This window comes from Onychomys torridus, chromosome 8, assembly GCF_903995425.1.
Source record: "Onychomys torridus chromosome 8, mOncTor1.1, whole genome shotgun sequence".
NCBI classification, from domain to species: Eukaryota; Metazoa; Chordata; class Mammalia; order Rodentia; family Cricetidae; genus Onychomys; species Onychomys torridus.
Genome location: NC_050450.1, coordinates 77241925 through 77310864, shown reverse-complemented (window position 1 = coordinate 77310864; position 68940 = coordinate 77241925). Strand labels below are relative to the sequence as shown.

General features: G+C 44.5%; 3 protein-coding genes across 3 annotated transcripts in view; 1 reads left to right on the top strand and 2 right to left on the bottom strand.

The window, feature by feature from the left end:
- The window catches only part of C8H17orf67 (chromosome 8 C17orf67 homolog), a 26153-nt gene extending 21456 nt beyond the window's left edge, over positions 1–4697 (bottom strand). Inside the window, exons 1-2 of the mRNA XM_036194560.1 lie at positions 4585–4697; positions 3415–3616 (exon numbers count right to left, since the gene is read on the bottom strand). Coding sequence (XP_036050453.1) covers positions 3415–3616; positions 4585–4652 — 270 coding nt within the window. The 5' untranslated portion in view covers positions 4653–4697. The remainder of the gene's footprint in view (positions 1–3414; positions 3617–4584) is intronic.
- A 5286-nt stretch (positions 4698–9983) lies between these two features.
- On the top strand, positions 9984–34567 carry Dgke (diacylglycerol kinase epsilon). The gene is made up of 11 exons (XM_036196671.1): positions 9984–10772; positions 15997–16156; positions 18265–18384; positions 21030–21173; positions 21470–21627; positions 22278–22329; positions 23730–23843; positions 27288–27359; positions 30266–30393; positions 30983–31094; positions 31558–34567. Exons 1-11 carry the CDS (start codon positions 10315–10317, stop codon positions 31735–31737), a joined length of 1698 nt encoding a protein of 565 aa, XP_036052564.1. The 5' UTR covers positions 9984–10314; the 3' UTR covers positions 31738–34567.
- Positions 34568–62827: 28260 nt separating this feature from the next.
- Positions 62828–68940, bottom strand: part of Trim25 (tripartite motif containing 25) — a 16077-nt gene continuing 9964 nt past the window's right edge. Inside the window, 5 exon segments of the mRNA XM_036195289.1 lie at positions 62828–63804; positions 64236–64334; positions 64848–64949; positions 65281–65304; positions 67300–67481. Of these exon segments, the coding sequence (XP_036051182.1) occupies positions 63275–63804; positions 64236–64334; positions 64848–64949; positions 65281–65304; positions 67300–67481 (937 nt within the window). The 3' untranslated portion in view covers positions 62828–63274.

The following is a 68940-nucleotide window of genomic DNA, read 5'->3' as shown; positions in this document are numbered from 1 at the left end:
TAACTCCAGTTCTAGAGCAGATGCTAGTTTTTATAGGCACATGGTCCACAGATATACACACAAGCAAATACACCCATACACCTAAAATAAAAATAAATAAAAAACAAGTTTCAAAAAAAGAACTAAGGAATTTGAGAGTATTATTTTAGGAATATGTATATTTGTCACATTAAGTATTTTGAGGTTGTTTTGGGTTTTTGATTTTTCTTTTGGGGAGGTGGGGAGGGGTGGTTAGGCTGGTATAATGGATACTAAGTCTGATAACCTAAATTCAATCCCCAGGATGCATAGGGTTAAAAAAAATGAAACACTGACCTTCACACAAGTGTCAGGGCATTCTTATGCCATATACATATGTATCTATAGAAACACACAAGTAAATAAATAAATGTAATAAAATATATAAGGATCTTGTTTTTTGGTTTTTTCATTTTTTCATTTCTTCTGTTCTTTGTGGTTGGGTAGGACACTGTTGTTTTATCAAGTAAACTTCTTCCATCAATTAGGAAAAAAATATCTATACCTAGCTAGAAATTTCTAAAATATTCACTCTGAAAGCATTTCTCTAATCTAGTAATTTCTGTCCAATAAAAACATAATGTGGGTCAGGCTGTAGCAGCGCATGCCTTAACTACAGCATTTGGGAGGCAAAGGCGGGGGAATCTGAGTTCAAGGCCAGCCTGCTCTAAAGAGGAAGTTCCAAGACAGCCAGGGCTACAGAGAAACCCTGTATCAAGGAGGAAAAAAAATGCAGAAAACATAATATGAGCCAGATATAGGCACACAGCTGTAATCCTAGCACTCAGGGGACTGGGGAAGAAGAATCATGATTTCCAGGTGGGCCTGAGATACACTGTAAGACCCTCCTTCCAACAAACAAACAAAACAAATAGATACATTAGAAGGAAACTTTTTTGGCTGAGGATGTAGCTCAGGTGTCAGATCCTTGCCTAGAACAGGCATGAAGCCTTGGGTCTGAGCCCCAGCACCTCATTCATAACTGAGTATGGTGACATAAGTCTGAAATCACAGCATCTGGGAGGGGAAAGCAGGAGGGTCGGATGCTCAAGGCCATCCTTGGCTACAGAGTCACACGCCTTTACCTCCAGGACTCTTGTGGCAGAGGCAAGTGGATTTCTTTAAGTTTGAGTTCCATGGGTTATTACAGAGAGACCCTGTCTCAAAAAAAAAAAAAAAAAGCACAAAACAAAACAAGAAACGTAAAATATAAACCTGGGCTATTTCACACTGTCTGGTGTTGCTGAATCAGGCCTTCAGACTCTGACACATAGTTTACACTTTCGTGTTTCAAGTGCTCCACAGCTGCATCTGGCTAATGGCTACTGAATTAGACATCAGGGCCTACAGCCATCCATCCTTCTTGCTGCTATCCTATTTACAGCTCCTGTACTACATCTACGGCTGGTCTCCCATCATCCCAGCTGCCCACATCAATCCTTCCTCCATGCAGCAGCACTGACTGTCTCCATCAAATAAAAACTCGCCCAGGTAAGGGGGCACACAACTTTGGAAGGCAGGGGCATATGAATCTCTGTGAGCTCCAGGCCAACCTGGTCTACAGAGTGAACCTTGTCTAAAAACATTTTAAATAAATAAATAAATAAATAAATAAATAAATAAAAGTTTGAAAAAATGGAATTTTTAACCGTGTGCTACGTGGCCCTGAGCTATATGCATATAGCTTTCCAACCTGGTTCCCACCAGCCCTCCAATCCTCCTCAATCACTCATTTCTCTAAACAAGTTCTTTCCTACCTCAGGACCTTTGCATGTGCTTTATTCATGACACCTCCTTCTCATCTTTCAGGTGTCAACTTGAAACATCTCCCATCTGGGTAAGTTTCTCCCTGCCCTTCTTAACCTTCTCAGTAAAACTCTCCTTCCTCCCACACCCATTTCTGTCCCATAATTTATTAATAATCACATTTAGTTATTTGCCTTTTAAAGGCTGTCTCCTCCACTGGGCTGTAAACTCTAAGTTAGTGTGTATTCTCTAATGGACTGGAGAGTCAGAGCCGGTATCACACCCTGGGGTGCTCAGGTGGAAAGGACCCCGCAGGTGTGGAGCTAGAAGGAGCAGAAGCTTAGAAGACCCTGTTCAGTTTTGCCTCTCAGAAGAGGATGCAATTCCCAATATGTCCACGAGATGGCAGAATAGAGAGCAGGACCCCACAACTAAAACCACAGGGAAGAAACAAAGCCACTAAACTTTCCTATTCTGGAAGCAGCTGGGCTCCAGTGCCCAAGACAATTTCTCTACTACTTAGATCTTCTTTATTTTTTATTTTCTTCATTCCTAGGGCTCAAACCCAAGGCCTTGAGCGTGGTAGGGAAGTGATCTACCTCAGAAGGTCTTCACCAGATTCTGAGGGCCAGGACAGCTCAATTACCCATTTGACAACATCTATGAACACAGGCGCTTGGAGAGGCACGCCTGTAATCCCAACACTCCAAGGCTGAGACAGGAGGACTGTGAATTACAGACCAGCTGGAAGTGAGACCCTGCTTCTAAATAGATAGACAGACAGACAGACAGATGATAGCTGCAGCCCACCACCCACAATCTCATGGCATTCACATAACTAACGTTTTCATTTGGGGCTCCCCATTTTCTTTTGAGTGATTCTAAAAGAACACAGATCGTTAAGGATCTTCGATAAAGATAACACTATAGAGTTCTCTATATTCTCTCACTACAAGATGTTCTAATAGCAAGAGATTTAAAATTCCAGGAACTAAAAAAATTTCTGAGACATAGGAAATCTATTTGGATGTTCGTTTTTGTTTGTTTGTTTGTTTTAGTGCAGAAAGATACTGAATCTATCCCAACCAAGAGAACTAATATGTGTCCATATGTACAGGCCCAGAGTCAGTCAGCCTTATAAATTCTTTGTTTATTTTTGTTTTCTTTGTGTAGCCCTGGCTGTCCTGGAACTCCCTCTGAAGACCAGGCTGGCCTCAAAACCACAGAGATGGCCTGCCTTTGCTTCCGGAGTGCTGGGATTTAAGGCATGCGCCATCACTGCCCCTGCTAAGAATATGTCGTGTACCAAGACAAGAGTGTCCTTGCGTGCTGTGTTTATAATCCTAGCACTTGGGAAGAGGAAGCAGGAAGACCAAGAGGTCGAGGTCATCCCTTGGCTACATAGGAAGTTCAAAGCCATCATGGACAACATGAGACCCTGTCTTTGAAAACAGAAGGGGAAAAAAATGAGTCTGTGAAACAGTTTCAGAGGACCAAAGATGCAGAGGCTAGTCACGATTATCAGGATAGAGACTGACAGTCTACACTGTTTATTAGGAGAGACGGTGGCCCCTTTTCAATGTCAGATTGCTTGCCCCACTCACACATCCACCTTGGCTCCCCTTCCCTCTGGGTTTTGCACAAGCTCACCCTTCCCTTCCTGTTTGGAGCTGCAAAACAATGATGAGATGTGTTGGCCTTGGACAGAGGTCTTCCGGCCCCCTGAGGGCTTCCACAAATGGACTTCAATTTCTCTTCTGGGATGTTGGCCTCAATCTGTGTCTGCCCAGCAGGTGAGGCCAGCCAAGGCCAGCCAACGGTTCTGGTGGCCAGAGCCAGCCTACTGTCCAACCTAAACAGGAAGGAGAGGCACATGGGCAGAGGGGCAGGAATGCAGGGCGCTGACAGGAAAGGACAGCGGCATGTGGGTGCACAGTGAGGACAGTCCAGACTGTAGCATGCAGGGACAGAGCAGGGCCAGGGACTGCAGGACACAGCGCTCATTCTGAGGAAAACACTGCTCTCATCACAGGCTGACAAAACTTCCCAAACCAGAAGCTCCCAGCAACGCTTCTCCAGCCTCTGAGGAGTTCCGATGCAGTAGGATTGAGAGTTCAAGGCCAACCTGGGCTTCACAGCAATAAGCTGTGTCTAAATGACTAATGAATCAAACAAACCCCCAGGGGCAATCAGCAACTGTAAAAAGAGAGAAAAATGAACAAATAATATTGGAATCTTCTGAGAGGTAAGAGGACGTTTTTTGCTCAAAAGCAACAGGAACAGGATGCTGGAAAAAAGAAAAATTTGGCAAACAAGTCAACAAAGAGACAAAACTCTAAGCATGGTGTGATAGGACACGCCATCATCCCAGCGGCTTCAGCAGCTGAGGCAGGGGGATTGCTTGAGACCAACCTGAGCAACACAGTAAGGGACTCTATCTCAAAAAATGGGAGAGAGAAGGAAAAAAGAAAGAAAAGAACATTCGAAAATCTAAGAAGAGGGCTGGCAAAATGGCTTAGCAGGGGACAGCCTTCGACTTGATTTCAGTCTCTGTACCTATGCTAGGAGAGGAGAGCCAAGTCCTGAGACATCCCAGGACCTACAGGCAGTCACTGCAGCATGTGTGTGTGTACACACACACACACACACACACACACACAAATAAACTAAAGTGTTTTTTTTTTTAAATACAAGAGCAGAAATTGCAAATTTAATAAAAATTTTAAGGGAAAAACTGAAGAAATATTTTTAAAATAAATCAAGAGTGACAGGGCAGTTTAAGAAAATAAGAAAAATATGTTTAAAAGAGGCAGCATTTACCCAAATGAGTTGAAAACCGTGTCCACATGAAAAGCTGCCCAGATGTTCATAGAGGCTTTATTCATCATGGCCAAAACCTGGCGACCATCAAGATGTCCTTCCAGAGGCAAAGGGACAAATGATCTGGAGAGAAAACAAAACAAAACAAAGAAAAAAGAAGGAAATTTTAATAGTAAGTGAAAGAAAGCAGCTGAAGCCAGGATACCTCATATGCTGGGTACTACGATCCACCTGGACACCCAGAGCTGTGGAGGTCCCTGCTCCCCACCACCTCACCCTATTACCTGGGTCACGTGAACATACTCATCACCCCACAGCATCCTACCCACCCTCTTTTGTGAGGCAGCCAGATAGCCCTAAGAATTTTCTTGTTTCTAACTCCCCAGAGCTGGGAATGCAAGCACAGTCCACTACACTCAGTTTTTCTTTTCTTTTTTTTTTTCTTTTTACATTAAAAATATCTTTACCCATTATTTTATTTAATGTGCATGGCTGTTTTGCCTGCATACATGTCTGTGCACAATGTGCATGCAGTGCCCTAAGAGGACATCGGATTCTTCCGGAACCAGAGTTCCAGGCTGTTGTGAGTGGCCGTGTGGGTGCTGGGAATTGAATCCTGGTCCTCTTGAATCCTGGTCCTCTGAAAGGGCAGTCAGTTTGTAACAGCTGAGCCATCTCTCCAGCCGCAACACACTCAGTTTTTTATGTGCATTCTGGGATCAAATGCAGGGCCTTACTCTTGCACAGAGGCACTTTACCAGATGAGTTACCTCTCCAGCCCCTACAGCATGTAGGGTTGTTTTGTTTTTTTTAAGATTGATTGATTGATTGATTGATTGATTTATTATGTATACAGTGTTCTGTTTCCATGTATTTCTGCAGGCCAGAAGAGGGAGCCAGATCTCATTACAGATGGTTGTGAGCCACCATGTGGGTGCTGGGAATTGAACTCAGGACCTCTGGAAGAACAGCCAGTATTCTTATCCTCTGAGCCATCTCTCCAGCCCCAGCATGTAGTTTTAAACCCTGATATATGAAAGATTTCAGAATTTAAACAACAACTTTTTAAAATAAATTAATCAAAGAATAACCTGGAGATCTTATAAGGAAGGGAGATGCCTATCTCCACCACAATTTGATTAAGGGGAACTGGGCAGGAACTAGGCAACCCGAATTTTTAGATGATATTAGGTGGTCTTCAAATAACAAAATCTAACTGGGTTAAGAGCATTGTGGCTTTGGTACAAGACAAACTTGGGGTCAGTTGACTGGGGCTGTGGAAAACCACACGAATTTCCTTCACATATAAACTGAGAAAGGGGAATGTGGCTCAGTGTCTACATGGGTCACCACAGTAGCTATGGCGATAATAATTAGGGTGATAATCACTAGGGTGCAGCTCAGTGGTAGTACGTGGGCTTAGCATGCAGGAGGCTCTGGCTTCAATCTCATAGGAACAGAATAAGGTTTCTCAGAGGTGGGAGTTTCTGTGAAATTTTCACTATTCAGGCAAAATTATCAGTTAATGTTAACTTATCAGAAGGACTACTTTAGTTTGACTGATACAGGGTTCCAATTGACCTTAATATCACTATGAAGCCTAGGCTGCCCTCAAACTTGAAGGAAACCTCCTGCCTCAGGCCCCCCAGGGAGGGAACATGTGTGCACCACCACACTCAGGATACTTTTCAGGGTTGGGGATTTAGCTCAGCAGTAGAGCGCTTGCCTAGCAAGCGTAAGCCCTGGGTTCTGTCCTCAGCTCTGGTTAAATAAATAAATAAATAAATAAATAAATAAATAAATAAATAAATAAAAATTAAAAAAAAACTTTTTCATAAGCATTAATCCCTTCACAATCTTCACATGCATCTGAGAACCTGAGGAAATCCTGTGAGGCAGTGAGTGCTGGTTTTTAGCGACGCTCTTACCCTGCGAGGAAAAGTCATGAAACGTGACAGAATCCACCAACAAGAGTTTTGTTCAGATGAGGAGAGAAGGGTAGATGTGATCAGGCCTGCTGAAAGGACACGTGTGTGACGGGGGCGGGAGATCATGGGAGCCAGCCTTTAAAGCCAAGCTGCCTGGGCACACAGGCCCCTGTGGCTATTCCACACATGCGCATAGATCACGTGGTGGGAGGGCGGGACCCTAGGATGACTGTGGCTTATAATAAGTTTTGGTTTTACTCAATCACTGGGCAAGCTTCAGTGAGTAAAACGTTTCACTGTTAGGATAAGAATTTGTACTGTATCAAGCTGATAACAGAAAAAAATTAATTTTAAAAAAAATCACGTGGTTGTGCCTCACACTTTACACAACCACAGAGCCACAGGGTCATGGGTCTCTCAGGATGTGTGACCCGGAAATGACTAGGGGGAAATAACTAAGTGTCCTGCCGGGCATGCACAACTGTGGGGTGTAGTTGGAATCCCTATAAGTGAGTTGTTTGTAATAGCATATACAACTTCACTAATTATGGAAGTGGGATTACATAAAGTGTGAATGGGATGGAATATTATACAGCCACTAAATGTGACCTTCTTTCTTGAATTACTAGAGAGAGAGAGAGAGAGAGAGAGAGAAATGTATAAATACAATCTGCTGAGTCCGTGTAGTGTCTCTCACATGTAGGTGTGTTTAGGGCTGACCACTTGACACTGGATAATCAATTAGGAGGCTTCTCCCTGGGCCTGACTGGTCCTCCCTCTCAGTAGTCATTAACTGACTGCAGCTTTTCATCGAGAGGTGCAGCCTTGTGAGACATGCTGGCATGTCATCTGGGGCCATTGTTCAGGTCTTGTTTAGGCTGTAAACATGACTTTTAAAAATATGTAAAAGCTATTTTGTTGCCAAGCATTGTGATGCACACCTGTAACCTCAGCACTGGGGAGAATGAGGCAGGGCAATCACCATGTGTTAGAGGCTTACTTGTGCTATATAGTGTGACTCACACACACACACACACACACACACACACACACACGCACACACACAAACTTGAAATCTAAATTTGAAACACAACGAAAAAGACTGTTACCACACTGCCGGGCGGAGGTGGCGCACGCCTTTAATCCCAGCACTCGGGAGGCAGAGGCAGGTGGATCTCTGTGAGTTCCAGTGTCAAGTGGTCAGCCCTAAACACACCTACATGTGAGAGACACTACACGAACTCTGTGAGTTCGAGGCCAGCCTGGGCTACAGAGTGAGATCCAGGAAAGGCGCAAAGCTACACAAAGAAACCCTGTCTCGAAACTACACACCCCATCCCCCAAAAAGACTGTTACCACATACCCCAAGTGTGTCTAAAAAAAGGTAAGCCACTGTTTCCAAAGAGAACAACAGAAGAGGGCTGGAGCTCGGTGAGTGGAGAGCTCACCTTGCCCACTGTGCAGCCCTGGGTTCCATCCCTAACACCAAGTAAACCAGGCTTGATGCCTGTCAACTAGTTGCTGGCTCTGCCCAGATCCAAAGTTGATTTTATGAACACAGTCTCAGGTTTCACAGTGAGATCAAATATCCCACAGCAATGACTGACACAAATTTGAGGCGAGCCTGGCTTATATAGTGAAACTGTCTCCAAGTGATAAGAATCCCAGGCCTCTTTCCTGAGAAAAGGGGAATCAGGGCAAGGTTCCCACAGCAACAAGAAATTACAGAAACTCTTACATGGCTTAGACTAAAGCTGGCCTGGATGACCAAAGTAATTCTTTTTTTTTTTTTAATTTTATTTACTTATTTATCTATGTGTGTATGTGTGTGGTTCCTCACATGGCACAGAGAGAGTATCTGGAAGTCAAAGGACAATGTCTTAGTTAGGGTTTCTATTGCTCTGAAGAAACACCATGCCCACACTCTTGTAAAGGAAGAACATGGTGGTGGCTCACTTACAGTTTCAGAGGTGTAGTCCATTATTGTCCTATTGGGAAGCAAGGCAGCATGCAGGCAGACATGGTGCTGGAGATGGAGCTGAGAGTTCTTACATCTTAACTCACAGGCAACAGGAAGTGGTCTCTCTCACTGAGTGGGGCTTCAATATATATGAGACCTCAAAGCCCACCCCCACAGTGACACACTTCCTCCAACAAGGCCACACCCACTCCAACAAGGTGACTCCTCCTAACAATGCCACAACCTTTGGTGGCCATTTTTTTTTTCCAGATCCCCACAGACAACTTGGGAGTCAGTTCTCTTCCTCCACCTGTGGGTCCTAAGAATCAAACTGAGGTTGTTAGGCTAAGCAATAGGCACCTCTGCCTGCTGAGCTCTGTCACGGGCTCATGGATGGCCAAAGTAAAACAAAGTGATTTGGGAAATGGTTATAGATGGGGCTGACCTTGCTATGTAGTTCAGGCTGGCCCTGAACTCACAGAGATCCATCCTTAACGTCTTAAGCTCTTAACGTCTGAACCATCTCTCCAGCCTCTAATCGGGTTTTTAACCCTCTTTTCCTATTCTTTTTCTTTTTCTTTCTTTTTTGGTTCTTCGAGATAGGGTTTCTCTGTGTAGCCCTGCCCATGCTGGAACTCACTCTGTAGAGCAGGCTGGCCTCGAACTCAGAGATCTGTCTGCCTCTGCCCCTCCACTACATGGATTAAAGACATGAGCCGCCACCACCCAGCCCCCCTTAATAATTCTTGCTAGACAGGTTTCTACAGGCCTGATGCCCTCTGAGAGCTGGGATTTTACCACATAGTCATTAACACCTAGCAACCATCCAGTATGTGTGTAATAACACCGATAGGAAGCCTAGGGTAGCTCAATACAATGCTGTCTAGCATGTGACACCTCCGAGTTCGATCCCCAGCACCAATATATAAATAAGTAAATACAGAGAAAGCAAGAGCGCTGGTGACTTTTGGCAATCTCTGACGTTATACTTTCAAAAGAGACAGTTTCCTCCACTCCAACAATCATAACCATGTCAACCCCACCTCCACCGCTGAGGAAGTGATCAGGCTGAAGATCAAATACTGTAAGTCGTTTATAGTAGAACTTCCTTTAGCCGGTCAACCATCTACATTAACATCCTCAATGTTGCTCCGCCCCTTGTTCCCCTAAACCACGCCTCATTCCACACTAAGACTACGCTTCTAGGGTGCTCATCCATTCCTATGCTCCAGATCAATCAAGCTTTTTCAACTTTCCCGACCACCTCCAGCCTCCACCTCGCCCCCAGATCTGGCCCCGCCCTCATACCTGACCCCTCCCACCCAAGGGGGGAGCGCTGCCGCGGGCCCCGCCCTACATCTCATCCCGCCTATAAACGGGTTTCCGTCTGTGCAGGCCACGCCTCTTTTAGCCCCGCCCATCAGCGGAATGCGCCATCATAGGCCTGGTCCTATCCGACCCCGCCCATGCTCCGGCCCCGCCCACCCCTCGCCGCTTTGGGCCAGCGTGCGGACTGCGCAGGTGCGCGCCACAAGCGCGGCCTCCTCACCCCACGCAGGTCTCGCAGCGTGCGGGTGGGACGGCGCCCGCAGGCTTGGCTGCAGGTAGAACCCGGGGCCGCGCGAGCGGACTCGGGTCTCCAGAGACCTCGCGAGAGGGGCGCGGGACGGCCGTTGTGAGCGCGGGGTTTGCGGGCCTGGCCTGCGCTGGACCGAGCCCGCGGGTGCGGGCCCGGGGGCCGAGGCCGCGCGCAGCCAAGGCGAGCCGCAACCCTACGCTGTGAGTCCTAAGGCGAGCCCGCGGGACCCGGCCGCTCCCTAGGCCACGCCCCAGCCTGGGAAGATGGAGGGGGACCGGCGGACCAGTCCGCCCACCCGGGGCCTGCTTCCCGATGGCCACTTGGTCCTATGGACGCTGTGCTCCGTGCTGCTGCCGGTGTTGATCACCTTGTGGTGTAGCCTTCAGCGGTCGCGCCGGCAGCTGCATCGCAGGGACATCTTCCGCAAGAGCAAGCACGGCTGGCGCGACACCGACCTGTTCAGCCACCCCACCTACTGCTGCGTGTGCGCGCAGCACATCCTGCAGGGAGCCTTCTGTGACTGCTGCGGGCTCCGCGTGGACGAGGGCTGTCTCAAGAAGGCGGACAAGCGCTTCCAGTGCAAGGAGATCATGCTCAAGAACGACAGCCGGGCCGCAGATGCCATGCCTCACCACTGGATCCGCGGCAACGTGCCCCTGTGCTCTTCCTGTGTCGTCTGCCAGCAGCAGTGCGGCAGCCAGCCTAAGCTCTGCGATTACAGGTATGGCCTTTGTGAGGGGATGGAGGGATTTGGGAGGGAAGGAGGGGGGCCGGTTTGCAAACGCTGGGTCAAGAGACCTAAATTCAACGCAGCAAATGGCCTAAATCGCTCACAAGCATCCCTGGCGTCCATGGCAGTTCCATTTAGATGTTGCTTCCACCCCCCTCCGTTTATGAAACAGGGTCTCCAATAGCCCAGGCTGGCCTCAAAGTCACTGGAGAGCAGAGGATGATCTCGAACTTTTGATCCTTCTGCCTTCACCTCCCCAGTGCTGAGATTACAGGTCAGTTCGTGGGGTGCTGAGGTTCTAACTCAAAGGCCCTGAACATGTTACTCATGCACTCTGCCAACTGAACTCCTGCCTTCCCACCCCTGCCAGGGCTCTTAATTTTCATCAAAAACCTCTTCATTGCCGCCTGCCTTGTGGCTACTCTGTAGCGCCCCATTTTATATATAAGGGAAAAATGAAGGGCACACGAAGTAACTTTCTGCTCCTCACAGACCAACTGGTTCTTGGTTTGGAACAGTGAAAACAAGGGTCATCCCAAAGCAGCCCTTTACATTTCTTTTCCTAACGCAGCTCCTGGTGTCAGAGTGAAGAATTTGACACAAGGCAAAAAATAGTATTTTTACGTCTTCTGTTAGTATGTTTATCATAGGGGTGCACATTAGCAATGAAGTTGCACTATTTGGAGGTCAGAAAACTCTGTGGAGTGAGTTCCCTTCCACCACATGAGTCCTGTGACTCCAACTCAAGCCATGGGACTATCGGGCTTCACCAGCTCGAAAGGAACGTCTCTTTTGTTGGGTCTTCCAGGACTAGTGTCTCAGATGAGTCACCTGAGTTAAACTGAGAATATCTTTATGGCTTCGGCATATACAGTGAAGAGTGCATTTTGTGTGTGGAATGCTGTCTTAAACAGGCGTCTGTGTTGGAGGCTGGTGGAAAGCTGTGCTGCCCTGCAGATCATTTACTCTGACTTGTTGGACCATTGAGAACAATGAAAGATAAGCTAGGACTGGTTCCCAAGACTTCTGACACCCAGCCTCGTCAGAGCCTTGTCTGGATCTCACTCTCTGACAGGTTTTATTCCCAACAAGTAGAAAGTCCCACCCATACTTTGAGAACTAGAAGCACAAAGGTGATCCTAGCTGTGGAGCTACTGAATGTCTGTGTGTGTGGGGTATATACAGATGAGTGTAGATGCAGAGACCCCAGAGGGTGGCACACATACACACACACACACACACACACACACACACACACACACACACACACACACCAGAGCTGAAGTTGTAGGTGGTTGTAAGCGTTCCAACATGGTATTTTTCCAGACCAAACTTCGATCTTTTCCAGAGCAGTACACTTGCTTTACTGTTGATCCATCTCTCCAACCTCTCTTTGGAAAAAAAAAACAAAAAAACTTTTTTTTTCAAGACAGGTTTCTTTGTGTAGCCCTGGCTGTCCTAGAACTTGCTGTATAGACCACACCGGCCTTGAACTCAAGAGATCCACCTGCCTCTGCCTTCTGAGTGTTGGCATTAAAGGCATGTGTCATCACTGCCTGGCTAAAATTCTTGTTATCTATGGATTTATTGTCCACACTACAACACATTGAGAGCAGAAAAGAGCAATATTAATAATTATGCCAAAAAATAAGCTTAAATCAAGATATTCACAGCCAAGCATATGGACATCATATTCCTAAATCTGATTTAATTTTTTAAAGATTTCTTTTTTAATTATATGTGTTGTGGGTCTTTTGTTTGTGTGTACGTCTGTGCATCACACTGTGCTTAGTGTGCTTAGTACCCAGGGAGGCCAGAAGAAGACATCTGATCTCCTGGAACTAGAGTTGCAAGGGTTGTGAGCTGCCAGATGGGTGCTGGGAATCGAACCTGGGTCCTCAAGAGCAGCCAGTGCTCCTAACCACTGAGCCATCTCTCTAGTCTCACGTTTAACTTTTCAGAGATGTGTTGGATTAATGTACAAAATAGTTTCTCTTCGGTGTTTTCATGCATACGTGTAACTGCTCTTTGATCCTGCTCGCTGTCCTCTGGAATCTGCTCTGTGAGTTTTTGTAGAGTCCTGCGTCTACCCCAACCACTGTTCCGTCCTTCCCCAGCCTTCCTTTTGTTCTTCTCACTTCTTTTCTCATGGAAGTAAGGGGTTGGATTGCATTTAAAAATTCTTTATTTTAGCCAGACGTGGTGGTGCACGCTTTCAATCCCAGCACTGGGGAGACAGAGACCGGAGGCTCTCTATGAGTTCAAGGCCAGCCTAGGTTACATAGTGAGTTGCAGGACAGCCAGTGCTACATAGTGAGACCCTGTCTCAAAAGACAAAACAAACAAAAAATAATTCCTTATATTTGGGCTGGAGTGGTGGCTCAGTGATTGCACTGGTTGTTCTTCCAGAGGACCCAGGTTCAGTTGGAAGCTCCCACATTCGGAGGCTCAGGAGTTCAGGGTCATCCTTGGCTACAGGAATTCAAGGCCAGCCTGAGATATATGGGACTGTCTCGATAAATAAATAAATTAAAGACAAACTGACACTTTTTTTATAATTATGACATAAAGATTTCTGGGTCCATAAAAGTGTATGCAGTTATCAAAACCTAATGGAAGGGTCATCCGATGGCTCAGTGGGTAGACTCTTGCCACCAAGTCTTACAACCTGAGTTCAGTCTCCAGGACCCACATGGTAGAAGGAGAAAACACTCCCAGAAGTGTTCCTCCACATATGCCTGTCTAACACATAAGTGATGCATTAGAAGAGAAATAGATAAGTGGGTAGATGGATATATGGAAGTTCCTAAAAACTAATGAGAGATGGATATGGCCAAAGCTACACGGTAAGACCTTGTCTCAAAAGAAAAGAAAAAAATGGATATAGCACATAACTGAGTTCACAAAAAAGGCAAAAACAGTTTACCTAGTTATCGGAGACCTCTGAATTAAAACAATAGGGTTTCTTTTTTATTATCAAGGCAAGATTTTAGGCACTAGTGAATAGTACTTTATAAAAAAAAATGTTTTTAGGGGCTGGGAATGTAACTTAGTTGGTAGAATGCCTTCCTAGCATGTATGAAGCCCCAGGTTTGATAATGTAGTTGCTGGGAATCTAACCCAGGTCCTCTGCAAGAGTAACAAATGCGCTCGCTGCCTCGCTCACTGCCTCGCTCGCTCTTTTGTTTTGTTTTCCCCGGAGACAGAGTTTCTCTGTGTAACAGCCCTAGGTGTCCTGGAACTCACTTTGTAGACCAGGCTGGCCTCGAACTCGAAGAGATCCACCTGCCTCTGCCCCCTAAGTGCTGGGATTAAAGGCCACCACCCAGCAACAAATGCTCTTAATTGCTGAGCCATCCATCTCCCCAGCCCCTGCCCTTGTTTTTTTGTTTGTTTGTTTGTTTGTTTGTTTTTTAGCACTATAGGTTTTTGTTTTGGAGTGTGTGTGTGGTTGGTTGGTTGGTTGGTTGGTTGGTTGGTTTGTCTTAAACCAGAACAGCACTTCTGAATGGGAAACTTTACATGCCAGATCTGATAAGCTGTGCAGATGTGAAACCAGGAAGTTAAGTAGTTAAGTAGATCAGTGTCTTCATCTTACCTAGCTTAAAAAAATTGATAGTGAAATTTGACCCTTTTCCCCATCAATAAATGTGATGTTTAAGGAAAAATAAATATAATATAGTAGGTTAGAGTTAGCTGAGCTGAAGATGTAGGTAGATAGGTAATAGAACATTTGAATATCGTGAACAGGTTCTGAGATCCATCCCCAGCACTGGAGGAAAATAAAAAATTACCCAAGCCAGGCTTGGTGGCACTTGCCTATAATCCCAGCACTCTGGAACCTGAGGCATTAGGATTAAGAGTTCACAGCCTGGATACAATGGAGAGGGGCTAGGCTCTCCTTCAACGTGGTATGCCAGACTTTGTTGACTACCATGGGAGGCCTTACCCACTCTGAGGAGTGGATGGGGGTAGAGTGGGAGGGAGGTAAGGAGGCGGGAGAAAGGGAGGGAGGGGGAACTGGGGTTGTGATGTAAAATAGAAAAAATTTAATAAACATACTTAATAATTCTTTAAAAAGGATTAAGGGTTCAAGGCCAGAGATCAAATAGCATTTTTTCTCAAAACAATAATGACATGTACAGGAGTAGTTAGCTGAACGCCACCGGTAGATGGGTGTGTTCACATCAACTGTATAACCACCTATTACAGTTTCTGACGTTGAAGCCGGTGTAAATGGCATGAGCAAGTTGTGTTGTCATTGTCCCCAACACATTGTGCAGGTATCTATTTTTAGCCATCAATAGAACTCTTGAGTAAACAGTAATTACTTGACAAATCTCAACATCCAAAGGGGAAAAAAACACCTTTAAAATCGAAGGCCAAGAGTTCACATCTGACAGAAGAGTGTTTATTCCCTCCTTTTTAAATGAGTTCATTCTGTCCCCCTCTGGTGGCCTGGTTTGCTCAGTCAGATCTGTCTTATCTGTGAGTGGATTAAGTAGCTTAGCAGGTTAATAATAGAAAGCCTGAGTCTTGCCAACACTGCTCCTGCCTGTCGATGGCACTGGTACCCAACACCGAGGCAAATCTGGATACACAAGTTCTATCTGTTTCAGAGGTAGACATGGAACTGTTTGTCAGCTCCTAAAAGAAATAGGATGCTTTAGTCTCTACACACAAGGTGAAAATTGCCAAACCACACCTGAGGAACTGTCATAAATAGGTTCAAAGTAAAGCATACACATTTCTAATACGCACAGCTGTTCTAGATTGACCATAGGGTGTGTGTGTGTGGGGGGGGGTGTTGTGCCTACAGGTGTCTACCATGTTACAAAATTGCCCTGAGAAATTATTTGTGGTTTGTTTTGTTTTGTTTTGTTTTGTTTTTTGTTTTTTGTTTTTTGTTTCTCGAGACAGGGTTTCTCTGTGCAGCTTTGGAGCCTGTCCTGGAACTCACTTGGTAGTCCAGGCTGGCCTCAAACTCACAGAGATCCGCCTGGCTCTGCCTCCCAAGTGCTGGGATTAAAGGCGTGCGCCACCACCACCCGGCTATTTGGGAATTTTTCAAAGTATAATCATAGGTAATATATTTTTGTGCAATATTTTTACATTTATTTGTGTGTGGATACACTGTTTTAACTTTTGACAGAAGTGTGGTTGGTGGATTAGGAAGGCTGATTTAAAATAAATTGACGGCTACTTCTTTCCTCAGGTGCGTTTGGTGCCAGAAAACAGTCCATGATGAGTGCATGAAGAGCAGCTTAAAGAATGAAAAGTGTGATTTTGGAGAATTCAAAAATCTCATCATCCCACCGGGTTATTTAACTTCCATTAACCAGATGCGGAAAGACAAAAAGACTGATTATGAAGCGGTAATTCGTCTATTTTCTTACAAATTTATTCACTTAAAGTTGCTATATAAGATAGTTGATTCTTCGTATTTGAGGAGGGGAAAAGGGAATTAAGTAAATAAGAGGTTAAGGGGTTTGAAATGTCACTATGGTAAGCCATAAAACGTTGCCCACAGTCCATCACGATTGCAAACAACTTTAATAGCAGCACTCAGGAGGTCAAGGCAGTGGGACCAAAAGTTTATGGTCGGCTTAGTCTTTATAGCAAGTTCTGGAATGCAGAGCAAAAAAAGAACCAGGGGCTGGAGAGGTGGCTCAGCAGTTAAGAGTACTGGCTGCTCTTCCAGAGGTTATAGAGTGAGTTCCAAGACAGCCAAGGCTACACAAAGAAACCCCGTCTCAAAAAACCAAAAAAGAAAAAGAAAGAAAAAAAGATTTCTAGTAAGACATGGTGGCACTTACCTTTAGTCCCATCACTCAGGAGGCAGAGGCAGGTGGATCTTTGAGTTTGAGGCCAGCCTGGTCTACAGAGCTAGTTCCAGTATATCCAAGGCCACACAGAAACTCTGTCTCAGAATAAAAAGAGAGACAGACAGACTCTTCTGATTCAAGCATTTCAGATAAGGGATACTCAACCTATGTAATGTTTCAAGTATTTGAACATAGCAATTGTGTTGAAATGTGATTGTTTTAGAAGCAAAATTAGAAAAATCAATGAAAATTGTTAAGAACACCATTTTCACCTTTACACTAATCTGATTTAGCAGTAGCATGGACTGTTTTATTAATGAGTTCTTTTTTTTTATATAAAGTTTTATTTTTCCTGTGAGTTTCTTTCTTTTTTTTTTTTTTTTTTTTTGAGCTGAGGATCGAACCCCAGGCCTTGCGCTTGCTCTACCACCGAGCTAAATCCCCAACCCCCCCATATTAATGAGTTCTTTTAAAGTTTTTTATTCATTTATTTCGTGTATATTTGTGTACCATAAGCACATGTGTGACTCCATGGATACCTGCACTCACACATACACATTACACACATATACACACAACTGAAAATGAAAAAAAAAGTTTTTAAAATGTTTATTACATTTATTCATTTCATGGGGGTGGGTGTACATGTGCCATAACTTTGGGCATTAGTTCTTTCTTTCTACTAGTAAGCCCCCAGAGATTGAACTCAAGGGTGATAAGCTTTTACCTGAGAAGCCACCTTGCCAGCCCCACAGTATTGGTCGGAAGTCATTTAGATATGCTTAGATACTCATATTCAAAAGGACTTCTGCTAGGCTGTTGTGATCCACCTGAAGTGGGTTCTGGGAACCACACTCAAATCCTCTTCAAGAGACTCATGAAAATACTGCTTAAAGAATGGTAAAGGGGCTGGAGAGACGGCTCAGCAGCAAGAGCACTGGCTGCTTTTCCAGAGAACCCGGATTCAGTTCCCAGCACCCACATAGCAGCTCACACCTGTCTGTAACTCCAGCTCCAGATTGACTGGCTTCATAGGATACATGCATACATGGCAGATGGATTAAATTTAATTTAATTTCTTCAAAAGGATGATGTGGAAAGAATACTGTGGAGACTGGGAAAGTGGCCCAGTCAGTAAACACTTGCCATGCAAGCATGAGGACCTGAGCTCTGTCCTCAGCATCTCTTTGTAATCCCTGCCTGAGGAACACAGTACTCCTAGGGCTTGGTGGCTAGCCAGCCTACATAACTGACAATTCCCAAGACCCATTGAGATACTTTATTTCAAGAAAGAAGATCGCCTCTTTTGGTGGATATGTGGCCAACACCTTTCATCCCAGCACTTGGGAGGCAGGGGTAGATTGACCTCTGCATTCCAGGCCAACCAAGGCTATGCAGTAAGACTGTCTTAAAAGAGAGGAAGGAAAGGAGGGGGTGGTCTCATCCGTTACATGGAGACATGCATACAGGAAGTCTACATTGAAAGGTCAAGCTGTAAGGTCCTCTGCCATTCTTGGGCTTGTTTTTCATTATTTTGTTGATTGTACTGGTATAATTCTTATTTCAGCAAATTATTATAGCACCATTGCTACCAAGGAAAGTTTTCTGTTTGCCGTCTCTCAGACACTAACCCCATTTTGTTCATGTTCATTTTTTAGCTAGCTTCTAAGTTTGGAAAGCAGTGGACCCCACTAATAATCCTGGCCAACTCTCGGAGTGGAACCAACATGGGAGAAGGACTTTTGGGGGAGTTTAGGATCCTTTTAAATCCAGTCCAGGTAACTACAGAGAAAACCTTGCTTCCTGGGTCTCCTTATTTTCAGCTGTTACTTTTCCTGAAGTGCAATGGTTATTGATGCCTTAAGTCACTATCTAGTCATGGGGAAGAATAATAATTATAAAAGACTCAAGCCTTTATATATTAAATATATAATAAAACAAAAACCATATCACCTAGCAATCCCATTTCAAGGGAAATGAAACCTTATGTCCCACAGAGATTTGGGTGCAAATGTTAGATGGCAGTATTATTCATAATTGCCTAAAAATGGAACAGCTTGACCTGTCGGCTGGTGAGTGGATAAACAACTTGTGTATTCCTAAAGTGGGATACTTTTCAGTGAATGAGAGAAACAAACTACATGACAGCAAGTGAGCTTTAAAAAGGCACTACTAAATCAATCAAGGCTGAACGGGTCAATCACACTGGATTATTGCATCCATGTGACCTATCCAGAAGGGGAAATCAGTAGTCAGAGAGGGTCAACTTTTAATTGTCTGGGACAGAAATGGGAAGTGACTATAAAGGGACCTTGAGACATCTTATTTTTAAAAAATGTTATAAACTGGATTATTGTAGTAGTTGCAGAAACTAAAATCAACTACTTTTTCATTTTTAGAGAGGAATTTTCTTATAAGTAAATTATACCTTGATTTTTAAAATGAGGGGAGGCATGCCATAAAAACTGAATATACATAATCCAGGGCTAATGGCATACTCCTATAATCCCAGTACACAGGAGGCAGAAGCAGGTGGATCTCTAATTTCAAGGCCAGTCCAGTCTACACAGTAAGATCCTCTCTCAAAAACATATTGTGTGTGTGTGTGTGTGTGTGTGTGTGTGTGTGTGTGTGTGTGTGTGTGTTTGTGTTTTGCTTTTTGGTTTTTCGAGACAAGGTTTCTCTGTAACAGCACTGGCTGTCCTGGAACTCAGACCAGGCTGGCATCGTACTCACAGACATCTGCCTACCTCTGCCTCATGAGTGCTGGGGTTAACAGAGTGCGCCACTACTACCTGGCTCAAAAACACATTTTTTTGCCGGGCGGTGATGGCGCACGCCTTTAATCCCAGCACTCGGGAGGCAGAGCCAGGTTGATCTCTGTGAGTTCAAGGCCATCCTGGGCTACCAAGTGAGTTCTAGAAAAGGTGCAAAGCTACACAGAGAAACCCTGTCTTGAAAAACCAAAAAAAAAAAAAAAAAAAAAAAAAACACACACTTTTTTTAAGAAAAAGATTGTGTGAATATGCTAGCAGTTAAAAATCCATTTTGTACTAATCAGAAATGTAATTGCTTTTCCTTCCATAAGTGTAAAATGTAAAAAACATTTTCATATTGAAGTAGTAACCCAATGCTAAAGAAATTGCCTAACATGCAAGACCCCAGATCCAGTCCCTAGCACCAAAGAGGGAAAGTACCATTAACAGTAAGATGCACAGATTTGCATTTCCTCAAAGATGTAAATATTTTCTCCCTTTGGAATATAGATAGCCTCATAATTACAAACCCCGTGACAAAAGTAACTTAACAGATACATGGCCATGTATCCAGTTGATTGTCCCTGCATTTGGATTACTCTAAACCGTACCACAGAAGTCACCTGTACAGAGGGCATTAGTCTCTTAAATATTTTCGTGTGTCAGTAAATATTTCCAGATATTCAGAGTCCTTACATTTCAGGTCATAGTGTATTTTTCAAAATTACTTAGTTTCTAGAAATTTGCACCAGTTTTGTTTTAAAAGCATAAAGTTGTAGTAGGAATCTTAAGTGTTCTTATTAATGAAACTCAAGCCTGAGGCCAGTTATTGGGGTGAATGCCGGAAGATCAGAGAAGCAGAACAAGCCACGGCTATCTCACCTTACTAGTTCCTCAGGTGATCCTGTTTCCTCAGGCTGGAAGCTTCTGAGTCCTCCTCCACATGAATCTCAGCTGAACTGTGCTGCTCCAAAGCCTGAACGCTTAACCAACCAAATGTTTAACTAACTACATGCTTTTCTCCTTAGTTCCTGGTCCTCACGCCTTATATACCTTTCTCTTTCTGCCCCCACTCCCTGGGATTAAAGGTTGGGTTTCTGGGATTAAAGGCATGGGTCACCAGGCTTAGCTGTTTCTAAAGTGGCCTTGAACTCAGAGATCCACCTGGCTCTGCCTCCCAAGTGCTGGGATTAAAGGTGTGTACCACCACCGCCCAACTTCTGTTAGGGCTTACTCTTCCCATTTTCTAGCCACCATTTTTGGCTTTGTTCTAGTGGCTGTCTGTTCTCTGACCCCAGATATGTTTACTTCGGGGAACACACAATATTTCATAAAGTAGAGAATACTAGATAAGGGTGAGCTTACCACGCTCTAGTTTGATGTGAACAGAAAGGAGTCAAAAGGTATTGTAGACTTAGACTCTCTGCAGAATCACGGGCAGCTGACTTACCCTCCTGGGCCTGTGTCCTAGTCAGTACAATGAGGCCAGTTCCTCCTTTGCAGGTCAGTGGACTGGATGTGAATAGGAATATTCCTATAGGGGAGCTGTCAGAGGAAAATACCTAATATTTAGTACCAGCACTGCTCCTCAGCTGCTCCTCTGTTGGTGTGCAGGTGAAGGACAGTGTGGAGTGAACATAGTCTTTCTCTTGTTCTTCTATTCTTAGGTGTTTGATGTAACGAAAACGCCCCCGATCAAAGCCCTCCAGCTGTGCACTCTTCTTCCTTCTCACTCAGTTCGAGTCCTTGTCTGTGGAGGGGACGGCACTGTGGGCTGGGTCCTCGATGCAGTTGATGAAATGAAGATTAAGGTATCTGTCTTTAAGAACTACTTTAATGGGGGCTGATGATGCAGTAGAGCAGTTGCCTGGCATGTGTAGGTTCAGTTCCTAGCACCACCCCCAAAAAGAATGAAAAGAGCAGGTGACTACTAGAAGATGAAGCCAATTTGGACAGTTAGGAATGAAACACTGAGATTAAGGAGTTACCACAACCTATAGTTGTTATATTTTTGCCTTTGTTGCTTTAGTCTTTAAATTTTATAAAATACTATTATGCTACAAATAATCTAAAGAGAAAAATCTGCAGTACATCTTCTCTTTTCTAGGGACAAGAAAAGTACATTCCACAGGTTGCAGTCTTACCTCTGGGAACAGGCAACGATCTGTCCAATACCCTGGGCTGGGGTACAGGCTATGCTGGAGAAATTCCGGTTGCACAGGTCTTAAGAAATGTAATGGAAGCAGACGGAGTCAAACTAGACCGGTGAGTTACACTGTGCTGGCAAGTCTGTTACTTGATTTGTATAAATGAAGACTTGTGTAGCTATAAAATTCATTGGTGTTGGTCAGGCATGGTAACTCATACCTATAATGCCAGCATTTGGGAGATTGAAGCAGGAGAGAATTGCCATGAATTTGAGGCCAACCTGGGCCATCCAGTTAAGAACCTGTCTCAAGAAACCAAAACCATGGGCTGGAGAGATGGCTCAATGGTTAAGAGCACTGGCTGCTCTTCCAGAGGTCCTGAGTTCAATTCCCAGCAACCACATGGTGACATCTATAATGGGATTTGATGCCCTCTTCTGTCATGCAGGCATTCATGTAGACAGACACTGTTTGCTTAATAAGTAAATAAGTAAATCTTAAAAAAAAAGAAAGAAAGAAAGAAAGAAAAGAAAGAAACCAAAACCAAGTTAAATGTTATTTAAATGGAAAGAATTATAGTAATTGTACTTATAACAGATTTTGATGTCTTGTTCTTGGTATTGTAAATAGTTCCGTTTTAAATTTGCACACTTAGATGTGGGTACATCCTCAGACACTTTAAAATGGCATTGAAATTTTCATGTCAGCTTATCTAGAATATAGGCTTTTTGGTTAAAAGTACTCCTTTTTTTAACTTCTGTTTTTTAGATGGAAAGTGCAGGTAACAAACAAAGGATACTACAATTTAAGAAAACCCAAGGTACGTTTTTAGTGCTTCGGTTGTGAGCAGTTTACAAATGCACACAGTGTCTGTGGCCCACGATTCCAGGCAGGTAGGACTGAGAGACCTGGTGTCTAAAAGGAGCTGGGTACAAAGCAGAACAGCCACCCCCACCCCCATCTCCACCCCCAGTGCCTGCCTTACTCTCTTAACCATTAGTTCTGGTTGTCTGGTTGTTTGGTTGTTTGGTTTCTGTTCGCTTATATTTGGGAGGTGCTAAATGAATACTCTGCCACTCAACCACATCCCCAGTCCCCAAGCTGGACTAGAAAATGTGCTGTGGAAAAGAACATTGCCCAGGTGCACTTAGTTCTGCCCTGGCAGATCAGGTTAATTTAGATCAGCAAAGGCACACAGGATTTCCCACACACAGGTGAGGCATGTCTGCAAAGAACAAACAGTACAGAGATAATAGAGAAGTATTTATTTACTGAGGATCAAAGTCAGGATCTCACGCATGCTGCCCAAGCATTCTGCCACTGAGGTACCCATAAACCCAATCTGTATTTTAAGAAAATATTCTGAGATGGTATGACCATAGCTTACAGACACAAGGAGAGCCTTGAGGACAATTCAGACTTTATTTGCAGTTTAAAGGCGTTTTAAAGTCAGACCAAGCAAGACTTGACAACTGATGGCCACAAGAGGAAGAAAGCAGATACATAGCTCTAGATTTCTCATTTTTATGATTAGATATGTGGAAATGATGTTAACCAAGTAAAAGGATTCTGGGGCTTGGCATGAAATGAAATGAGTTGTTTGTCATGTGACTCAAATGACTGTGGGGTACTGAATAAGAGACTGGAGGTTTGTGCTTTTTGCTCAGGTGTGAGATCAGAGCTAGACATGTAGACTGAAGAATTTAGGCTAAATTGGGAAAATACAAACTAAGGGAATAAACAGTGAAGACCAACAGAATCTGAAAGTTACAAAGAAGGTACAGAACAAGTACTGTGAAAACATGTTATTAAAAAAAAATCCTGCATAGAAAATGCAGAGCCACTGGGCGGTGGTGGCACATGCGTTTAATTCCAGCACTTGGGAGGCAGAGGCAGTCGGATCTCTGTGAGTTCAAGGCCAGCCTGGTCCACAGAGCAGTTCCAAGACAGCCAGGGCTGTTATACAGAGAAATCTTGTCTCAAAAAAAGAAAAAGAAGAAAATGCAGAGCCATTCCATATTGGAAGGTCTGAGATACGGCATGCTGAGTAGAAATGGAAGGTGGGAGTCATGTCTGTAGTTATTAGCCCACAGCTTCAGTGGCAGTTCATGCTAGTCTGAAAAGTAACTACAGAAAGTATCCATTTTCAACAAGAGTTGGGACTAAGGTTGCCTGTGGATGGCCCCTCTGGTAGAGTCACTGTCGGTTCCTCTCTCCCAGGAGTTCACAATGAACAACTACTTCTCTATTGGACCCGATGCCCTCATGGCTCTCAATTTTCATGCTCATCGTGAGAAGGCGCCATCTCTGTTTTCCAGCAGAATTCTTAACAAGGTGTGTGGGATAAAATAGCATTTCCTGCTTATCACCGAAGGTACAGTAAAAATCAATAGTTCAATTCTATTTAGCACTCTTAGACTCAGATCAGACTGACTCATGGAAACATTTATGTGCTCTGGGTTGGTTTTGTTTTGTTGTTGTTGTTGTTTTGTTTGTTTGTTTGGTTTTTCGAGACAGGGTTTCTCTGTGGCTTTGGAGCCTGTCCTGGACTAGCTCTGTAGACCAGGCTGGCCTCGAATTCACAGAGATCCACCTGCCTCTGCCTCCCGGGTGCTGGGATTACAGGCGTGCGCCATCAACGCCCGGCTCACGTGCTCTGTTTTATATAGGATTTCTAATTAAGATCCATAAATATATTTTGTTAAATATAACGAGAGTTTTAAAATTAAAAGTTGGGATAGTTTACTTAGATGGACGTTATGTTAAAGTATATCTTAAATAACTGAAAGAAATTCAAGGGAAAATAAATTTTTGGTTAAGTCACCAATAGAGAAATATAATCTGTTGGCTTAGGAAAGCTCCATGAGGCAAATGAGGTAAGGAAAGGAGCATTTGTTCCCATGGCTCTTGACGACAGTCGTCACTCCAGTTCCTAGCATAGCTGATCCCGTTGATAGTAGTATTGTTTGGTTTGGTTTGGTTTCTGAGCACAGGATTTCTCTGTATAACAGATCTAACTATCCTAGAACTCGCTCTGTAGACCAGGCTGGCCTCAAACTCACAGAGATCTACCTGCCTCTGCCTCTGCCTCTGCCTCCTGAGTGCTGGGATTAAAGATGTTGGCCATGCCTGCTTGGCTGTTTTTGTTTTTGTTTGGTTTGTTGTTGTTTGTTATTATTGCTTCTGATTTTTTATTTATTTATTTTACCTTTTTTTTGAGACAGAGTCTTTCTGTGTAGTTCTGGAACTGACTATGTAGTCTAGGCTGCCCTTAAACTTACACCTGCCTTTCCTGGGATTAAAGGTGTGCTCCACCATACCTGGTCACTGTTTTTAAAGTGACTTTTGACTGTTAAAAATAATGCAAATTATTTCTGTTTTACAAATAGTTGAAATTTCATACTAGTTTGGAGGGTGGGGGTGTCTTTGTGACCTTCATGGACAGTAGAGAGATGAGCTTCGGGAGGCAAGAAGGCAGTTCTGCACAGCATGACTCAATAGCCGGTGTTGGTTCAAACTTCAGGAGTCTGAGCCCAAGTGGTTTATTTTAAACATATTTAAGCACAGGACAATTTGGTGAAAACTATTCTGTTGATAATTAACTCAATCCCTCATGCACAATAAAGCATACATAAATCTCCTTGGGGAACAAAGTAAGCTAAATACACACCAGATGTGACTCCATCAAAACTCTTTGTAAAGTCCATAAAGATGGGTTCTGTAGATTGACTGAGCAAAACAAGTTTATGATAGGGTCTGGGGGAGGATCTGGTGCCGGGAAATCTCTGTCCACACGGTAATGCAAAGGTCACCAGACTAGAAAGCTTTAGCCTTCTGGGCAAAGAGCAGATTTTGCATTCATTTGTTCCCTGAAGGAACAACCCTGTATGAATGTCTGTGAGCACAAAGATCTCCATACCCCTAAAGCTCCTCTCTTTATTTTTTAAGAGAATAAATTGTGGCTGTAATAGAGGCCAAAGCTGAATGCAATGCCTACATGGCTAGTCTAGCTATTATGGACAAGCATAACAGAACTGTAAGATTAGTTAGCAGACCAAGGAAAGGAAAACGCCATTTTAACCATGATTCAGAGATCACTTGAGAGATTCTGTTTCTCTCTCTGTCTCTCTCTTTGATACTTGTTTTTTCAAGACAGAATTTCTCTGTGTAGTCTTGGCTGTCCTGGAACTCACTCTGTAGACCAGGCTGGCCTCGAATTCTTAGAGATTTGCCTGCCTCTACCTCCTAAGGGCTGGGATCAAAGGTGTGTGTGCCACCACCCACCATTGTTTATACAGATCGTCGATTCGACCACTGATATTATGAGAGAAATCTGACACATTAAAGCAACATGTGCCTGGAAATTATTGACACCAAGATTATACTTGAGCAAAAATAATCTATAGCAGCTATATTTTGTAAAACTGGTTCTCTATTTGCCCATCGCTTGATTAACTTCTGCTAATATTTTTGCTGTTGTATTACAGTTTTCTCAATCATACAGGCCATTTTTGAAATCTCTCTTTGTATTCCAGTAATCACTCCTGGGACTAGTAATAAAAAAAGACATTGTAGCAGCAGCCAGCCATTACAGGATCCAGTAGATGCAAAAAATCATCACAATTTCCAGGAGAGCTCTCTTCCACAGACACTAGTTCCCTTTTAATAATAGTAATAATAATAATTATTATAATAATAATAATAAGCTAAGGGGGCAGTAGAGATGCCTCAGTGGTTAAGGGTAATGGGTGTTCTTGCAGAGGACCAGGGTTTGATTCCCAGCACCCACATGACAGCTCACAACCCTCTCTAACTCTAGTTCCAGGGAATCCTCTTTTGATTTCTACAGGAACTAAGCAAACATGTAGTGCATAGACACAAATTCAGGCAACACACCCATACATAGAAAATAAAATCTTTTTAAAAGTAATGTTACTAAGACAAATAAAGCTTGCTCTTTATACAGTTGGTAACTTCAGATCTTCTATCAACCCTTCTATGTTCAAAAGTGTTTATACAATGTTTGCTAGGTTTATATGCATTTTCCTTAAATAATTTGGAGAACTAGGAAGAAAAGAATTTTCTGACTTTAACATAGTCTTATAAAATACACTTTTTGGATAACTCAGGAGGCAGTGCTATTTAAACACAAACCATCCCAACCATACCCCACATTTCCTCTGAAAACAACTAGTTAAACAAAAAATAGTGGGCTTGATTGTCACCTTCTAAAGAGAAGGATGATTCTGTAAGTCTAACAGAGTAAGAGGCCTGAGACAGGAGAATTACCACAAGTTGAAGGCCAGTCGACTACATAGCAAGACCCTACCAGAGGGAAAAAAAAGGAGGGCCTGGGCATGTTGCTCAGTTGGAAGAGCCCTTGTGTGGTTTGCATGTAGCCCTGGGTATAACCCCCAGTACCTCATGAACCCAGCAGTCTCAGCCCCCAAGAGGCAGAGGCAGGAAGATTCAAACTTAGTATTAAATTCTAGGCCAGCCTGGGCTACATGAGACCCTATTTCCAAAGAGAGAGACAATTAACATTGCATGTGTCATGGCCACAGTTCACCTAGAATTCTCCTACCATAGTTGCATGATAAAATGCAATGTTGAGTGGATGTTAAAGGGTGTGAAATTGGGTTGCCTGCCAGAGGCATCTCTCTTTTTCTGTCCCTCAGTGTCCAGGCCAGAATGGGAAACAGTGGCTTGTGGCATAGCAGGAGCTTTGCTACGGTGTCTTCCTGATGCTTTAATGCTGTATTTTGTCCATTTTCATAGGCTGTTTATCTATTCTATGGAACTAAAGATTGTTTAGTGCAAGAATGTAAAGATCTGAATAAAAAAATTGAGGTAAGCTACTAATGTCTTTTCTAGAGGCATGGGTGTTGTCTGGATTTTTAAGTTCTTTAACAAATGCTGAGTTTTCTGTAAACATACTTGGTTCATGGATATTGAGTGTTCATGGATGTCAAGTGCCAGACACTTGGCTAAGGTCTTTGTTTGTTATGTATGTGAGAGTTTTACCTGCATATATTAAGTGTACCATTTGTGTTCCTGGTGGCTTCGGTGGCCCAAAGAGGGCACCAGATCCATCTCCTGGGGTAGAATTCAGGACAGTTGTAAGCTGCCATGTGGGTATCTGGGAACTGAACCTGGGTCTTCTGTGGGAGTAGCAGGTACTCTTAACCAATGAGCCACCTCTTGATGGCCTCCACTGGACTACATTCTTTGTATTCATTATCCCTCTAAATCATCAGCAAAAATTGCTATATTCCCAGAGGCAGCAAAACTGTTTGAAATTAAGTAATTTTGGGGTTGGGGATTTAGCTCAGTGGTAGAGCATTTACCTAGCAAGCGCAAGGCCCTGGGTTCAATCACCAGCGTCAAAAAAAAAAAAAAAAAAAAAAGAAATTAAGTAATTTTCCTAAGTCACTGTTCATAGCCACAGGAACTAGTAGTCACAACGTGGACCCTGGTTTGTTTCCAGATTCTGTTTAACTGGTAAGCTAACTGATAGCAAATTCAAAGTTCCTCTCAAAGTGCTGACACATCTGAATGCTCATGAAAGTCTAAAACATGAGTTCATGTTGTAAATGATACCTCTTACATATTAAAGCAAGTAAAATGTATGAACAGTAAAAATAGGACATTGTTGATTGTGTATTGCTACAGACTCCTAATATCACATATAGCAGTCTTGTGTATCTTGCTCGCTTCTAGAAAAAGCCTGTAATAGTTAATAACAACAAAAAAGACATTAATTAGAGAAACCCAAAGCTATTGTAAAATGATAAACATCTTGGGAAAAGAATGGACTACATGAGCATGCAATAGGGAGCCTGATACACTAGCCCCAGAAAGCTGCTGCCATCCAGCAAACCCTTAGCTGAAAGCCTCCGAGAAGCTACCCAGCAGAGAAGGAATTGCAAGATTCTTCATGAAAGTTTTATTGAGTATGGTTCTGGGGGTCAAACCCAGAGCCCAGTTGCTTGTAAGAGAGCTTCAGTGCAGAACGTGGCTTGCAGGGAGGGAGAGAGCAAAAATAAAGGCTAAAGACAGACAGACCTACAGACAGACAGAGGCCAGCCATGGGCTGTCATACTAGCCTGTTTGGAACTTGAGTTCTGCCTCGGGTGCCAGGGTAAGCCAATGAAGGCTTGTAATGAGGGAGTGATGTGTTCCTTTGTGCCAGTTAGTGTAAGAGAAAGGAATGAGGCCGGAGTACACAGCCTGTTAGAAACATTTACAGAGGAGATGGTGGGTTCTGCAAAATAATGTCGGCAATGCAAGACAGGAGTGTCATCTGGTTTCCTACTGATTGGCAGAGGAGAACACACAGTGCCAGGCTCCTGGTTTAGGAATGTAAGGTGCCATACTGCTTTCTCTGTTTTGTACAGAGCAAGGTACCCAAGTAACTAGTTCCAGAGGGATCTGAAGCCCTCTTCTGACCTCCCTCGGCACCAGGCATGCAGGTGGAACACAGACATATGTAGGTATTCACGCTACACATAAAATGTTTAGATATATAAATCTTTTCTTTTTCTTCAAGACAGAGTTTCTCTGTGTAGCTTTTGGAGCCTGTTCTAGAACTCACTTTATAAGTTAGGCTGACCTCAGACTCAGAGATCCATCTGCCTCTGCCTCTTGAGCGCTGGGATTAAAGTCATGCACCACTACCCAGCATAAATCTTTAAAATAATGGCAGGGTAGTAGGGATTGGGAAAAAAAGAATGTTGTTGATAACATGATTAAAAACTGGTCCACGGGCTGGAGAGATGGCTCAGTGGTTAAGAGCACTGGCTGTTCTTCCAGAGGTCCTGAGTTCAATTCCCAGCACCCACATGGTGGTTCACAACCATCTGTAATGAGATCTGGCACCGTCTTCTGGCCTGCAGTCATACATACAGGCAGAACACTGTATACATAATAAATAAATAAATCTTTAAAAAAAACAACAAAAAAAAAACTGTTCCGCTTGGTACTGAGAAGATAGCTCAGTTGGTAAAGGGCTTGTAGTTCAAGGGCGGGCCATAATTCAATCCCCAGAACTCAAGTTAAAAAATATGAGTCTGGCTGAGAGAGGGCTCAGAGGTTAAGAGCACTGCTTGTTCTTCCAGAGGTCTTGAGTTCAATTCCCAGCAACCACATGGTGGCTCACAACCATCTGTAATGAGATCTGGTGCCCTCTTCTGGCCTGCAGGGATATGTGCAGTCAGAACACTGTATACATAATAAATAAATAAATCCTTTAAAAAATTATGTAAAAAAAAACGAGCCAGGCAGTGACGCTCTCAAAAACCAACGTGGATAGCACCTGGGGAGTGATACCTGAGATTGACCTCCACACATGTGTGTGCACACACACCAGGAATAAACTAATTAAGAAATGATTCCATGGGCTGAAGAGATTGTTGAGAAGTTAAGAGCACTTGACTGCTCTTCCAGAGGTCCTGAGTTCAGTTCCCAGCAACCACATGGTGGCTCACAACCACTATCTGTAATGAGATCTGGTTCCCTCTTCTGGTATGTATAAAGACAGCACTCAAGTACATAAAATACATGAATAAATTAATCTTTTTTAAAAAGAATTCATTTCATTGTATGAAGAGAAGAAACAGCCAGGTTGCCTTCAGTTTGAGTGGTTGTCTTACCCTCAGGCATGCCTCACATCTATGAATATGCATATTAAAGTTCCAAGTAAATAGGTGTAGAAAAAAGGTGCCCTGTAGTAACTAACTACTTACATTTCTTTAAAGCTAGAACTGGATGGTGAGCGAGTTGAACTGCCTAACTTGGAAGGTATTATTGTTCTGAACATTGGATACTGGGGCGGTGGCTGCAGACTGTGGGAAGGAATGGGAGATGAGACTTATCCTCTAGCCAGGTATGTCCATTTGATTGGTTTGGGAATGTTTGGTTTTGACGGGATCTCCCTGTGTAAATCATGTTAATCTTGAACTCAGTCTTCCCGAGGCAGCCTCCCTAGAGCTTGTTAGGCACCATAGCCAGTTGTAGTCTGGGTTCTTCACTCTGCTTTGAAGTTATCTGATTTTTGTTGTTTTTGGTTTTAGTTTTGTTCTTTTCTAGACAGTATCTCACTGTGTAGCTCTGATGCCCTGACACTCACTAAGTAGACCAGGCTGGCCTTGAACTCACAGCCTCTGCTCCCAAGTGCTGGGATTAAAGGTGTGAGTCACTATACCCAGCCTTCTGGTTTTTATTTGGTTGGTGTTTTTGGGTTTTTTTGTTTTGTTTTGTAAACTTTTACATTTCCCTCAGGCTTTCATTTCTGTATATGTTAATGTAGATATTAATAAGTTGATGGAGTGGGTGTGGTGGTGCCATATGCCATTAATCCAATAAATAAATAAATAGATAAGTTGATGGCCTAACTTATTAAAAGAGTAACTGCTTTCTGTGGATGGTTTGATTTTATTGCATTCTGTAACTGCATTTTCTTATTCCAATGTTAGGCATGACGATGGTTTGCTGGAAGTAGTTGGGGTGTATGGGTCTTTCCACTGTGCTCAAATCCAGGTGAAACTGGCCAACCCTTTTCGAATTGGACAAGCACATACAGTGCGGGTAGGTAACCGCTGTTTCCAAGCCCAGATGTGGAGAAGACAGCATGCATCTGTCACTTCCTCTAACCTCTAGAGACTAGCAGGGCATGCGGGAAGCCAGCCAGCTAAAGAAAGAAAATGCCCACTGGAGACAAATCCCCAAACAGCATTTTGGTGGATTCAGATGAATTTTAGGATGGGACTTGAACCGCCCTTCACCTCCCACAGACCTGCTTCTATCATGCCCCCCAAGCACAGATAGTCCCCGCTCGATGCTGAGGCCGGCCTGCCTCCTCCAGCTCCACTCATCCTTTGCCTGTCTCTTTTTAGGAGATGTGTAACCCTAATCCTTGAAATTGTCTGACATGAATTTTATTCCCTGCTTAAATGTCAAAGGTTAAGGACCTGTAGGAGATAGTGGGAGATAGGAAAACTTACATGTAGTTTCTAGAACTGACATTTTTCTATTCATTTCCTGATTTCAGCTGATTTTGAAGTGTTCAATGATGCCGATGCAGGTAGATGGGGAGCCATGGGCCCAGGGACCCTGTACTGTCACCATAACACATAAGACACATGCTTTGATGCTCTACTTCTCTGGAGAGCAGTCGGATGATGACATCTCCAGTACTTCCGATCAGGAGGACACAAAGGAAGCCGAGTAGAAGGATGAGCTGAAGCAGTGTCTGCTCAAACCAGGAGACACATGTCGTCCACAGGAAGTGCTGTCAGCACTCTGGTCTTCATTTCCTTCCTAGTCTAGTGGTGTGTAAACAGCATTTCCACAGCTAGACTTGAGTGTCACAAACACATACTCATCAGCAAGACACTCTGGTCGTTTATTAATGACTGAAAAAACACACAAAGTTGCACGAAGATGAAATGTTCCGCCTGACTGGATGTTTTAAGACTGGGCCTTGCTCTGCAGTATGCACTGTCAGAATGACATGGTTGATAGACAGGGTGTGGGTGAAAAGATCCTTTACCCCTTCGTTTCCGATACGCTGACAACACAGCATGTTAGAAATGAACTTGCTTTTTGAACTGTCATGGTTAACACTGGGCTTTCCCTGCAGCGTGCTGTGCCTCCTGAGATTTCCCACACCCCAAACCAAATGGACCCTGCATTCTGATCTCTAGGAGCCCCTGAGGAGAAAAGGGAAAGAGAGATGACACTTAGAGTTTTCACAATAGTGTACTTTCTGCCATCATTTTTAAGCCTCTGGGTATTTAATGACCATACTGAGCTGGAATGCAAAAATCTTTTTATTGGTTTTCCTTGGACAGTGCTAGAGATTGAACCTAGGTCCTCTAGAAGGAAGTCTAGACAAATGCTTTACCATTGAGCTCCACTCCTAGCACATATACATATATTAGGTGGATGAGTCTAAAGTAATATTTAGAGCACTTTAGATTGGAAGCTCTATAATTCACAAGCTTCTCTATTGATTAAAAGATAGTGTTGACAGTGGGGAAAAAAATAAGGGAAGCTTCCAAATTAGATTACTTAGTTTAAAAAAAAAAAAAAGTTCCAGACTGACTGCCTTCACGTTGAGTGAGTGGTCTTGTGTTGTGAAATAGTATAGGGCTTCAACAGCATTGCCCTCGGAGAGGGAAGCTCTGTTGAGATGTTTATATCATATTTATTTCCAAGTGAGAGAGAGATGTATATATATTTTTAACTTAATTTATTATTAACCTGGTGGCATGACCCTTGTGTTTAGCGTTTACACTGTACTGTACAGCTTTATTTAGTAGTGTGGCCACATAAGTGCCGGTCACAGCCACATAGAACTCGCCCTTGGTCTCCATGGCATATATACTCACCATGCTCATTCCTCAGTCTTTAAAGGGAGGCCAGGCACATGATGAAGAACTTGAGGTGAGGAAGCTTTGTTTCATTGCAGCTCCACAAGCTCCCCATTAGAGGGTGCTCTTCTGCTGTTGACAGTGGACTGCGTCTACAGTTGGCCACACCCAGTGGGCATCTAGTCCCATGGGTTTCTGACGGATGACATGTTTGCACTTGGTGGTCTTGCATGAATTAATTTCTGAAAGACTAGAATCTATTCCCCAAACCACCATTTCTCTCCCTTTTAATAGTTTATTATGGATCTTCAGTCAGTGAATTGCCATAAACTTCGATCTGAGTCACCTTAGGCCTAGACCATGTTTCTGGAAGGACAACTTAGTAATGTCTGTTAGTGAGTACATTATCATTATCTAAAGTAATTTTGCACTACTAAATTGACCTCTTCCACCTGTTCACAGGTGATGCCAAATTCTACCGTTGAAAGATGCTCCGCCAGTCTATCCCCGCCCATGCACCTTCTTCACACTGGCTAACTGCAGCTGAGGGAGTGAACTGAGGCTTTGCAGCTTCCCCCTGTGAACTGATCCTGTTTGGAGTATAATGAAATTTATCCTTAGATTCATGGTCAGGATTGTTAAGATGTCACCCTCCCTTGGAGGCTCACTCCTAAAATTTACCTGTAATTCATAGTGCTCATTTGTAGTGGAAACAAATTGTTAATTTGGGGCTATCAATTGAAATTATTAGGGTAACTCTAGAGATGCTCTAGTTAGAGCAGCCTTGTGTCCCCTTCCCATGACACACTGGTTGTTTTCTGAAGCCTTAGTCACTCAGATAGTGTAGCTTTCCCAATACCATATCACAACACAGACTAGTACTGTTTTGCTACGGCTCACACTTTTAGACTAGTTCACCCAGCATTCCGATAAACGTATAGGCATGAGCCTCGTTTGGATACAGTTTGTAAGACTTGGTGTTTGCAAGTTATATATTAGATAGTGGTAGCTTACCTTACCTTGCCACACTGGTTCACCACGAGATCCTCTGTTCCTTTAAAGTTGTCTCAGTAGCAATGTAACCTACATGTTCTCAGGAAAAGCTATGACCATTCTTTTCACATCTCTTGTCTTCTTCTCCCCTGACACATTCCTGACGCCTCCTGAGTTTAGTGGCTTAAACACCAAATGCCCAGCAGCTCCTCTGGGTCCTTAGGCAGGTAGTTCCCAGTGCTTCGTTACAGCTCATAGAGCCAGAGGTACTTCTGCCTAGACTAGAAGCTGTCCAGGAGGAAGGTAACTAACTGGGTTTAACCTATGTTTTAGATTTTCTGTAACTCTTAGCTGTGAACCTGTAAGGTAGCTTGTATTTATAAAAATTTGATAGTGAAACTGTTTATTTTATTTTTTTAGGGTATGGAAATCTGTAATAGTTGCCTTTTGAACACTTGTGTACCTGGTTGTAACGTAGACCGACTCAGAAAAGTTCTTATTTGTGCTGTAAACTGGGTACTTCCACCAGCATGTCAGAAAGAAGAATTTTCATCTGTGATATAAAGTCAAATATTTCTAATGTACACTGTAGGATTTTTAATTTGCACTGACTAGAAAACTTGAAAAGTTATGTTAATTTGCACATCAGTGTGGACCTAAATACATAATTTGACCAGAAAGGGCAACAGACTAGATGATGGTTTGTGTTACTTTTGTTCAAAATGATAATACTGATGTAAGAAACCAGTTCTTTGTATTCAGAAATGCTGTGGTGGGGTGTGTGTGTGTGTGTGTGTGTGTGTGTGTGTGTGTGTTTGTGTGTGTTGGGGTGAGGGGGAGGCTAATTTGGTTTTTGTGACTTTTTTTAACTTCTGTACAGTTTAGGATAGGGAATGTTAAGTAGATTTTTTTATTACTATTTAGATTTTTTTTTTTCCTTGTTTGGGTTAACTTGTTTTGTTTTTGTTTGGGGTTTTTTTTTTTTGGTTTTTTGTTTTTTGTTTTTTGTTTTTTAAGTCAGATTTTAAAAGAAAAATAGTTTTGTTGCTTCATCCCAGTCTTCCTGAAGTCACACTCTCAGCAACAGTGAAGGCTCTTGCTTTGGCTCACCTTTACAAAGCATGCCTTATATTTCTAGACGCCTCAGACCTAGCAGCTGCATCTCAGGTGTTCTCTCAGAGCCAGGAAGGCCAGGAGTGTGGTGTGTGGCTGAGGGGTGAATTCTGGGCCCAGTCATGGTCATGGGACAGAGGAGCCTCTTTTTATTAACACCACCCTTGTTTGTACTAGGTTAACAGTGTATCTATTATAATCCCAACACCTGGAGGCGGAGTCCTAGCCCAGCCTGGCCTCATATGTAGAATCTCTAAATAAATAAATGTTTGCATTCTAATCTAGTTGGTGACCTAGCTGTTAACATAAAAATTAGTAGTTCCTGGTGTGAATATGGTCTGAGACTGCTGTGTGGTCTCCGAGGAGGGGGAGCTGGTGGAGCAGAGTGAGCACCTGCCTTCCACCTCAGTCAGTGCAGCACAGGAGACTGCTAACCCCCCCTGCACTGACCCCCCTGCACTGACCTCCCCTGCACTGACCCCCCCTGCACTGACACCCCCCTGCACTGACACCCCCCCCTGTTGAGTGACTCATAGGATTTCAGTATGGAAAGCATTTACGCTGTTTACAAAACAGTTCTCAACTGGGCAGGGTAACAATGTCAGTCATCTCAGAGACAGAGGCAAGAAGATCTCTGGGTTCAAGGCCAGCCAGCCAGTCAAGGCTACATAAACCCTGCCTCAAAAAACAAGGTGTTTTTGTTTGTTTTTTTTAAAGTGTGTGTGTGTGTGTGTGTGTGTGTGTGTGTGTGTGTGTGTGGTCTGCATGTATGTCTATAGCATGATGGTGCCAGGGAGGCCAGAAGAGGGTGTGTGATGAGCTGCAATGTGAGTACTGGGAGTTGAACCCAGGTTCTCTGGAAGGGCAGCCAGTGCTCTTCACTGCTGAGCCATCTCTCCAGCTCAAGATTTTTATTTATTTGGGTTTTTTTGTTTGTTTTGGTTTTTTTTTTTAAGGATTTGGAAACTACTTTCTTTGAACTTTGTCACATGGCTGATTTTCTAATTTTTTTATGCACTTAAACCCTCATATTTTTCTGAAAATACTCTTTTGGGGGACTTGGTTGCACTTGGAATGTAGTCACTTGCCTATGTCACAGCTGGCAGTGGCACTTTTGTTGCATATAAAATCCAAACAGCCTCTATTCCTTGTGTTGTGATCATAGTGCGGAAATTATCTGTGTGTTCAGTTACTCTAAGTACACACATGTTTACTCTGATGCCCCCTAGCTGTGTAGTGAGTGTGAGGTTTACTGGTCTCTAAAGGGTATATCCCAAAACTCCAAGGAAAGCATAATAAAAAGTCAAGTTTAAATACAAATGTCAGCAATATTTAGCACTCTTCGAATATAGAATATAGTCTACCCAGAAAGTATGTAATCGTGGTACTAATGCTAGACTAAGGGTGTTTTCTCAGTCTGCATAAAGATAACCTGGATGTTAAAGATACTCCCATCAAAGGAGATGCCAGCTCAGATACATTCAACAAGAAAGGAGCCCTGATCTCTTTGGTGACTGACATAGAATGTCAAAACAGGGAGAGTTGGGACATTAGATTGTTTTCCTAGTCTTTTCTGGCATTGTCCAAGCAAGATAGCACTCTAGATGGACGGAGTTGACAGGCTGAGAAAAAAGGCAGGCCTAGATACGTCACCGGATACCTTGGATGGCAGCCACCTCATACACCTTCTTTTGTGAATTCAGGATTCCACTAGTAATCATCACAACTTGATCCACTTGAGTGACCCCTGTGAACAGATTGGCCCTCTGCTCTGTGAGTGTGTTCTGTGCAAGTTTAGAGCAGCCTAGCTGGGTCCCCAGTGCTCTCCCAAGAGAACTTCCCTCTAAACCCTCGGCACTGAGGCTACGGTTCTCTCACCTTGCCCCCACCCTGACTAGCATCTACCGCTGTTAATTACTCCGTCCATTGCTTTGGTTGAGTTGGGTCTGCATCCTGTGGTCACTGCCTACAAACAAATACAAATGAGAGCATACAACATGTTGAAAATACGTTCGCTTGTTTTCAAATAAAGTTTAAAGTTTAGCACTTAAAAAGTTGATCTTGTGTGGGTGTGTGATTGTCAGACAATAAATTAAAAGAAGCTGTGAGTCTCCCGCAAATGTCATTGGTCTTCCGTAGGGCAAACATACTTTGTAGCAAGTTCTAAGTCCTATATTTTGAATGTAAAGAAAAATGGAAAATTCATAATGCCTGTGGTTATGATGACACACATCTTGTGGTAATTTGAGTGAGAATGGCCACCATAGGTTCATGGGTTTGGGGGGGGTTGGTTTTGGTTTTGTTTTGTTGTTTGGTTTTTTCAAGACAGGGTTTCTCTGTAGCTTTGGAGGCTGTCCTGGATCTCGCTCTGTAGACCAGGCTGGCCTTGAACTCACAGAGATCCGCCAGGCTCTGCCTCCTGAGTGCTGGGATTAAAGGCGTGCGCCACCAGGTTCATATTTCAATACTCAGTGTCAGTTGGTGGATGGGAAGGTCTAGGTGTGGTCTTGAAGGAGGTGTGTCACAGGAGTGGGCTCTGAGCTTTCAAAAGCCTCCCGCATCCCCAGGGTACATTCTGCCTGCTGCTTAGGGTTTGAGATGTGAGCTCTCAGTTACTCCTGCTGCCATACCTTCACCCTCTCTATTAGAACTGTAATTAAGTGGCATTGAAGAGCTGGCTCTTAAGAGCACTTGCTGCACAATCATGAGAAGCTGAGTTCGAATCCTGGCACCCACATAACAGCCTGGTGTGGTCTCTCAATTCCTGTAACCTCAGTCAGTGTTCAGGAGACGGAGACAGGGGGATCCTGGAGTTGACAGACTACCAACCCCAGGGCCACATATGGTGGTGCATGCCTTTAATCCTAGCATTTAGGAAGCAGAGGCAGGTGTCTGTGTGTTCCAGGCCAGCTTGGTCTACAGAGTGAGTTCCAGGGCAGCCAGGGCTACAAAGTAATACCCTATCTCAAAAAAAAACAAACCTGATAGACCCAGATAAGTAGGGTACTATATGAACTGGCGCATATAAAACACAGCCTATGTCCCAGTTAAGTGGCACAATAATATCCACAGAGCATCTGTCATTCATAAAGCAATTTCAATCAAGTATGTTATTTGTTCCTTTCAAAAAATTCAATTAAATCAACAGAACAGATAAAATTTCTGTTTCCCCGAATCATGACATTTAGAAAGGTTAATGACATGCTGAGTTGTCCTGACTCCATTTTTGAGACTGCTTTAGACATTTCTCGGCCATCTACTTCCTACCCACTGCCAGCCAGGTCTCCTTTGGTCCAGATGTATTAACCAAAATAAGTAACAATTATACAAACAAAACATAAACTAAAATAACAGAAAAAGGTATAAATCAAAATTAATTGTCATGTTGTGTCTGAAATAATTAGGTTCTATAAAAAAAAATGTTGCAGGGTTACTCTGACCCTCATCTAAGACTGCTGTAATGGTGCTTTCTTGCTTTTAAAAGCACTGCCCTGGAGCTTCGACACCAAGAGACACTGAGGTATTGGCCCACTCCTAGTCAGAGGCCAAAAATGTAAAGGACTCAATCTTGAGATTATTGGCTTGATTGGAGTGGAGTGGTGGTCCATATCTTTCTCACGTGGCTTTATTTCAATGCCAGTGTTGTATAGATTGAGGACCCCAACCCACAGTTTTATGACTCTGAAATCCAGTGGGTTTGGGCCTCCCTTTCCCCAACTAAGAGCATCTTGTGGTGGGTGAGGGGTTCAAGCTTTCACCGGATCATAGACAGACTTCCCTATGCAGTTGGCTGCTGTAGTTGTTGGTTTCATTCTGTTTGTTGTGACCAGAAGCAAGGACAGAGTTTGTTTCCACTCACACGATGGAATTCACTGTGGAGTTAGGGGCAAGAACTTAAGAAATGGCTCAGTGGTTATGAGCACTGGCTGCTGCCGGGCGGGGGTGGCGCACATCTGTAATCCCAGCACTCGGGAGGCAGAGCCAGGCGGATCTTTGTGAGTTCGAGGCCAGCCTGGTCTACAGAGTGAGATCCAGGACAGGCACCAAAAGTACACAGAGAAACCCTGAGGGAGTTGGGGGGGAGGTGGAGAGTGCTGGCTGCTTTTCTATGGACCCAGGTTCAGTTCCCAGCACCCACATGGCAGCTCACAACTGTCTGTAACTCCAGTTCCAGGAGTTCAACACCCTCACACAGACATACATGTACAAATACCAAGGTACATAAAATAAAAACAAATCCTTAAAAAGGGAGAGAACTTAGCAAGAACTTGGAGGTAGGCTGATTGCTGTTCCACACAGCGTCACATCCAGTCAGGGAACTCTCTCCGCAGCCAAACGAGTATAGCAGAGATCATGGAAGGGAGAAGAGGTTCTTGCTAGCTTGCTCACAGGCCATCTTAGATAGCTTTCCTATAGAGGTCAGGATCACCTGTCTGGTGGAGGAACCACTGGGCCCTCCTACATCAATTAATAATCAAAATAACACCCCCAAGACATGCTCACAAACCAATCCCACCTGGACAGTGCCTCAAATGAGACACCCTTCTCAGGTGCCTCCAGGTTGTCAACTTGACAAGGCTGTAGAGAGGGCTCAGCAGTTAAGAGCAGGTACTTGCAGAGGACCAGAGTTTTGTTCCAAGCACTCAGATCGGGTAGCACAAAATTGCCTGTAACTCCAGCTCCAGGGGATCCAATGCCTCTTCTGGCCTCCAAAGGCTCTGCACTGATGTGCATAAACCCAGACACACACACACACACACACACACACACACACACACACACACACAAACACTTTTTTTAAACAAAAACAGTAACAGACTCCTTTTTCCTCTCTCCACTGTCTCACAGCTATGCCACAAAGCAGAAATTTGTGTTTTGTATGTATATGTGCACATTCATGTGTATGCATGTGCATCCTAGATACATGTGTGTGTGTGTGTGTGTGTGTGTGTGTGTGTGTGTGTGTGTGTGTGTGTGTAGGCCAAAGCATAACCTCAGACTCAGGTATCCTTCCTCAGGTGGAGTCCACTTGGCTTTTGAGATGGGGCTTCTCACTAACCCGGAGACTCACCGGGTAGGCTAGGCTGGGTAGCCAGCTAGCCCAAGGGATCTGTTGACTCCATTTCCCCACTGCTGGGTTATAACTATGCCACCACACCCAACTTCTTTATTTAGATGGGTTTGGGGAATGGAATGGAACTCACATCTTCAGGTTCACATGGCAGGCACCTTACCAACTGGGATTATCTCCCCAGACCAAAAAGCAAAGTTTTGTAGGAACCTCATTGAAACTGGCCTGGCAAGATGACTCAGCAGGTGAAAGCCGCTTGCTGCCAAGCCTGATGGCCTGAGTTCGATCCCCAGGGTGCACAAGATGGAATAAGAACGCAGCTCCCATAAGTTGTCCTCTGATCTCCACATGTGTACTGTGGTTCACATACACACACACACACTCAAGAGTGCTAGACAAATGTAAAAAAAATACAGATTTTCACCTGCATGCAATGGTGGCACATGCCTTTAATCTCAGCACTTGGAAGGTAGAGGCAAGTGAATCTCTGTGAGTTTGAGGCCAGCCTGGTCTACAGAGTTAGTCCAGGACAGGCTCCAAAGCTACAGAGAAACCCTGTCTCAAAAAAACAAAAAACAAAACAAAACAACAACAACAACAAAAATAGCAAAGAAAACCCCAGCAGTTCCTGGTAGGGGTGCCACACATGTCACCATATGCTGTCTGTGCAGTGAGCTTGTTCCGACAGGTCAGCTGCCGCTGCTGCCTCCAGTCATTCGCTCTGACTCACCCTCAGGCCCACAGAGCGGCTTGTGAGCCTACAGGTTCCCAAGAGTGCTGGAAAAGGAAAGTGATACTTAAGCTGAGCACAGAAGGAAGTGACAACCTAATGAATTCAAAGATGTCCTGCTGGACAAGACAGCAGAAAGAAAGCAGTGCTAGCGGAGGACCAACAGGAGATGAATTTGGAGACATGGCAAATAACTAAGAAAGTGATTGTTTTTACGTTCATGGTGTTGTAAAGACCAGCTTTCAGCAGCTCAAGATCTAAAGAGGAGACGAGACAGCGGACTAATCACTCAACTGACTTTTTTATCTGAGGGAGGAAAACTGAATTCTCTGGAGCCGGCGAGAAAGAGAAACACACACACACACACACACACACACACACACACACACACACACACCCCTTTGGAGTCTACTATTTTTATTTTTCCCTTACAGCTTATATACTCCACCAGAATCTTTCAAGCAGTATAAAAATCACAATGTGGTTGCATTCTATTTTTCAAGTAAATGATTATAATGAATACAAGTAAAAAACATCATGTTTCTCATTTCTCTTACATGCTTAAATATTTTATATATTACAGGTGAAAAATTATTCTTAAAGACTCACATAAATTCATGGCTAAGCAACTTGTTACAGATGAACAGAGTGTGAGCAAGCAAGGCATTTTTCTCAGTCAGTTCTTTTACTGGCAGGCTGCATTTTGTGGTTACAAAAAAAGGACCAATCATCTTATTTATCCCAAAAGGTAATCTTATTTAAAAAAAAAAAAAAAAAAACTTTTAAAAAAATTACAGATCAGAGCTGGGCGGCGGTGGCGCACACCTTTAATCCCAGCACTCGGGAGGCAGAGCCAGGTGGTTCTCTGTGAGATTGAGGCTAGCCTGGGCTACAGAGTGAGTTCCAGGAAAGGCTCCAAAACAACACAGAGAAACCCTGTCTCAGAAAAAAAAAAAAAAAAAAATCACAAATCAGGGTCTGGAGAGATGGCTCAGAGGTTAAAAGCCCTGGCTGCTCTTCCAGAGGTCCTGAGTTCAATTCCCAGCAACCATATGGTGGCTTACAAACATCTGTAATGAGATCTGGTTCCCTCTTCTGGCTTGCAGGCAGACATGCAGACAGAACACTGTATTCATAATAAGTCTTTTTTTAAAAAAATCACAAATCTAAACTTTTATATGTAAAAAACAATCAGTCATTTCTGCTTTAAATCCTCAGGTTGCATACCAACTCATCAACAGTTTTTATTAATCGTATCAGGAAGTTAAGGGCAGAAATGGGTACAAGGAATTAATCATCACCTTTGGTCACCAAACCCATCTTTAGCAAGAAAAGCATGTCAGCTAGTAATAATAATCAGGCTGCCTTTGTTCTTGATCCTTGAGCTCAATGAGTCCCTTGCTCAACTAACAAACGTGTGCCTTTCTAGACTTTAAATTGTTCCCCAAGATTTTCTACCTCAGGGGTTGAATCATGAATATGCTCCAGCAGCATTGCTTGGAAAAAGGCAATCTCTATTATTGTACCAGTGACACTGCCCACTGAGGGGCTAGAACCCCCTTAGAGTTTTCATACAACCCATAGATTATGAGGGACGTGACCGTGAGGGCGGTAAGCAGAGCTGTGTGCCATAACAGCATGAGGTCCTCGGGACACCAGTCCTGGGGCTCTGCCTCTCCGAGGCTCACTTGACAAAGCTTTGCTGTCAGCCAAGTTCCATGAGTTCCATTGCTGCCTGTTGGTCCCCTCGATGGCCTCCAACACATTCACTCATTCAGTCACTTATCATTCATCCATGTATTCATTGAGGAGGACATGTGTGCTACAGCGTCTGTAATCTCAGCACTGGGGAGATAGAGGCAAGAAAATCAGAAGTTCACGTTCCTCCTCGCCTACATAGGGACTTTGAAGACACCTTTGGCTACAGGAGACCTTGTCTCCAAGGGAGAGTCGGTGCCGGGCTTGAGCTGTGGAAGAATGAACTACGTAATAACTCTTGTGCACACTCTTAGGTGGGTAATAGAAACAGGAGCACAGAATGCCAGCTCACACAAACACAGCCAAGGCCAAGTCCTGGCCGATGGAATCAGTAGGCTTACAAGGAGTTTTAAACCATCACTGATGGGCTGGTGACACAGCTCAGCAAGTAAAGGTGCTTGCCACCAAGCCTAATGACCTGAATTCAATCCCAAGGACCCACATAAAGTAACAGAATAAGACTCTATTACCAAGGTGAGAACCAAGCCAGGAAGTGGTGGCGCACACCTTTAATCCCAGCACTGGGGAGGCAGAGGCAGGCAGATCTCTTGAGTTGAGCCTGGCCTACAGATTGAGTTCCAGGATGGCCAGGGGTACACACAGAAACCCTGTCTCTAAAAACAAAAGCAAACAAACAAAGGTGAGAACCAGCTCCCAAAAGTTTCCCTCTGACTTCCACATGAATGCATAGGTTCATACATACACAATAAATAAAGTAATGCAATGAAAAATTTAATGATAAAAATATAGTTACTGGGGTGTAGCTTAGTTGATAAGTTTGCCAGATGTGGTGACACACACCTATAATCCAGCAGTGAAGGCTGGAGGCAGGAAAATCAGAAGTTCAAGGTCATCCTCACCTACTAACAGAGTTTGAGGTCAGATTGGGCTTTGTGAGAGACTCTATCCGCACAAAACTAAACCGGAGGTAGCAGGTTCCCTTGATTTCTGTCACACACACACCAGCAAGTGCAGCAATGAAATTCAAGGGGCCTGAAGACCTCAGTGAATGTGGTGGATGTGGTGGAGCGGTGGGTTAAGAAGCTGCGTCTGGGCTTTGGGTATTCAAAAGCTCTGCTGTGAGGGGGCTGGGCAGGAAACTCCCCCACTTCCTCCCACCTCCCCAGCAGCCCTGAGAAAGGAGAACCTGTCTGATAGCTTCTCCAGACAAATAGGACAGCTAGCAGAAGGACTCCTGGCAGTTCCTTGAAGGCCTCCCAGCCTCCCACATCCAGGAAGATCACAGGATGTTCTGCCAAGACTCGGATAGGCTGCCTTTCAAGGTCACCATGATGCCATGGTGAAGCTCTCCCCACACATGGGAGCTGGAAACGGCAGATAAGCTTGGTTTTAGATTGAGAGACCCACCAGAGATAATGGGGACACTTAAGGGGAAGTGCCTGGGGCTGGACAGAACTGAAAGTGTAGGCCTGTGTGTCCTGGGCAGAGTTGGTGGTGATGACCACCTGTTTGAGAACGCTCTCTAGTCCTGAGGTCTTGCCTCTCCAACACCTGCTGTGGTTTCCGTCTGAGACTGTCCCCCAACAAGGCTCCTGCTTTGAATGCTTGTTCTGTAGCTGGTGAAACCAGAAGGACAGGGGACCTCCCTGGTTAAAGAAAGTCACAGAGGTGAGCCTTTGAAGTCCAGCTCACTCTGCCTCCTTCTCCGCCATAATGGGAGATGTCTCCCCCAGACTCCATCCATGATGAATTCCACCGTGCCTTCCTGGCTTTCCTGAACTGAGCCCCTCTGAAACTGGGTATTTGGTCACAGCAACACCAAAGTAACAGATATAACGATTGTGTTACTAATAACCTGAAAACTTAGTAGTACTTTTGGGGGCAGGGAGGCAAGATGCTTTTCAGATGACATTTTCTCCCCCATCCCCAGCTCCACCCAGAGGCTTCCTCCCAGTATAGGATCCCAGTTTCAAGGAAAACATTTGGAGAAGGCAAGCTGTAAGGGGAAATCCTGTCTCCTGAGATGGCATCAATACAAAAGGCCCACCCAGACTCCCCAAGGAGGAGGTATGGGAAGGTGAGGAGCTCAGCTCATGGGACCAGAGAGAGGCACTGGCCATTTTTTAAAAAATACATGTATAACATTATTAACAGTATCTGTCATTCTCTTTGTTGTTGTTGTTGTTGTGACAAAATATACGTAAGGAAAACATCATTTTAGTGATATTTTAATAGACTGGTTTTATATTTAGTTAATGCGGTTAGTTCCTGTACCTGTGTGCCGGCACGTGTGGAGGTAGGAAGACACCATGCAGGCGTCAGTTCTCTCCTTCCATCTTGTATGTTCTGGGGATCAAACTCAGGTCCTCAGGGTTGGCAGCCAGTGCCTTTACCTTTCACTGGCTGTTTTAATTATTTCAAGATATATAAAACATTTGCTTGCAGTAAGTCCACAAAGTTGGGCAAATATCACCACCATCCATTTCCAGAACTTTCCCAACATCCCAATCAGGACTCTCTGCCCATCAAACAATGACACCCCCCCTCCCCACTCCCACCCCTCCCTGAATCTACCATTCTACTTCCTGGCTGTATGAAGTTGCTATTCCAGGTACCTCATCTAAAGGGTTTGAATGTGAAATGTCCCCCGTAGGCTCATGTGTTTGACCTGTCCCCCCACTTCTGCCTGTTCTTGGAGATTATGGCACCTTTGGGGAAGATGGCATAGCTGGTGGCGGTGGGTCACTGTGGGTAGGGACTTTGAGCATCGTAGCCCAGTCCTGCTTCACACCTGAGCTCCCAGTGTTCTGTCTACAAAGGTATGAGACAGTGATACTCTCCTGCTGTGTTAGAGTAGCTGCCAAACCTCATCACCATGATGAAGAAAACTTCTAGAATCGTGTGCCTAAATAATCTGTGCCTTGTGAGTTTCGTCTGTCTGCTATTTTGTCACAGCAATTAGAAAAATATTGAAACCTGTAAAAATATTGAAAGCTGTAGCTGTAAGTTTTTTCAGGTCCTGCCTAGTCCCTTGGTCCCTCAGCCACTTATAAGATTGTAGGGAGCCGCCATTCTAAGATGGCGCCGACTTCCTGACAGCTTTGCTGTAAACAACTCCATATTTGGCTGTGCTTGCTGGGCTGCGCACCTCGAGGCTTGCGCATGCGCGTATATGGTAATTTGGCCTTATGTCCTCAGCCTATCCTGTGGCTCCCCGTGCTTGCATTCTGGTGGGATCCAATCACAGATTGACCCGTTCGCTTGGTTCCCTATATAAGCAGCTGCCTTTTGGTTCTTGGGGCCCCTCACCTCCTGCTCTCCTTCAATCAAGAGGCGCTCCAATAAAGTGTGATCTGAGAAGAATCCTCGAATGGTGGTCGTTCTTCCTCGCTGGTCGAGGAGCTCGCCGCATAAGATAATCATTTAGAGGCTTAATATTAATTATCAACTGTATGGCCTATAGCAGGCCTCTTGCTAGCTAGCTCTTTATAATTTAACTCAATCCATAACTATTAATCTATGTATCGCCACATGTTCCATGGCTTTACCTGCGTCCCCATTACGTGTTGATCCTTGGATGGTGGTTTGCAGCATCTGCCCTGACTCTATCTTTCTCCTTGTATCTCCTCTCGGATTTCCCGCCTGCCTCTAAGCTACCTTGCCATAGGCCAAAGCAACTTTATTTATTAACTAATGGGAACAACATATATTCACAGCATACAGAAAGACATCCCACAGCACTGGGCAGTGGTGACGCACACAGTTAATCCCAGCTCTTGGGAGGCAGAGGCAGACAAATCTCTGTGAGTTCAAGGCCAACCTGGTTCCAAAGTGAGTTCCAGGACAGCTATGGCTATTATACAGAGAAACTTTGTCTCACTAAACTAGAGAGAGAGAGAGAAAGAGAGAGAGAGAGAGAGAGAGAGAGAGAGAGAGAGAGAGAAAGAAGAAGAAGAAGAAGAAGAAGAAGAAGAAGAAGAAGAAGAAGAAGAAGAAGAAGAAGAAGAAGAAGAAGAGGAAGAGGAAGAAGAAGAGGAAGGAAGGAAGGAAGGAAGGAAGGAAGGAAGGAAGGAAGGAAGGAAGGAAAATAATGAATACAGGAACTATCCAGTTTCTGTCCTTTCATACCTGGCATAATATTTTCAAAAGACCTCTTGAGTCTGTTTCATTGTCTACAAAGTGGGGTAACAGAGCCTACCTCACATGGTGTTCACACAACTCCCATCAAAAGTGAATCTAATCCCCTCTCTATGAATAGGTTCACTGACCTTTCTTACCTTTCTTTCTTGGCAGGGTCTCACACAACCCAAGCTGATTTCAAACTAGCTATGTAGCTGAAGATGACCCTGAACTTCGCAACCTGCTTCTACCTCCAGATTACTAGGGTTACAGATTTGTACTTCCTTGCCCATCTTATGCTGTGCTGGGGATGGAACCCAGGACTTCATGCTTGTTAAGCAAACACTCTACTGGCCGAGTCACAGTCCCAGCCCTACTTGGCTACTTCCAATGAAGAAAATGCAGCCAGTGTGGTACAGGGTCTCCTGAGGTTCCATCTCAGCTTCTGCCTGGTTCTGCTGAGACAGCTGCCCTTGGATCCCACCCCTTTCTTCGGTCTCACTCAGACAAAATCTCCCTGCTGCAAGGAGAGCAAACAAGCCACCTGGGTGAGTCCCAGTTCATGTTAATGGCCTGTGCAAGGGAGCAGGTTAAGCCTCCAGCCTTGAAGCCACCCCAACAGATGTCAAGTGGAACAGAAATGAGCAGTCCCTCCCAAACTGTGCACACATGGAAGATTCAGGAACAGAATGCACCTGGTTTTATTCTCCAAGGTTGCTGTGTTTGTTACATACAGTTGATGCAGGCTGAATCAACCCAGAAACGTCCCGCCTCGAGACTGAAAGTTCTTGAGATGAAACTTTTCCTCGTTTTTAAAAGCTGAGTTTTCTAGCAATCAGGAGACTAAGGCAGGAGGGTTGTCTTAAGTTTCAGTTCAAAACTACTTCGGGCTACTGGGTAAAACACTATCTCAAGGGGAGTGGCGACGAAAGCAGAGGCAGGCAGATCTCTTGAGTTTGAGGCCAACCTGGTCTACAGCATGAGTTCCAAGATAGCCAGGACTACACAGAAAACTCTGTCTTGAAAAACAAACAAACAAGCTGTTACGCCCAGATCTCAGGGACCCCTCAAAGACCCCCACAGAGACCGAAACTGTATGCAAAAGCAAAGAGCCTTTATTCAAGCTCTGGCTCTCCAACTTTCTGACACAGTGGTCAGAGCAGAGGGCCTGATTGGGATAGGGTTTTTATCATAACAGAGGTTGGGGTGAGAGGATTTCTAAGGTTCAGGACCCCTGATTGACTGACATTTGTCTAGGGGTGTCTTGGTGAAAGGGGATAGGTGCGTGCTGGGCTTAGAGACATCTGGTGATAACAGTCGGAAATATTTGGAATGTCAGGTACTTTCCCTTAGGTTGGAATGTTGGGTATTTTGCCCTCGGATGCTGATTGGCCCTTTCCTGAGGGGTGCCAGTTTATGGCTTTTTTGGGAACCAGGTGCTGCCTACCGAAACCTAGGCCTACTTTTTAGCTGGTTTTTATCAAGCCTGTCATGGCAGCAGTGTGGCCAAGTTGTTCTGGGCCCCACACAAACAAACAAACAAAAACAAAAACAACAACATCAACAATAACAACAAAACCAGTCTGGCAAAAATGGCTCAGTGGGTAAGGGGCGCTCAGTGGGTTTGGTCAGCGTCAGAAGAGTCACGAGCCATGGTTACCAGAGTTAGAATGGGCTTTATTAGAGAGAAGAGGGGATAGAATGGAGAAGTCAAGCCTGGCAGAGAGGAAACAGAAAGAGGGGCGCAGAGAGAGAGTCTGTGGGGGTGCACATCTGGCTTTTAGGCTGGGACACAGTCGCCCGCTGATGATGTAATAAGATGCCAGATGAGGCCCCGAGCTGCGCATATACAGAATCCTTACAAAGGGCCCTTGATACTAAGCCTGGTGACCTGAGTTTGATTCCCAGGACCAATCAGGTAGAAGGAGAGAACTATTTTCCATAAGTTGTCCTCTGACCACATGTGTGCCCAGTCATCACGCCCTTCCAACACACATTAATGTAATTTCAAAAAATAGGGTAAGTTGTCCTCTGACCTTCACACATATTCAGTGCCAACATATGCATACACACACCACACAAAAGAAATGTTCAAACTTATTTAAGGAGGGAAAGGCTGGAGAGCTGACATGACAGTCAAAAGCACTGGCTGTTCTTGCAGAGGACCTGGATTTGATTCCCAACACCTACGTGGTGGCTCACAACCATCTATAACTCCAGTTTCCAGGGATCAGAAACCCTCCTCTGGCTTCTGCAAGCAACAGAAGTACATATGGTACACAGACATGCAGCTAAAACATAGATACACATAAAATATAACTGAAAAATATATAGTTTTATTGCCATAAGCTGTGGGGGCCCCCAAACATCTTAACCACGTGCTCAGGGGCCCACAGCTACCATGACAGATTTACTGGCAGATACCACCCAGTCCCCACAAAAAGCCATATAAGCTGACCCTGCCGAGGGAGAGCCAACACCTAAGGGGAAGTATCTGACATTCCAAACATTCCCAGCACACACCTATATTTCTAGACAAACGTCAGCCAATCAGGGTCCTGAGCCCTGGAAATCCCCTCACCCCAACCTCTGCTATGATAAAAATCCTACCCCACCCAGGTTCGGGGCTCTCTGCTCTCCAGTCATTTGGAGGGTCCAAGCTTGAGCTTGCATAAAGGCTCTTTGCTTTTACATGGTGGTGGTCTCCTGAGGGGTCCCTGCGATCTGGGCATAACATTAGCAGCACCCTGGTGCCATGTTTATGCAGAGTGCTAGGTGGTGACTGAGACCACTAAAAAAGCAGAAAGAGGAAATGCGTTATCAGGTACTGCTATTATTCTAGTGGGAATCACAATGGTACAGTGAAAACAGCCATGGAGAAGACTCCCCTAAACAGTACAGGTGACAGGTCAGGTGGCCAGAGGGTAACATGACAACCAATAAAAGAAAGCAAAACCGCCGAGCAGTGGTGGCACACGCCTGTAATCCCAGCACTCGGGAGGCAGAGGCAGGTGGATCTCTCTGAGTTCGAGGCCAGCCTGGTCTACAGAGCTAGTCCAGGACAGGCTCCAAAGCTACAGAGAAACCCTGTCTCGAAAAACCAAAAAAAAAAAAAAAAAGAAAAAGAAGAAGAAGAAGAAGAAGAAGAAGAAGAAGAAAGAAAGAAAGAAAAGAGAGCAAAACCAAGTTGGATGCATGCCAAGGAGTCGTGAACATCAACTAGCAAGGGTCATGATCAGGACAAAGGCCGCAGGTACACTCTTCCCTCAAAGAGACCTTAGGGGAGCCATGTGTGACCCTACAGAATCTGATGTCCTCTGACACAAATGATGTTCTCAAACACTGTGACATCAGTGGGTGCTGTGGGTGGAGAAGGAGTCATTTCTGCAGCCCCTGTGCTGGTTCAGATGTCACTAAAACCCTAAACAGTCGGAAATTTGCTCCCAGGGGCTCTGAGAGGCCTTGGGAAAGGCCTTGATGGTGTGGAGGATAGTGAATCCTCAGCAAGAATGATACCTGTTGCTAAAGCAGTGCAGACACCTGGAGAGGGAAGAGTTTTCTCCACAAGAAACTGAAGGCAATGGTCTCCCCAGCAGAGCCACTGGAGACAGAGAGCCTGTGCTGTGGGCTGGTGACTCTAGGGAGGACCTTAACTTCTCTTTATTTCTTAGTACTCTGGGTAGAGTCATATTTAGCATCTGGGTGTTGTTAGTGTTTGAAACAGGACCTCACCATGTAACTCAGACTGGCCTTGGCTCAAGACCCCCTGTCTCATCCTGAAGAGAGCTGTGATTTCAGGTTTGGGCCATTATCCTCAGCTCAAGTTTTAAAGATGATGAGGATGGTTTTATGTTTGCACAGGAGTGGAGGGGGTGAGGGTGTATGTATATGTGAGTGCAGTCATCCTGAAGGACAGAAGAGTGTCAGGCGGATGGATGCCCTGGAGCTGGGGTCACGGGCAGTTGTGAGCTGCAATGCGTGGGCACGGGGGACTAAACATCCAGTCCTCTACAAGAGCAGGAAGCACTCTTAACAGATGAACCATCTCTCCAGCCCACAGCTCAAGTCACACACACACACACACACACACACACACACACACACACACCCTTCACTCCCCCAGCTTTGCCTTCTGGGGGCAAAAGGGCTCACCCCAGCAAAGGGGTCTTCCCCGGTGCCTTAGCTAGAGCAACACACAATTATTATGCTACAGTCTTGCCTGTTTTCTTTACAGCCCCTTTTCCCTACATTCCCCTGTAGGATATAGAGCCCCACCCCACCCAGGCATGGATTTGGGGTGCTATTTCGCTACTGTATCCCAAGCATGGTCACAATGCCTGACATATGGCAATCCTCCAGACAAACTCACTGGCTAAGAAAGTCACACTCTTCTGATGCTGTGTCACAGCAGCAGCAGAGGCATTGTATGAAGAGAGGAGAAGGCAGAGTTCACAGTGGGAACCAACAAGGGCTGACTGGGCAGGCAGGACATGGAGTGTGACATGGAGAAGCAGCTGTTCTAAACAGAGCAGCTGACAGCTGTGGGAGCTGGGATTTCCTCTGAGCAAAGCTGTAAGAAGGAATAGAGGAACATTGTCTTAGTCTCTGATCTCTTGCTGTGAAGAGACAGCATGACCGTGGCAACTCTTAGAAAAGAAAGCATTTAATTGGGGGCTGGCTTACAATTTCACAGGGTCAGTCCATTATCATGGCAGGGAGCATGGAGGCATGCATGGTACCAAGCAGGGTGCTGGAATAGTAGCTGAGAGCTACATCCTGATCTGAAAACCCGAGTGGTGGGGGGGGGGGGGGGGGGGGGGAGAAGGAGAGAGAGAAAGGGAGAGGGAGAGGCAGGGAGCCTAATAGTAGTTGTGGGGGCTTTTTTGAAACCACAAAGCCCACTCCCAGTGACACACTTCCTCCAACCTGATCTTTCTAATCCTTTCAAATAGTGCTACTCCCTGACGACTAAGCATTCAAATATATGAGCCTATGGGGTCCATGTTTATTCCAAACACCACAACCATTACCAACAGCAGGGAGAAGAAGTTACCTGATGGGAAGGGAGAAGTCAAAAATATAAGAGGAAGAATCAGGTCGGATGGCACAGGCCTGTCATGCCTGCTATTCTGGAAGCTGAGGCAGGAAGTTCACAAGTCCAAGACCTGCCTGGACTACAGACTGAGTTCAAGTCCTGCCTAAAAAATAAAAATAGATAAAAAATAAAATAAAAATCAGTGAGACTCTGTCTCAAAAATAAAATATCCCTGGGGATGTCATTCAATAGCAGACCACGCTTGCCTAATGTGTTCAAGCCCCTAGTTTCAAACACCAATACAGCCAAGGGGGCCAGGGGTGTGGGGTGGAGGGGTTGCCCCCCCCCCCCCAGGAGGAAGAAACAGCAGTGACTTCTGACCTACTTTTAATCTCCAGAGGCTGGGAGCTCTCACTTCTAAAATTCCCTTTTCTTCCCCAGTATAGACCTCTGGCTGCCTTCCAGACAGGTGACAGATGAGAGGTCACCACCCTGCGCTGCTAGAGTGTGCCTTAAAGAAATCTGTCATGAGGTCTATGAAACAGAGTCATTATGAGTCACTAGAAGCGAAACGGGAAAGAAACGGGGAACTAGAAACTGGCCCAAACAGCAGGTGCCATTGGGTTCATAGGACAAAGTTCAAAGTTACACAGCAGTCACAACCCTCCAAGACCAGGCCAACTCTCTGTTTACATTTCTTGGAGTGTTACTCAATGCAAGACTGCACAGTTGACACTTCCTACTTCTGCACACGTGTTTATATCCCAAGGGAAAAACACAGCAGAAATTGCTGTCAATCATACGTTTTATTTTTATTTGTTTGTTTGTTTGTTTGTTTATTTATTTATTTTGGTTTTTTTGAGACAGAGTTTCTCTGTGTAGTTTTGGTGCCTGTCCTGGATCTTGCTCTGTAGACCAGGATGACTTCCAACTCACAGAGATCCTCCTGGCTCTACCTCCCAAGTGCTGGAATTAAAGGCGTGTGCCACCACCGACCAGTCCCAATCTTACATTAAAAAAAATTTTTTTAGAGGGATTTAATTTTATTTATGTGCAATGCTTATACATTTACCCATACATACACATATACATAGCTGTGTGAAGGTCTGTGCAGGCATCCTGGGAAACCAGACGAGGGCTTCCTTGGAGCTGGGGTTACAGGCTTTTGTGAGCTGCCCAAAAAGATCATTCTTCTTTCTGTTAAAGAATCAGTGATTAATTTTTGTATTTTATGAATTTGGTTTCTGTGCTTTTTTGTTGTTGTTTTGTTTTTCGAGTTAGGGTTTCACTATGAGCCCTGGCTGTCCTGGATCTCACTCTATAGACCAGTTGGCCTAGAGCTCAGAGACCCGCCTGCCTCTGCTTCCTGAGTGCTGGGATTAAAGGCATGTGTCACCGCCATCCAGATGAAAGCCCATCTTAAAAAAAAAAAAAAAAAAAAAAAGTTATTGTAAAAAGTTTATTGTAAAATTAAATATACTTTTCATGGGCTACCTGAATGTCACCAATGACTCCTGTAGCAGAAGTTTTTCGTTAACCCCTAATATTGTATGTGTGCCTGTGTATTATGTGTATGCATGTATGTATGGGGTCTGTCTACAAGCTTTGTTCTGATAAGAGAGTTCTGATGTCTAGGTACAAACCAGATTTTTTTTAAAATTAAGCTTGAGATTAAATACTGGTTTTTTGTTGTTTGTTTGTTTGTTTTTTATTTGTATTTTTTTTTTTTTTAGACAGGGTTTAAGTTGCCCAGACTGGCCTCTAACTCACTATGTAGCCACGGATGATATGGTCTTGGCTCTACCACCCAAGCCTGGAATATAGGCCCCATCATGTTAGTTCTGGTGACTGAATCCTAGTCTTCTTCCTAGCTAGGCAGGCACCTGCTAAATGAGCTACACACACCCTTGTTTTTCTTGTTTGCCTGCATGTGAGCTCTCTCTCTCCTTCTTTCTCTTCCTTTTCCCTTCCTTTCTCTCTTCCTCCCTTTCCCCTCTCCCACCCCCAATTCCTCACCCATCTTCTTTTTATAGGTCTTGCTTGGCAATCAAGGCTGTGTGTGTATACAGATGAGTTTGGGGGGGGGGAAGGGAGGTTGGTGCACGGAGTTGAGGGGGGTGAGTCAAGATACATGCATGGAAGTCAAAAAAATGGACGTTTCTGAACATTTTAGTATGTATTTCTTCCTTGATGTCGTTTTCATTGGATGTATTTCTATTTTGTTCATGTTATTACCTTTCCCCTTTCCTGGACAATACTTGATAAACGTTCCTATTGTATATAGTTTTGTATTAGGTTAGAACTTTCTTATTTAGACAAAAGGGGGAGATGTAGTGGATATCTGTTCTACCTATGACCTTGAAGTACAGCCCCTAGAGATATAGCAATTGTTCTACCTATAATCTTAGAGTACCAGCCCCTAGGGCATGGCCTCAGGCTACCCTTAAGACCTGAGAGGCACATAGAGAGCTCTCTTCTCTCTTTCGTGGGCTTTGATGGTACAGACTGATCAGACAGCAGAACAGCCTGGGGACAGCATCTCAGCTTTCCAGGATTCTGGGACAATTCTCCTATTCTGTTTTAGTGAGTTTTCTTTCCTAATAAATTCCTTTTACCCTTTAAGCAGATTCCCCGTGGAGTTCTCATTATACCTGGCACCCAACATGGAGCAAGAATTTCCACCTAAAACCTAAGAAAGCTTTGAAAAAGGGTCCTAAAACAGAGCCAAGAGCAGCTTCCTAGTTTGTGTCTCTCATGTGGGCCACAGCACAGAGACACTGAGGATTTGAGCTTGAGCATAGCATGGTGGATTCCTGCTATTGTACACAAAGGCATCTCCAAGCTGGGCAGTGAGTGCACTGTGGGGTGAATTTAGCTTTTGCTAGTACAGACAAAAAAAAAAAAAAAAAAAAGGTGGGGGGTTTCTGGGCTACACTCTGCTTGATGGAGGCATCAACCCACTGCTTCCCAGAGTTGGTAATGAGCATGGCTCCCAGAGCTAGTGGTAAATGTACCTCCGCCATGTTGAGAAACCGAATGGGGCGGAATCAACAGCCAAAGTCACTGTAAAGCTTAGCAGTTTAAAATCTCTCCTGGTCAGAAAAGGATTATAGATATACAATAAGACAGATTCAGATGGAATAAACCTCTAAACGGTTTACAGTGTGTGTAAAAATGTACATAGGCTTGGAAGAGAGAGGGAAATGAGAATTGGAAGTCATATAAAGAAATAAAGTTTTAAAAAATAAAGTCTTTAAAAAGACAATAAAAGTAATAGAAATAGCCACCACAACCATCTATAATGAGATCTGATCCCCTCTTCTCTCTGATACCCTCTTCTGTCATGCAGGCATACATGTAAATTACATAAAAATACATAAATAAATAAATCTTAAAAAAAGAAATAACCACATGAAGATGGAAAATACACAGAGAGCCTGGATTATGTATATTGTGTTTTCTTTAAAATTTTTGACTGTTAATGAGCTAACTGCAGAAAGATGTTTGATTGTAAAGGCTGCTAAGTTAAACAAATATATATGTTTTAAAGATATCTTGACTTCAAAATTTGGATCTAAGGATATGTTGCTTTGGAAAGGAGGTTCTGCTTTTGTTTCCACAGTAAGCAAGAGGCTGTGGATTTGTTCCAGGTTAAGATTGATCAGATTTGATCAAGCAAGACCTCCTGACCCTTGACAGATGGTATCTATCAACAAAGGTTATAGCCAGTCTTCCCAAAACTTGACCATTATCTCAAAATTTCTCAAGTTCCCCATAAGATTGCCAGTGCCCCTAATCAGCAGGAAGCAGTATGAAAAGCTATGCCCAAACTCCCAAAATATTATTTTTAAATATATTTTTGTTTAAAGGGGGTTGATTATAAATGCAATCTCTTTCTAAAGAAGAAAAGGGATAGAGATATGATAGGATAAAAGGGTAGATTATTGAATCTACTTTTAAAAAAGCAATAACTTGTTTGAAATATTTTACATTGCTATGGATTTTGATTTATTGATACAAATTTAAGTTAATTTTGTTATACTATATATATATATATATATTGTATTATTTCTACTCTTGTTTAAGGTATTATGTTTATGCAACTCATTTAAAATTGTAATATATAATTAAGAAATACAGATTAATAGTCATCTATGATAATCAAACTTATAGTCATGTTAGTTAAGTTTTTTAGGTATACAGAGATATATTTCAATTAAGTAGGTAATCTTCAAACACTTCAAAGACCTACAGAATACGGCATTTAAAATGTTTTAAAAACTTAACACTTTTCTGGGCAGTGAGATATGTCTGTTCCTGGCAGCACCAACAGGCATCAAAGACTCTCCATTTGGAGTTTCTCTTCTTCTTGGCAAAACTAGCCATTTGGGCAAGAAACTGCCCTTGCCTGGACTGCTTAACAGTGTGTTTTATAAACTGGACATACATGACCAACAGGAAAGTGACCACTGAACTTTGCCAAAACAAGGAAAGATGGTCCTTCAGCTTCTGCTTCATAGAAGACACTGCCAGACATTCTGCCAGACACAAGGGAAAGTAACTGATGAACTTTGCCAATAGGTGAGACAATCCTTCAAATTTCTTGCTTCACTAAAGTCTGCCAGAAACTCTAGTCCTAAAGGCTGAAAATGGATGCCCCAATGTTGCAGAGGAACTTTGGGTGACTGTCCAGGCAGCCAGTTGTCTCTGTCATTCCTAGAATTTTGGAAGTTGCTTACAATGTACTTCCTGTTTACTTAGGTAATATTATATCCTTCTGGTATCTTTGATGAAGTTGAAGACTAGATAGTTATAATTTAATCTTACCAAATACAAATAGACTAGATATTGTAACTGTAATTCTTGCTTGATAACTGTTTTTATTACATATAATTTTACTATGTTAAAGTTAAAAATCTTTTGTTTTGACTAGACAGAAAAAGTGCTATGTGATATCTTTCTGTACGCTGTGAATATGTGTTCCTCTCATTGGTTGATAAATAAAGCTGTTACCATTGGCCAATGGTGAAGCAAAATAAGGTTAGGCAGTATATTCAAACTGAAGATAGAAATGAGAAAGGGTGGAATCAGGCAGCTGCTGAGAGCCTCCAAGAAGAGCAGCAAGATGTAAGAGAACAGAAAATGCCACGAAGCCATATGGCAAAACATAGGTTAAAAGGAACGGGTTGAGTTAAGTTGTGAAAGCTAGCTAGCAAGAAGCCTGAGCCATAGGCCATACGGTTTGTAATCAATATTAGCCTCTGTGTATTTACTTGGGACCGAGTGGCTGTGGGACCAGGCGGGACACAGGAAAACGTCCAACTACAGAAGTCAGTTTCCTCCAGCCATATGGGTCCGAGGGACCTAAATGAGGTTGGCAATCTTGCAGCAAGCACCTTTACCCACTGGTCTATCTCACTGGCCCTCCCAACACATTTTTTTTTCTTCTTTTTTAATGGTTTTTTTGAGACAGGGTTTCTCTGGGTAGCCCTGCCTGTTCTGGAGTCTGCTCTTTAAACCAGGGTGGCATTGAACTCCTAGAGATTTGCCTTCCTTGGCTTCCCAAGTGTTAGGATTAAAGGCAAGCACCACCACCACCTGAACCCAGCATGTTTTGATCTAAAAAGTTGCCCTGTAACTTCCATAGATTCTTATAAACAAGATTATAAACTTCATTTACAATCCCTTGTGACATCCATAGTAAGGGTTCTTTTCTTGCTGTGACTTACTGTTTTGTCTTATCTCTGTTGTAATCCTGCCCAGGGCACTTCAGGATTACCCTATGCTCTAACAAATAATAGGTTCCTTAGAAACACTTTGAATAATCTAGCTTTGAAGCCACCAAAAACATGCAGTTGACTATTGTTGACACGTAAGCACAGAGCTCTTCTGAGAAGCTCACACCCATGTCTTGGGTGTGTCCTGTTCTTTTCAAGGCACCCTTCTCCCTACTAATAATGCCTGCGCTTCAAGGCTTTTTTTCTTCTTCTTAAGACTTATTTGTTTTTTAAAAGATTTATTTATTTGAGTGTGTGTATTTGTGTGTGTGTATGTGGTCACCTGAGTGTATATGTATGTGCACCATGTGTTTACATAGGCTCATGGGGGCCAGGACACCCTTGGATCCCTGAAACTGTTGTGAGCCCCTGTTCATGCTGGAATTGAACTCTGGTTTTCTGCAAACTCTTTCAACCTGCAAACCGAACAAACAAAGCTAAGCTAAGTGAATGCTTAAGGACAGACTGGAGTGAGCTGCCCAAAGACAGAGAAGCAGCTTAGTCTGCTTAGTGTTGAGGATTTTAAAGACATTGGTGACATTATTTATTCAGTTTGTACGTGCATGCACATGTAAAAGGTCAGAGGACCAACGTTCAGGAGGCAGTTCTCTCCTGCACTCAGGCCGTTTAGGCTTGAAAGCACATTCTGCCAGCCCTTTTTTTTTTTTTTTTTTTGGTTTTTCGAGACAGGGTTTCTCTGTAGTTTTGGAGCCTGTCCTGGACTACCTTTGTAGACCAGGCTGGCCTCGAACTCACAGAGATCCACCTGTCTCTGCCTCCCAGTGCTGGGATTACAGGCGTGCACTACCACCGCCTGGCACTGCCAGCCCTTTAAAGAAGTTGTTTTTGAATATTCATGAAGTGGGTGGCACAATCATGGTGGCCCCTTTTTCTGTATGAAATTATGGTGAACCAGGTCTCCCTTTCGAGGGTATTTCTTCCCATGATCTTTACAGAAGGGAATGGGTATCAAAAACCACAAACGTAAATGATCTAACAAAGCTGAGTCCCTAGTATAGCAGGAACAACCTATCTGTGGCTGCAAGGACGCTTAACTACCATGTGCCATTCTGACCACCAGGGGACATAAGTCCCAAGAGGTAGCTGTACTTCTTCTTGGTTTCCTCTAATCTCTCTTCTCTCTGGAATGGTCTTCCTGGAATGAGTGGAGGCTTTCTTCGAAGGGGTTCTTATGCACGGTTCTGTCTGTTGCAAGCCCATCTCTCAGGAGAATACATGAAAGGTCAAAGTGCCTTGTGCACGTTGTGGGGCTTCCCCAGGCAGCCGGAGCCTGCCAAGAGTGGCCTTGTTGTTTTTCCCCAAATCCTGTCCTTCCTCTTTATCAGATCAGCTTGGCTGCCTCAGACCCAGCTGCATTTTCTTCCGTGTTCCCAGATGGAGTAAAGCTGACTTCAGCCTTCATTTTAACATACATTTATTTCCACCATAACCCAATCGCAGCAGTCAGGGGTTACTCCACTAGACCACAGACAACTTGAAAGTTGTTCCCTACATTTGGGAGGTGGAAGCAGGGGGATCAGGAATTTAAGGTCACTCTCAGCGAATTAAGCCTGGGTTCAATGAAATTCTGTTGCAAACAGAGCCTCAACTTTGGGGCTGGGGAGCTAGCTCAGCAGTTAAGCTTCCTCCTCCTCTTCCCAGCACGTGGGTAGTGGGGCTCATAACCACCCCAGCTCTCTTCTGGACTTTAAGAGGCACCTGCACTCACAAGGCACATTCCCACACTCACACACATGGCTTGCTTCAACTGAATTGCGGCTCTGACTTTTATCTGAATGTCAGTGTTCTGGGACAGATAAAGTGGTATCTCCGAAGACCTCTGGCTGACACCGTGGTTAGTCCCAGGGTAACAAATCTAAGATGAGGTAGTTTGTAGCTTTGTGTGACAGGCTGCCCAGTGAGACTTACTCAAAGCTTGCAGGTCCCATCACCTCTGTTCCAATAGCTACTGCTGAACTGCACACAGGGGCCGTGCCAGCCACCAAGAGGTAGATGTGGTGCCCCAAGTTAAGGGACACAGTTCTCCCACGCCTCCTTGCGTGGCCTCAGACACCAGCATCACTTTGGTGGCCTCAGGCTCCACACACTGTTGACTAACTGTAAATCCCGGGAGTGGCTGCGACCTGCCTACAGTTTGGTCATTTGCTAGAATTCACAGAAGGCAGGACAGTACTGTTATTTACGATTTGAACTTTATTGAAATGAAAAGAATCAGAAACAGTCACATAGGAACACAAACAGGGCAAGGTCTGGAAGGGTCTGAAGCACAGAGCTTCCTTGTCCTTCCTTGTCCAGGACAAGAGTGCATCAGCCTGACGCACAGCCATGTATGTGTTCATCTGTAGAGAAGTTACATCAGGTCTCCACCGGAGCTGGAATTGAACCATCGTTTACCAGCAGGATTGCCAGAGGTCTTGGGCTGAACTGAAACCCCAGTTCTCTCTTCTTCTTCTTTACAGGGGTCCTTGGAGCCCAGTGCCCCAACCCACTGATTAATCATCAAGCTGGGCTTTAGAGTGGCCAGCTGCCATCCTGGGTCATCTCTTCTTTTGACAAAAATTCCACTGTGACCCACGAGACAGACAAATAACAATGACACTCCACCCTCTCAGGAAATTCCAAGGACATAACACCCCCCCCCCATCCTCAAAACAGGAACAAAGGCCAGCCAAATCCTTCAAAAGCTAACAAAGTATCTACATTTCCTGAGACACCTATTCCTCTGTAGAAAACATCATGAACAGGGTCCATCGCTGGTCTGGGCCATTTTCCCATTTCAATATTTAACTTTCCATGATAGAAATGTTCAAGCCTATGCAATGAGAGGGAAAATTAAGAAAATGAGCCCCAGGTTCCCACCTCTGCTTGCTGGTTACTCAATACTCAAGTGGGGCTTACTTTTCATCAATGTTCCGCCCTAGCACTATCTTGAAGCTAAGCCCACAAACCCTCTTTCTGAGCATTTTTTACCCAAAGTTCCCTGAACTACACTATGGTGGGTGTCAAGAGATCGTAAGTCTGGAGTGGAACCAGAGCACCCAGAGGCCCTGAACAGTAGCTTTCAAGGGATGGGTACCTCATCAGTGGCTTTCAGCTTGAGTGACAACTTCTCCACCCACACCTCAATCGAGAGGGGATACCGAATTCTGCTTCCCTGCATTCAAAGTAAGGTACAACAGCCAGCCTTGCTCTGTTTATGGTGATTATCTTGATAATGAATCACCTCTAAAACACTAAGTCCAAGAAGTCATTAGCTAAAACATTAGTAATCGATTAAAATCAAGAGAGGGAGGTAAATGGTGTAAAAGATAACATATCGATATTAGTAATAGATTGAAAATCAATCTCCAAGTAATTAAAAAGACTAGCCAGCCAGTCCTGAATAATACAAAGACTTGACCTTCAGCTTATCACACCAGAGTGACTGAGACAGTACCCAACACCTGGGTCTAGGATAGGATTTTACATCAACGTTTCTGGCAATTTCTGTATGTCCACAGGCCCCAGGGTTTTCCTGTCACCATGTTAGGCATCTCTTCCACCCTGGAATGACAAGAGGGATGAACAGAGCCATCCTCCATCTTCCCACCTGCCTGATGGTACAAAAGAAGTCAGATGGATACACGGGTTCTGTCCATCCTAGGACCCTCTGGTACCAGATTCCAGAAACGCTTACGGTTAAGGTAAGGTCTTACCATTGCACACAGAAAGGTATCAGAGAGCAAGGGTACACTCCTCCACTTACAACCCCAAACACCTCTGGGCTTTGGTCGTCTGCTTGGCTCTTTCATAAACAGAGAGACACATGCCTTCCCAGCCTGAGCTGCACAGGAAGTCTTGGCTGTCGGTCTCATTTCTGCAGAAGAGCCCAAGTGGGATCCCTCAGTTAACCCTTGGCATGCTACTTCTCTAGACCTAGATGTTTCCCAAGTCTAACTTGGTTCCAAACAAGGCTTTGTTTCAGAATTTCGGCGAAGATGCTTTTGGGCATCTTCAAATTCGGAGAAGCATCACCAAGAATTTGTGCAGCAAAGAAAAAAAAAAAACTTTCAAAGTCCACATATCATCTACAGGGACATGTTCCCTGAAAGATGCTCCCAGGAACAGAACATTCTTCTGGGAGAGGACACAGATCACACATCTGTCAGGAATGCCAATGCTGAGTCCTGGAATTCCATTACAAGATCTGAGATGTGTTATGTTCTCAAATATCCATCCATGTGAAAGGTCTAGGGGTCCTACCTTCCCTATGGTGACCTCTCTTCATAGGAAGGCTTACAGGAGGGAACTCCCCACTTAGGAAAGAGAGCTGGACTCCTGTCATCCTGAGGCCAAATCCTCATATCCTCTGGATTTGACATCAGTACAGAAGGAGGGTGGGGAGATCCCAGTCATCCATTCCTGCCCTTTAGTGGCCTGGGCTATTTTCACTGCATGAAAGACTGCAGAAAAAACAGCCACTGGCTGGACCTTCCTTGTTTTATTTTTTTCTTATCTTTAAAAGTCCTCCTAACCTACAGTTCGGTCTATATGAGCATCAGCAATTGGCTCAAATGAGGAAGACAGCAGAAAGGACCAGGTTTGGTGATGGGTCTTGGACTCATCACTGGGCCTGCAGTAGTCTGTGGCTAGGGAAAACCAGGAATATGGCTGTCTCCCACAGGTCCTTCAGGCAATAGGTAGTCACCTCAGTGGGTGATCTTGCATGGCTCCTGCGGCAACCACACACAGCCAATCTGCATGATGGTAGGGAATGGGAATGTGGTGTGGCTGGCCACTTAACCAGTGGTAGCCATGGAAGGCAAATGGTGGCATTTATAGCCACAGCCCAGTATCTACAATCCAGAGGAGGGGGACATTACTGCTGACTTACTAATGTCAAGGCAAGACATTAGTAAGAGCAGAGCCATCAGGCTCCCATTAAGCCAGCCAAGGTTCTGCTTCCCTACCCCCACTCCCAGCACAGGCTATGGAAAGAAAGGCCTCTTAGCTCTATGGCCATGGTCAACATGTCCCTGCTGAGATCTCCCCTTAGAGAGGGAGAGGCTCCATCTCACCTGCATCGGGGTTACCTTGACAAAAATCGACACAGGCTGATTCAGATCGGAGTTTGAAGCCTTATCTACGAAAGGTTCCTGGGAGGAAGGGTCATGTGGAAATTCAGAATAGGGATGAAGCTCAGCAGTGGAGCATAGAAAGGCCCTAGGATTCAATACCTAGCACCAAAGAGAGAATATATACACTGAACTCAAAAACTGAACTTTTTGTTGTTGTTATTGTTTCTTGAGACAGGGTCGCACTATGTAGCTTTGGCTGTCCTGAAACTCACTATGTAGACCAGGTTGGCCTTGAATTCATAAAGATCTGCCTGCCTCTGTCTTTTTTTTTTTAATCTAGAACATAATCAAAATACAAAGGTCTGAAGGCCACCCCAGAGAGTAGACATCCATCACTTGAGAAAAAACATGGCTACAGATTTTCTGTAAGACAACAGAGGCACTAATAATTTGACTCTCTGAAGCCCTGCCCAAGTGGCTAGCAGCCTGAGATTTCCCAGAACACTGGGAGGAGGTCATCCTGCCCTCAGCGGCACCAGGAGGTAGATATGCTTCCCCACCCACAAGACAGTCACCCCACCCCTTTCTGAGCCAAATCTCCCCTGTTGTCTCTTGCCTCTTCCCCAGCTCCCCTCCCAATCTCCTATCTGTTGGGGACTCAGAAGTTCTCCAAGTAGAATGCCCCCCCCAACAGCGTTTTTCCAGTCTTGGATGTTCCCCAGCAAGTCCAGGTGTCCGAGGCTGGCCTAGTGGCCCGCCTACTTGGAGGAGCAGATGGAAAGCGTGGTACCCGCAGAGAACACCCAGAAGGCTGGGTACAGGGCTTCAGTAAAGTCCACCTTGAACTTGTACATCAGATAGACCTTTTCTGTGACAGCAAAGAAAATGACGAAGCCATGGTCACAGTTGAGGAGTACACCGACTCGAGTGGCCTTGGTGGGGGGCAGAGTTTTCTCCACATTGTTGTGCCAGGCAGAGATCTTGTTATTAAACCATTCCACACACCACGAGTTGGCGTTCCGGCCCAGCCGACTCTCAGGGCCCTGCCGCTCCATGCTGCCATAGCAGATGCCTACGCCACAGAAGTTGTTCTTCTGTAGCTCCACCTCCCAGTAGTGAATGCCTTTTTTATAGCAATGCAGCCCCAGAACCTGAGAGCAGTAGGTGAACCTCTGGGGATGTGACCGGTAGTGCTGGAGCCCGTCAGCCACAGAAGCGGTGGTGTAGTTGTCTGAAAGGACTACTTTGTTGTGGGCAGTATTGTAGTCGAAGACAATTTTAACGAAATCTGAGAAAACATCCCCCATGGGATCAATGACAAGAGGCCCAAGACACTTGCAATTTTAAAATTTTCCCTATCTATACATTTATTTAGCCATTCACCTATTCAACTACCCATCCACATATCCACATACCCATCCATCTATCTATTCACACATCATCCATTCACTCACCCACCCACTCATCTAACCATCCATCCTTCCATCTACCCACCCACCCATCCACCTATCCAACTAACCATTCATCTCTCCAAGCACCCACTCAAATACACACATCATCTATCAACTCCTGCAACTCCCCGCTCACTGGTGCACTGACCACCCATTCATCTGTCTATTTATCTACCCACCTAACCATCTACCTGGCTACCCACTCACCTACCCATTTATGCATGTATCCACCCACCCACTCTTCCATCCACATAGCCAAGCTACTCACACTCCAGAAGCTCAGCTCTGGACTTGGCTAGGAAGTTTTCTAGGATCTTAGCTTTGAGTGCAGCAGAGTTTGACTGTGGGGTGTTGGCTTGGGGTGTGGCTAGAAGAGAAACAGAAAGTGGTATTCAAGACAAACTCAGGACAAATGGTAGATTGCTGTGGGATGTTCTGTATATCAAACTGTGGGATGTTCTGTATATCAAATGTGTTGCTCTGGTTGGTTAAAACAAATAAAGTACTGATTGGTCAGTAGCCAGGCAGGAAGGATAGAGAAGGCGGGACAAGGAAGAGGAGAATTGTGGGAAGTGGAAGGCTGGGTGAGAGAGACACTGCCAGCCGCCGCCATGACAAGGAAGATGTAAGGTACTGGTAAGCTACAAGCCACGTGGCAAAGTATAGATTAATAGAAATGGGTTAATTTAAGATAGAAGAAGCAGATAACAAGAAGCCTGCCACGGCCATATAGTTTGTAAACAATATAAGTCTCTGTGTGCTTTCTTGGTTGGGTCTGAGTGGCTGTGGAACTGGCGGGTAAGAGAGATTTGTCCTGACTGTGGGCCAGGCAGGAAAGCTCCAGCTACAGTAGATACTTCCCTTGGCCACAACAACTCACCCTCAGGGACAGTTGTTTTAAAGTCCATTGACGGTCCAGGAGCTCCAAAGGTGGGAAACTTGTTGGATGAGGAAGAGCTTTGGCTGGGGCCAGTTGCAGCAGCTGAGAGGCGAGGGAAAGACAACATGAAACAGCAGTATGACACAGAGGACTAGATGACCTCTCTTCCCTTCTATGACAATGACTTCCACAAACACATCTGACCAGCCAAGGCCACAGAGTGAGTCCAGATAAGGCTCTTTATCTGTCTTACTCATTTACAATGGGCCCCCTCTCCCTGCTCAGACCTGACTGCCTTCACAGCACACATGTGTAAGGATGAGGCCAATGGAGAGCCCCTGTTAAAGCAGGTCAGGTCAGCTGTTGTTCTCAACCTTAGCTCTAGACTCCAACAAGTCATGGAAACAAAAAGATACATGAATGCACAACTTACAGGCTTTCTTGGTCTTCTTTTCCTCTAAAAAAGAAAAGATTTGAGGATTAAGAAAGTTTAAAGCACATTGCTATACACAAAAGACCATAGGAACATTCATCAGAATGCATTTGACTCTTGCAAACTAAGGAAGGCTGGCTTATCTTGAAATATAAGTGGGGAGCTGGCAACAGACATCTACAAGGACAGGAACCCCCACCAGGGTCATGGGGGTATAGACTATTACAAAATAGTTAGGAATTTTCTAGGAAGTGTTTACATTGATTTGGATAATGGTAAGAGGGGACACATTTGTCAAAAATATATTTAACTGTACATTTAGGGTATGTGCATTTTACTCTAGGTAGATTAGAATGCTACCAAAAACAAAAACAAACAAACAAACAAACAAACAAAAAACCAAAAAAACAAAACCAAAACCAAAACCAAAAAAGGAAGTCAGAAAAAAAATAGACTTGGTTTTAAGTATTACAATAGTGCTTAAAAAACATTCTGCCTTCCCAAGGGCTCTTCCAAGCACACACTATGTCGCCAGGTGTTCTAGCCCACAGAAAAACTGATGCCCATCAGTGGTTTGCTGAAGACAACTCACACACTATAAACCAGCAACAAACAGTAAAGTACACCCAGAGTTCTCTTACGCCCACTGACACCATTAACAGTGGAGCACCTCGATGCCTTTTCATACTGACCTGGGGAAATAGTCACAGCTTGCTCGTTTAAGGGCTATAAAGAGTTCTCACAACCAGTGTGTCCCCTGGGAACCTTACTTGTCTTCATCCCACAGGCTCAACTGTCATTATTTTCCAAACGTGAGGGGCAAGGAGATTCACCCTATTCTTCCCAGCCCCATGTCCACATTCCCAACGACAGTGACGCTTGAGGTGTGGGGTGTAAAAAGCGTTCTTTTGCCAGGCAGTGGTGGTGCACGCCTTTAATCCCAGCACTTGGGAGGCAGAGGCAGGCAGATCTCTGTGAGTTCAAGGCCAGTCTGGTCTACAGAGTAAGTTCTAGGACAGCCAGAGCTACACAAAAAAGACTCTGTCTGGAAAAACAAACAAAACAAAAACAAACAAATTGTTCTCTTTCCTTTTTTTTTTTTTTTTCCTCCTTTTTAGGGTCTCTCTACAGAGCCCGGCTGTCCTAGGACTCACTATGTAGACCAGGCTGGCCTTGAACTCACAGATGCTAGGATTAAAGGCATGTACCACCATGTCCTGCTTACTGTTTACTCTTTTTTTTTTTTTTTTATAAATAAACCCCTGTACACATGTAGAATCAAATTTTCACTGGTGGGAACAATTAGGAAAATATTTTCTATGGCTCAGTAGGAGAGGTCAACAGGGGAAAATAGTGAGAAATATGAGGCTGGGGACATGGGTCAGTGGTCAGCATGAGGGACCTGAGTTTAGATCTTCAGACCCCAGATAATGCTAGATGGGGCAGCATGCATCTGAAATCCCAGAACTCTTAAGGCAAGATGGCACATGGACACAGGAGACTCCCAGAAGCTTTCAGAGCAGTGAGCCTGGCTTATGCCATGGCAAACAAGAGACCCTGTCTCAAACAAGATGGGAGGTAATGGCTGGCATCCTAGGTGGAACTCTGACTTCCACACATGCACCACATGTCCACACTCCTCCACACAAACATAAACACACAGACATACACACTAAAGACAGGGAAGTTTAGAGAGAGAGAGGGAGGAAGAAATACTGTAACAACGGTGTGCATTAAAGCCAGTTGGCTAGAGAGCACACTTATTGGCTGGGCTTGGAGTATCAAATGTCCCTCAAACACACGACAGCTTTGGTGACTATGCTATCCCACATAGTCAGTGTGCGTGGAAAAGTCACCTCCCCTGCCCCAGTGGAGGGCCTGTCCAGCCCCACACCACTTGTTACATGGGGCCTCTTGCAGAATGTTTCTCCAGTTGAGACCCTGGTAAAACACTTGGGATGGTCTCAGCCAAGCACCTGTCAGCCACAGCCACACCAGAGATAAGAGGAGACTACTTACGTGGGGTCTTCTTCCCAGGACGTGTGGCCTTGGGTGTGGACTCTGTACCAAGATCTCCCATGTCACCTGTGCCGGAGAAAAGGGATTGACCGGCTGTAGGTAGCTCCTCCCCACCCACTCCAAGAGCTAGGTTTGTCAAGGTTGTGAACACCCACACAGACGGCTCTCCCACTGACCATCCACTCATTTACAAGAGGCAGAAATAAAATGTTAGGTGGACCAATTTGTTCCTTCTCTGCTCTGCTTAAAAGGCAGCTGCGGTGAAGTCTCCCCCTTAGCACCCAGCTCTGGGACTTCTCTGAGACTTGGTTTCTTTGGCCACCCATGAAGGAGAATGCCAACTAAATGATGGCTGATGGAACCCCCAAGGAGGTCAAAGTGTCTGGTGTGGAGCAGAGACTAGGCCAGTGTCAGTTTCTTGTCCACTGGTTCTTTCTTCCCTCACTCGGCAGGCTAGTCGCTCACAGACTTATTCCATGGGAGTTCTTCCAGAACCTTCCACGAGATGCCTCATCTTCACCCGTTTCAAAAGCCCTTCTGGGGGTTGGGGATTTAGCTCAGTGGTAGAGTGCTTGCCTAGCAAGCACAAGGTCCTGGGTTCGAGCCTCAGCTTAAAAAAAAAAAAAGCCCTTCTGCAAGGGGACTGGGTTGGCCACACTGAAGTTTAAGGCCATCATCACCTGCATTACTCAACAGGGATTTTACAAATGGGTCGGGCTCCACCCTCAGTACTGTGGGACAGCTTTTGACAACAGACCATAGCCCTAGCCTTCACAGACGTCACCGCCTCGTGAGGGAGATGGATGGGAATCTCAAGGAACAATAACATGGCGCCTTTGTAAAGGATCCCAAAGGAAAAGGATCCTGTCTAAGGAGTGGAAAGGGGGCTGGCAAGATGGCTCTGTGGGTAGAAGGAGCTTGCCACCACACCAGAGTTCGATCCTCAGGACCCACCCAGTGGAAAGAGAAAACTACACGTTGTCCTCTGCCCTCAAAACCTGTGTCATAGTGCACATGTTCACATACATACACATGCGAAATATACATATGTGTACATACAAAATAAATAGACGTGTTTTCTGTTTAAAGGAGTGAGGATGTTGGTATGGGAACCTGGCAGAGAAATGTAAAGGTTCATTGACTTTCACACAGTGAGAAGGAAGCTCAATGTGATGGTGGTCCATGTTAAATTGTCAGCTTGACAGTCTAGAACCACCTGGGAGATGGCCCTCTGAGCATGCCTGTGGAGGATTATCAAGATTACATTAACTCAGGTGGGAAGACCCACCCAGTCGGGTGTACTACTCCCTGACTGGGATGCTGGACTGTATAAAATGGAGAAATCAAGGCGAGCTCCAATGTGCATACATTCATTGCTCTTCTGACTGAAGATGTCACGTGACCAGCTGCTGCAAGCTCTGTGACCTTGACTTCCTGCTGTGGTGGTATTCTGGGTCTGCTCTAACAAATAAAGCTTGCCTGAAGATCAGAGGGCAAAGCCAGCCACTAGGTAGCCATTTAGGCCAGGCAGTGGTGGCACACACCTTTAATCCCAGCACTTGGGATCTCATGCCCTTGCTCCCAGTATTTGGGAGACACACATGCCTTTAATCCTAGCACTAGGGAGGCTGAGACAGGAAG

Coding starts and splice junctions, on each gene's coding strand:
- Dgke (XM_036196671.1), top strand. CDS start 10,315: ATGGAGGGGGACCGGCGGACCAGTCCGCCCACCCGGGGCCTGCTTCCC. Junction 21,174..21,469: donor TTGATGAAATGAAGATTAAG/GTATCTGTCTTT, acceptor TCTCTTTTCTAG/GGACAAGAAAAGTACATTCC. Junction 30,394..30,982: donor GAGACTTATCCTCTAGCCAG/GTATGTCCATTT, acceptor TTCCAATGTTAG/GCATGACGATGGTTTGCTGG.